Below are 72,089 nucleotides of genomic sequence, written 5' to 3'. Positions count from 1 at the left end.
AGGCGGGATCTGGACGAGGACCCTCCGCGGCTGGTGGGTCTCCCCTTCGCCTTCTCCGACGCCGACGCCTTCTTGGCGCGCTCCAGTGCCGCCGTCTTCTCCTTGGCCATGGCCGCCGGCGAGATGCGCAAAGGGAAGTGGTGTGGGGGCGAGAGCGAGCACGCTGAACAGGGAGGAAGGAGGCAGAGAGAGGGAAAGAATGCTAAGGCGCAGCACAGAAATCCTCGTCGGGCACATTTATAAGGTCCCTTCCGAGTGGATGACAGGTGGGCCCGGGCGATCTAATCATATCTGGAACAGTTATGCAGGCGGGATACATGGCGAAAAAGGCGGCGCGGAGATCGAGGCGTCCAAGCCCCGTCCCATCCGAACGCCGCGGTCCGCCCCGCTTCGCGCGCGCCCCCAAACTTCGCATCCCGCAGAATCCGCGAGCAACAAATCAGTCTGTCAGGCGCGGTGTTTCCGGCGATCCGTCGCTCGGAGATCATCGTAGCTTGAAAGATCACTCGACGCAAAAGCAGAATGGATCAAGTCGACTGAAGTTAAGTTGTTTCCTGTCGACGAAGAGATTCTTTAGTACAGAACAGTGCACAACCAGAGCGCAAAGGTTAATCGGAAACGACATCAACTCCTTCTTCACTCGAAGCCTCAATCCATTCGGGGGCTAATGATGGGGTTATGTACCTAGGGTAGGGTCATGGACCTGATCTAAGTAACTTACCCCAGGACATCCTTAGAAGAGGTCGCCTTCCAGTCGACCAACGAGGATTCACTCGACTAGCCTGAAGGACTCGACCACGAAGACTCACTCGACCACCAGGAGGTCAAAAGGCACTCTGCACTGCAACGGCCTGTAATCAAGTAGTCTTTATGATAGTAAAGGCACTTTATGTGGGGCGTTACCAGTAACGCCTCAGACTTAACTCACCTTAAACCCTCTCCTACGTGGGCTGGCTGGGGTCCTGGCGCACTCTATATAAGCCACCCCCCTCCACAGGCAGAAGGGTTCGGCACCTTGTAATTCATACGTTCATAATCCACTCGACCGCCTCCGGGCTCCGAGACGTAGGGCTGTTACTTCTTCCGAGAAGGGCCTGAACTCGTACATCCTTTGTGCCTACAACCTCTCCATAGCTAGGACCTTGCCTCTCCATACCTACCCCCCACTCTACTGTCAGGCTTAGAACCACGACATCTGCAATGTGCTTATTTTTCATCAACATATTTTACTGATAGCATGCGAACCCTTACTTAACCTGATGACTAACTACCTTATATGTGTTGCAAGGAAACAATGGGAAACACTGAGGTTCACAAGATAGTACTAACTATTATACCTTGCCTTTATGTATTCCTTTGCCCCATTTCCAATATAGGGAAGATATTTATGCACATCCTTGTTTTCAGGCTTCACTGATGATTACCTCACAAACCACCTCTGTGGTCAGGAGGAGAGGAAAGGTATTCATACAACACCCACGGTTCAATATTGAAGTGTTCCAGAAGAGGTCGAAGGATGGACGGTCAATCATCCACAGGCACTGGTGTCACAGCCCTAGATTAATTATGTGCAATAGTTGCATTTGCATCCATGCATCATGGAAATCTTTCCTTAAACCTGAAATGGGGATTAACAAACCCTAGCACTCCTTTGAAAACTAGGATCAACCAAAAGAATATTTTTCAATGAACCCAAAAATGCCTTAATTAATGTTTGATAATTTTGGCAAGGGTTTTCATCCAAGCCAAAAATAGTGAACATTTTTAGGGAATTATTTGGGCTTTGAATTAATCCACTAATGTATTTGAGTTGGAGCAAATAAATCCTATAAATATTTTTATTGCTCCAATAATTCTGAAACTTTTTGTGGGGCTTTGGGCTAGTCCATATTGCATCCACAAATAATTTCAGAAGCAACAAAAATGGTTTAGTATTATTACTAAATCAAAACAGAGCAGCATAAATAGAAAACAGAAACTAAATAGAAAAGGGAGACAGAGAATGGCCAGAGGCCACTTACCTGGACTGGGCCGGCCCATCTGGCCATGCCAGTCATCACCTACCTCTGCCAGTAGGCAGAGGAGGGAGACAGCGCACGCACGCGCGAGGCGCCACGCCTCCTACCTGCTCGCCTGCCTCACCGGACACCTCGAAGCCCCTCCTCGACGCCACGCGACCCTGGACCCTCTCTCACTCTCCCTCGAGCTCTCTCCTCTCCCCTGGTGCTCCCTCTCCCATTTGCCCGAGCGCGCCCGCCGCCGCCGCTTGCTGCTGTCGCAGCCACCGCCTCCCCCTCGCTTCTCCAACGTGCCCATGAGCTTTGCCTCGACTCCGTCTTCCTCCCCACCGAGCCGCGCCTCGCCGGAGGCCCTGCATCGTCGTCATCTTCATCATCTTCGTCGCCGGCCGCCGGAGATCCCCCTCGCCGCTGCGCTCGCTCCGGTGCATCCCCGAGCCCGCTAACCATCCCTACGGATCCGCCGTGAGCTCCTCTTTCTTTTTCCCCTGTCCCCTCACCTCTGCGCGTTCTCTAGCCCCGATCCCCAACCATGATCGAAGCATCTCGCCGCCGGCCATGGCGTGGCCGTGGCCACGGCCGCGCAAGCTCGCAACCGAGCGCTTCACCGCACTCACCGCGTACCCAGGAGCCCGCATCACCGCTCCGCACCTCCTGCCGTGCCTCCTAGCGACGACCCCGAGCTCGCCCGAGCTCCGGCAGCCGCCAACATCGTCGTCGGCCTCTTTTCCGACCATCCCGAGCCCAAACACCACCACCACTCGACGCGGCAGCCCCCCAGCTTCATGTAGATGCTCCCCGCGCGCCAAATAGGGCCCTGCAGTGAAATCTCGACTTCCTCCGCCGACATTTGGTCGCCGGCGGCTAAACGCCGGCAGCTGACGTGGCCGTCATTAGCTTGAGGCTAATTAGCGTGTTAATCTCGCCATGTGCCACTGACAGACCAGCCCCACCCCCCCTAGTTAACCGCGGGGTAAACCCCTATTAAATTTTAACCTAACCAACATGGACCCCACACGTCAGTTGACCCGCTGATGTCATCGTTGACTGGCCCCACCTATCTGTGACTCGAGCCAGCACTGTGAGACTGACCAGTGGGACCCACTGGTCAGGTTTGACCTGGACCCGTTATGTTGACCTGCTAAGGTCAGCATGACGCAGTGCTCACGCAATAAGCTATTTTCTGGGTTGTATTTAATCTAGGAAATTCAAGAAAATGTTTTAAACTTCTAAAAATCATATAAAATCAACCGTAACTCCAAATGAAATAAGTTATATATGAAAAATTATCAGAAAAATCCAAAGAATATGAATATGGTATTTTCATGCATGTTTGAACAAGTTAACCTCACTTAATAGGACAATTCATGATTATGGAATAAATGGTAATTGGTTTTGGAGTTGGAATTTGCTATAGGTTTGAATTCCACTTCAATGAATATGACTAACTATTGCACTAGGTCAATTCAGTACCTTAATATGACATATCATTCATATGTATGTGCATTGCATTGATTGTGGTTCATTTTGTGTTTGCCGGTGGTTGTTCCCTCTCGGTAGACGTTCGTTCCGACGATGAGTTCGATGACACCGATGAAGAGTTATATCATCTTCAGAAGTGCCAGGCAAGCAAAACCCCCTTGTTCATTCCGATATAATCCCACTCTCTCGCTCCTGCTCTCTTTTACCGCATTAGGACAACAGCGATTCAACTATTACATGCTGCGGTAGCTGAACCCCTTTCCTCTGCATGACCTGTCATTGCCATACTAAATAGATGAAACCCACTAGCATGAGTAGGATTTGTTTGAGCCCTGATGTGCCTACTCATTCATGCTTGTTGTCATGCCTGCTACTGCTTAGAGTTGAGTCAGGTTTGATTCATCGGGAATGAATTGGAATGTGGTGAACATGTCCTACTGTTGAGATCTAAGTGTGTGAACATGATTTGGTAAAGGTAGCGGTGAGAGGCCATGTAGGAGTACATGGTGGGTTGTCTCATTGCAGCCGTCCTCAGGAACTGAGTTCTGTGTTTGTGATCCATGAATAGTTACTACCACCCATTGGGTTCCGGTAACTCGACCCCTCTCGACTTATTAATCAACTCGACCTCTGTCCAGGAGTTGCAACTAGTTTCTGGTGTTTGTAGGTAGTGTTAGTAGTTTACCAAGTGGCACCCGGTACAGGTGGGCTTGGGACAGACTAGGCACAAAGGAACGGTGTACCAAGTGGCACCCGGATGGTGGGCTTGGGAACCCTGCACACATTGTTTGGGGCCGTGAGCGACACCCTGGCTGGATGTCCTTGCGGATGGAACCCGAATAGGCGATAAACCTGGACTAGAGACTTGTTGGTTAGTCAGGTCGTGCCCGACTCCCTCGCCAGGATTCCGCTTGAAGGTTGCCAAGATACACGATATGTACATGGTGGTAAGTGGCTAGAGCGTGTGTCAAGAAGTACACCCCTGCAGGGTTATCATTATCTATTCGAATAGTCGGATTCCTCGGATATGGAAACTTGGACCCCTTGCGTAGTTCATAGACAAGTGAAAGTGGATACTCTAAAATACGCCAGATAAGCGTGAGTGCTATGGATGGCCTTCTCGTAGGGAGATGGGAGCGGATCCATAGTGGTGTATTGATATGGTGAATATGTGGACTCGTGTGCGCCACCTCAAAAGAGCTACTTGCAGTCGTAGTTCAGGATAGCCACTGAGTCAAAGCTGGCTTGCTGCAGTCAAACTCCACCACCCCTTTGTTGATACCGATACATATGTAGTTAGTTCTGATGTAAGTCTTCCTGGGTACATTTGTACTCACGTTTGCTTATTTTATGTTTTTGCAGAGAGACTTCAGTCTCGCTAGTAGTTCCGTGTGGACTTCGATGTTTAGCTTGATACCTCAACTACGATCTTGTGCCCTCGACAGGATCTTGTAGATAGTCAGGCTTCTCTGTCTTTTTCATTTGTAGATGTCTGTACTTAGACATGTCAAGCTTCCGCGTGTGCTTTTACTTGTATGCTCTGAATGTTGGGTCATGAGACCCATGTTTGTAATATCTCGCTCCTCAGAGCCTAATGAATAAATACTTTGAGTCGTAGAGCTATGTTGTGATGCCATGTTGTATTTACACAAATCGAGCATATTGTGTGTATGATTGAAATGCTTGGTATGTGTGGGATCCGACAGCCTAGTTGTTCATCCTTGGTAGCCTCTCTTATGGGAAATGTAGTCTTGTGCTTCCATGGCCATAGTAGTCCGCTACAGTCCGGTTCACCGGAGTCCTGCTAGCCCAGCACTACTGCTCCGGAACACTTGACTGGCTGGCATGTGATTCACTTCGTTCCTGTGTCTGTCCCTTAGGGGAAATGTCACGCGGTGACATCTGGAGTCCTGCCTAGCCTGCTACAGCCCAGTTCACCGGAGTCCTGTTAGCCCAGTGCTACAGCCTGGATTCGCACGTTGCTGACCGACATGCTCGATGTTGATTCATGTATGCCTGTCCCCGTAAGTTAGTGCCACTTTGGGTTCACGACTAGTCATGTCGGCCCGGGTTCTCCGTCATATGGATGCTAGCGACACCATCATATACGTGAGCCAAAAGGCGTACACGGTCCCGGGCCATGGTAAGGCGACACCCGTGGGAATACCGTGCGTGAGGCCGCAAAGTGATATGAGGTGTTACCGGCTAGATCGATGTGACTTGGAATCGGGGTCCTGACAGTTTTGGTATCAGAGCCTGACTGCCTGTAGGATTACCAAGCCAAGCTGGTCGAAGTCGTGTCTAGAAATGCTTTAGTTATATAAGGGAATTGATGGTGGATGGGAAGGTAAGGCTCTTTTTACTCCTTTACCTTATGCCCTTCTGATTTGAGTCAACCTCTTCTTTTCTACGGGGATTAAGAACTAGGCTTCTCTTCTATCTCTCAGGATGACGTGTTACTAAACCGTAGTTGCCTAGGATTGTTGAGTTCAAGCCTCAGTTCAGTTCCTACTACTTCCATATGTTCATAGCTGGCCTCAGAACCTTGATATCGTGATGTTGAGTGGTCATGCCACCATTTTGCATGATGTCTCAAATCATTTTGAGCATTTATAGTCTTTATGTTGTCCAAGTCATCCCGGGTTTCTAAACAGTCTGATGCATCTGCAAATCCCTTCCTTCCTTTCCTGATGTCCTTTTGGGCCAGATTAAGCAAACTAATCGGTGAGTTGAGGTACTCTATTGCCTCGACATATATGTTGGAGTTGTTATTATGACACTAGGGTATCTTAGAGTTAGTAATCTAGCCATGTTTGGTGTTCCCAGTGTGATGATTCTGGCCACCATTCTCGAAAGCATCTCGTGATGTTATTTAGTTAGTAGATATTCTACTCCTGGGTTTTGAAACCGAGATTCACCCTACTTCATGTTGTTAGTATTTGCTAGTTCCCTTAAGATATTAGTAACCTTGTGATGGCCCTCGAGGTATGTGGTATATCGTTCTTCCAATACCATGATCCAATATGGCAGAAGTTATTTGAACCAAAAGATCACAATCAGAGTACTCTTGAGGAGTTCTCCATTCATAATTGTGACTCTGCCAGTTCTACCTCTCTTCATGGGTTATCCGGAAGAAACATGTTGAACTTGGTTCGACATACTAATCCATGCATCCACAACTCAGAAAGTTATATGTTCCTTGAGTTGACCCTCCTCAGTTGTATTCCGACCCTAGTCTATCAATTGATAGTCAGGAATAGTTGTGAATTCGTGTTCATCGATGCCTATTATTCTTGTGGTCCGTCAAGCCATTCTATTCTGGAATGACTAGGAGAAACAAACTCCAGCACCTCATCCATTTCTTGGTTTGGTTAAAGTAGTTGTATTCCATAGATCAAAATGTCAATCCAACTTTTGTTCTGCTCTACCTCGGAGTATTACCCCCTTTATGTCAGGATTGCCATGAGAATTGCACCACCTCTTATGAATTCTTGACGAAGTGATACTTCTTGCCATCATTATCCATTTCTCGTTTCCCGTGTTATTGTAACCAGAATACCGACAAGTGAATCGTGATGTGTGAAATCAATACTCCGAGCAACTCATTGCTTGGTAGTAAATGGACAATATTCTCATTCTTAGCGTGTTGGTTATTGAACTACCATTCTAAGATTGATCTTGCTACCTAGTCCATATTTCCTGGTGCACTCTTCGATCAATGAGTTAGGATTGTGTCAATCCCTCGCTCCCTTGATCATATCGTCTTGCCCTGAAAAGCAAGATTGATCTTGAGCTTAGTAACATATCGGTGGTTCGTGACGTTCTGGTTATCTTCTCGGAAGTATTACCAGGTTGTCACCTGACCGCTATGTTGAGTTCATGATCATGTTGGTTTTCCTCCAAACCACCCATTCTCCAAGATCTGTGTGGGATACCCCCTGAGCTAGTTGGTTAAGCCAAACAACAACTTGGAGAGTTGGAAGATAAAAGCTTGTCTGACTTAGTTCATGTTAAGGGTTATCTTTTGTGTGTGTGTGTGTTGAAGAAAGATGATATCTTCATCGATTGGTCCTCGTGATCAGTTATTGGATCTATTGTCTTGTCCAAACTTTGATTTGACTGTGGGCTATCCTCAAATCAAATCAGAACCAACGATGTTCGTAATTTTGTCTTACTCGAGGTTGATTCCTCGGGCATACACCATTACATTCTTTGGTCTGACCAATGCTATCACCTTCTTCACATAGTCATGGAATTCCATCTTCATGGGAACCTGGATGAACTGTTGTTGAGCCCATCGACAACATTCTTATCTTGTCCATGATTCATGTTGAACATCTAAGTAGTATTGGAAACTTTTATAAGCATTATCTTCATGTCCCGTTCATGAAGCATATGTTCGGATGAAAGAAGTGACCTCCTAGAATACATGTGCATTTGACGCAAGTTGCCGCCGTGAATTCGAGAAAGTCAATGTTGCTTCCTCTAGAATCATCCCAAGTCAGTCATACACGTGCGAAGTATGCTATGGTTTGATAGGCTCGCTACCTCCATTCCATGTGCATCTCCTAGTACCCCAAGCCACTGATTGATTTGTTCAAGGAAAAGAAGCTCCTTCTTAAGACCCGGGGCTTATATAACGACTTCGATATCCTCGATGATGGTTCCCCACATGGACTCAGTAGTGTTTTATTACAAGACTACTACGTGGTCATGCTTGTCTGGGACAACATGTTCACGTGTGTTTAGCAGAACCAGCTCATGTTTTGGAGCTTACTACCATAGTCCATTTCCCGAGAATCTCGCAATGCCATCTCGTTGATTGGTGTTGTAAACTTTCATTTTATTCTAGACTCAATGAGTCTGGAATATCCTGTTACCAACTAGATCTGAATCTCAGGCAGATATGATGGTTGGAATGTTTCCCAAGAGTTATAATATTGGTCTCGTGGTAACCGGTGGAGTGGATCCCGTGGCCAACACACCCAACCGGAAGACCTATTATTGTAGTATCTTGCTTGAAGAAGTTGGCCACCTCCCCATAAGGATTTCGTAGGATACTACTTCCTTAGTTATTCCTTATGGATTCTTGTGCTCCCGAAGTCATGGCTCATGTCACGTGAACCTTGTGAGGTGCACCTTGCCTTGATATCTACGCTGCTCGGGAGCCAGCCTAGCGAGGCCACCCCCCAGGAAGATCTTGGTGTCGTCCGCCTTGCGAAGCTTGGCCCCTCGCAAGGGTCTTGAGTTGTAGTTGCTGACACTAGGCCATACCAGGCCGGCAACTGAGCCATGTCGTGGGTCGCAGGCAGGCAAGTCTGGGTACCCCCATTCCTAGGACACCGACAGTAGCCCCCGGGCCCAAGACCGGCTCGAACATGGCTTCGAGGCGAAGCCAAAGGGCAAGTGCAGAGGGCCGCAGGCCCCAACCGCCTGCGGCCTTGGTCGACGCGTGCCGATTGATGGCATGTGGGTGCCTCCACTTCCCCATGCTGCCTCAGCAACCGTTTGACTTGACGATGTCAGATCACGGGTTCCGGCAGACCCTTGAGGTTCGAACACTGGGGTGCGTGCGAAGGTTTTCTCCCTATCGATCCATGCCATAGCTTTCTAAGGTCTCGCAGATGAACTCAATGAACTCACAACACAGAAAGACACAAGATTTATACTGGTTCAGGCCACCGTTGTGGTGGAATACCCTACTCCAGTGTGGTGGTGGTGGATTGCCTCTTGGGCTGATGAGGAACAGTTACAAGGGGAAGAACAGCCTCCTGAGGTTGAGGTGTTCTTGTGCTCGGAGAACTTGTGTGGGTGAGACGATCTTAGATCTGCTTCCCCCTTGTGATGAGGTTGATCCTCTCTCTTCTTGTCTTTTGTCCTCCTTCACTGTGGTGGCTAGTTCTACTTATATAGGCCCTGGTCCTCTCCCCAAATATTGAGCAGGAAGGGAGCCAACAACGGCCGATTCGAAAGGGGACAGCTAGTACAAGTTATCCTGACAAAAGGTGGTCTTCGCCTGCCAAAGGCTCCAGTGATGACGCTGTCTTGGGCTCCATGGTGACCTCTGTCCTGACGTCCTTCTGGTCTTGGTCTCGTTGCACCAATATGGAAACCTTTGCTTGATGCCTCAGTACTCCGCGCTGCGCTTGCCCCCTTGACACCAAAGAGGAAACAAGGACACTGCGCGCCCTGGCGCCTGCCTGGCGCCCGCCTGGTCTCGATCGTCATGGCTCACGCCACGATGGCCTCACGAGGTTTGCCCTACCTTGATCTCTCCGCCCCTCGCGAGCCTGCCTGGCGAGGCCGCTTCTAAGGAGGTCTTGCATCGTCCATCTCGCGAGGATTGGCCCCTCGCGAGGGTCTTGAATGCCTTGTCAATGAAGATGGGCCATACAGACCTACCAGCCCAGCCACGCCGTGGGCCACAGACAGGCAAGTCTGGGGACCCCCATTCCCAGGACGCCGATAGTAGCCCCCGGGCCCAAGGCGCGCACGGGCTTGGCTTCGAGGCAAAGCCAAAGGGTCAAGCGCGGAGCGCCGCGGGCCCCCAAAGCCTGTGGCCTCGATTTACGCGTGGCGGTTGATTGGACGTGGGCGTCTCTGCTTCCCCATGCTGCCTCGACAACTGCCTGACTTGACAAGTCCCTGCGACATGCATGGAAAGCCATCATTACATGTGATCTTGGGGTTGCTGGTTGGCCTTCTCCTGCTATAAATGGGGAGGGGGTCAGAGCCCCCATCGCTCATCTTCTCCTATTCCACTCGCTCCTTCTTCCTCCGCTCCACCGCCAGTAGCAGCTTCAATGGTGCCTATCCATAGGTTTTCTGTTGAAGAGAAGGGAAAGGTTCCTGTCGGCGTGTCGGCGCTGCTCCCGCCGAAGAAGAGGTTGATCCACCGCCGTGACACCGCGGAGATGCAGGTGGTGACGAGGCCTTGGTGCGAGTGGCCTCCTCCTGGGTATCCATTGCCCCTGTACACCCAAGCCGGGGGCTCGGGAGGAAGAAGCGACGGGCATCGGCGCGCGCACCGCGGCCAAGGTCGACGCGCCGCGGTGACAAGTGCCGTCGCTCCTGGAGTCCACATCGCGGACTCCTCACGCGAGCTCGTGCTGTGGGCGGCGATGCCCACAAGCTCCTGGATCCGCTTCCCACGCTTCTTCTCTGACGTGATGCCACCGAGGGGGCCTCTCGAGCTCTGGTTGCAACATGCTGACTGCGACGCTCCGGTGACCGGAGCAGCGGTTGAAGCAGTCTCCACTGGCAAGATCTTCATGACCCACAGCTGGGGCAAGGTCCCGTGGGTTTGCCGTGCAGAGGGCGCCCTCGCGATCCACTTCGAGTACGATGGCGCCTCCATGCTGTTCTTCAAGGTCTTCGACACGGAGGGTCACCGCTTGGAGTGCGGCCCCGAAGGACGGCGCCAGGATGAGGCGCGCCTTACTCGGGGTTGCTCCAGCAGCAGCGATTCTTGGGAGTCCAGCGGTTCTCCCGAGCTCTACGAGACACCGGAGATTAGCGACGATAGCTACGTGCCCCGAGCTCTCGCCGCGCCTGGAGCAAGGCCGCAACATCCGGCCGCCGCTGTCGCTGATCTGGATGGGGTTGGCGTCGGCCTCCCGCAGCCCACTGTTGATGATGGCGTCGGCGCGGGGGTGTGTAGATAGGATTCTCCTAGGTTCGTGTCTTTTTTCCCTGTGAGGAATCAAGAAGTACCCCGTGGGGGGCGTGTAAAGGGTTTGCAATGTCTTTGTTGATGTTATCCCAATTAAGAAAGCCTTGTTAGCGCAAGTCCTGTTTAGGCTCGGTCTTCCCTTTCCAACCTCGCAACAACTTGTTGCTCTACACTGACAGGTCCCAGTCCCCAGGCAAGCTTCAGCCATCGCTGGTATGTCAGGTCGCGTGCCGTGGTCAAGGCCAGGAGGTGAGTGGCCCGGGGTCCAGTAAGAGCCTCTGAGGCGCGATGCTCAGGGGGTCCCCTTTAGCATTCAAGCAGCTGTGGTAAGATAAGAAAGGGAGGTGACGTTGCCGCAACAGGGCCATGGCGAGCGTGTCCCCTAGGTCCCAACGATTGGTTGATCTGAGCTTGTGACTTATCTTGGCGGTCCGGGGTTGATTCTTTGCGATGCGCCAGACCTGTGCGTGAACGTCCGCAGTGTAGCTAGGACAGGCCCATACGAGTCCTCCCCCTCCTTTGTGCTCTACATCCTCAGGTCCCGGCCCTCGAGCGAGCTCAGCCGCCGCTGGTATGCCAGGTCGCGTGCCGTGGTCAAGGCCAGGGGGTGAGGGCTGGAGAGCCAGTAAGAGCTCCCGAGTTACGATGCTCAGGAGCCCCCCTTTTAACATGCAAGCGGATTACTTGGAAGAGGTGGGAGCTCACGGTGCCGCCTGGTGCTATCCTCGTGAGATTCCTGCAAGCCAGCACAAGGAAGAACATGATCTGCCATTACGGTTGCCAGCCTGCTGCTGGTTGCTCCGCGAGGGGGTGAAGGCACTAAGGGCCTCATGAGGTGATGTGCGCGGGGCATGCCGCGAGCCAGAGCTCGACCGCTCAGGTTTATCGACATGGTAGGGACGGACCCATGCACCAGCGTCGTGCCAGCATGCTGAGGCCCCGTGGGAGGCAACGATTGAGCAAGTAGTAATCATAGGTAGATCGAACATGAGAGGGCTTAAGCAAGTGCATGAGAGATACATGCCACTGGGTCGGGCCCGAGCGACTTGGGGATTATGTAGCCCGAGGGGCGCCCCCAACAAGGTAATCTAAAGACATAAGAAAAGGGATACATGCCACATGGACGGACCCACGCGGCCTGGGAATGATGCAGCCCGAGGGGCGCTCCCAGCTGAATGACATGGAAAGATGTCACCTGGTCATGTTGACGAAGGAGAGTTGAGGCAGCTGAAGGTGCACGGCGAAGGGGTTGCTCCTCATGAGCCTTCGGAGCTCTAAGCCTTGGGAGGCTCTGGGGGCTCAAGTGGTTCCTTGAGGACCGTCTCCATCTCCATCAGGACGGCATGGTGCCTGGCTTCCTGATCCGCTAGGATGTGTTGCAAGTTGCGCTGGTAGGCGGACGATACACTTAGCAGGCCAAAGGGCATGCGAACGTAGTTGTGCGATGGGCCCTCGCAGCGTCCCACGCGCGAAGGCCAGAAAAGCTCCTGAGAAGCGGCCATGTTGAGCCCTGGAACGTCGATGCAAACACGCAGCTCGGCATCCTCGCCTGGATGGGAAGCTGCGTCTCGTGAGCGGCGGTCGCCGCGCATGGCCCTTGCGTCTTGGAACTCCTAGGTGGTCTTGGTGATGAACTCCTGAACGGTGGGCAATCCTTGCCCTATGCCCTCATGAGGGAAACGTGCCATGAAGCATGCCTCCAAGTGGTCCCCGAGTGCCTCCCTCGTGATGCGGGCAAAGTCTGAGGCCTTCCAGAAGAAAGCCCCCGAGCCCTGCTCGAGAAGGGCGCCAGGCGCGCCTTCCTATGCGATCGAGGGAGACGCCCCTAGAGCGGGCGCTGATCCTGATGAGACTCCATCCATGGCGTCACCCTCCTGAGGTCCTACGCGCCGCAGCTACTTCTTCTTCTTGGGAATGGCCTCAGGAGGGCCCTCGCCCTTGCTGTCGGGGTCGTCGATTGCTGCAGCTTGGAAGGCACGCTCGAGAGAGCACACCGCATCCCTTTCTTCACACGGGACCATGATGATCCCGCTACTTCCCGGCATCTTGAGGACATTGTAGCCATGATGGGCCACCGCCATGAACTTGGCTGGATACCCAAGGATGGCGTTGTACAGCAGACGGGTGTGCGCGATGTCGAAGTCGATGAGCTCGGTGTGGTAGTTCTTGCGTTCCCCGAAGGTGATAGGGAGGCGGACCTGCCCTATCGGTGTGGTAGAACCGTCGATCACTCCTGAGAAAGGCTTGGTGAGCTGAAGCTGGTCATACGACACTTGGAGGCTCTCGAACATGTCGACGGACATGACGTTGAGCCATGCACCACCCTCGATGAGGGTCTTGGTAACTAGCATGTTGCTGATGACTGGGGAGCAGAGCATCGGGAGGGTGCCAGTAGTAGCTGCGCACTTGAGCTGGTCTGCCGAGTTGAACGTAATGGGGCACTGGGACCATCTGAGCGGGCTCGTGGCTTCGAGCTTGGGGAGGACTGCATTCACTTCATGGGCAAACTGCTTGAAGATACGCTGCGAGGCTGGGGCCTGGGCTCCGCCCAAGATGCAGGCGGTAGCATGCGGTTCCTGGAAGCCCCCGGCTCCCTTGTCCTGATGGTGTTCTCCATTCCTTCTTGGCGGTGGTGGCAGCGGAGGGAGCCCGGCGTTGCCTTGAGGATGATCCTCGCGAGGCTGGTCCTGCCAGTGGTCCTCACGAGACCGATCACGCCACTCCTGGCGCGGGCCATGGTCATCCCAGCGTCCGCCACCATGTCCTCCTCCTCGGACGTAGCCCCGGTCGCCGCGCTCGGGGTGTCGACCGAAGCACCCTTCACTAATGGCTCTGAGCTCTTGACGGTCGCTGGTGTTGTGGGTGTTCAGGTTGTGGAAGGCGCAGAACGGACGGCTGCCCTTGGATGCCTCTGGTTGGTCTCTGCCATGCTTGGTGTCTGGTTCCGCTGCGAGCACAGCTGCTCCCTTGTGCTTCACGTCCTTGGCCTTGGCTTTCTTCTCCTCTGGGTACGCAGCAGGGAGCTCGAGGAGGGAGAGGCGCCCCTCCTCGGCTCTAGCACACTTGGTTGCGATGTTGAACAGCTCCAGGGTCGTGCACAGCTCTTCATGGATGGCGAGCTCCTCCTTCATCTTGACGTCGCGGATGCCATCAGAGAACGTAGAGATGATGGCCTCGTCAGTCACCTTGGGGATCTTGATCCGTGCATTGTTGAAGCGCTGAATTTACTTATGCAGGGTCTCCCCTGGTTGTTGCTTGATGCGGCGCAGGTCGCCCGCGACTGGGGGGCGGTCGCGAGTGCCCTGGAAGTTGGCAAGGAAGCGGGTGCGCATTTCGTCCCAGGAGGAGATTGAGCCCGGAGGCAGGTTCAGGAGCCAGGAGCAGGCGCCTTCCTTCAGACCCATGGGAAACCAGTTCGCCATGACCTTCTCGTCGCCGTTGGCCGCTTCGATGCTCAGCTCATAGAGCTGCAAGAACTCTTCGGGGTTGGGGGTGCCGTCATAGCGAGGAGGTAGATCTGGCTTGAACTTGCCCGGCCAGGCGACGCTGCGCAGCTCAGGGGTGAAAGCACGGCAGCCAGCTGTGGTCACCGGGACCCACCTTGGGGGTGGAGCTTGGTCTTGATGGGGTCCGCACCCTGCCGCTACAGGTGGCGCGCGGACTTCCCGCAGCAGCCGTTCCTGGCGCGACGGCGCGAGGAGCGGCGGAGCGTTTTGTTGGGGCAGAGGGACTTCTTGATAGCTTCTCTCTTCACGCGCGGGCATGTGACGCGGCGGGTCGCGTCGTAGAGCCACGCATCTTGGCGCCAGGGCGTCGTCTTGGGGCTAAGGTGGTAGAGGCGCTCCGTGAGCTACGTCGCCCATAGCTGGTGGAGGGCGAGGCGGAGAGAGGGAAGGCGCAGGGGAGCCCCCTGCGGCACGGACAAGCTCGGCAATGCGGTCGAGCCAGTCCTTGTAGAGGTCGTCGACCGGAGGAAGCGCAGGAGTTCGTGCGCCATGAGGAGCGCATCCCTTGCATCCATGGGAGGGTGACGTGCATGGGAAGAAGAACCGGCCGGGGTCAGCGATGGAGTGGCGGTGCGGCTGTCCTGTCGCACCGAGGGATGCAGAGAGGATGCTTGCTGCTTGTTCCCCGCCAGGCCGGTGGCGGCGTTTGTGGCAGCCAACGGGGAACAACGAGGCAGCCCGCCGACGGCAGCCGTCTGAGCAACGTGGGCGGCGAGGGCAGCCCGGCGCTCGGCACGAGCACGGCGCGTGTCTGCCATGGAGACGGCGAAGCAACGAAGCGCGGAGTGGCGGAAGGAAGCTTCGGCGCACCCCTACCTGGCGCGCCAAATGCCGGATCACGGGTTCCGACAGACCCTTGAGGTTCGAACACTGGGGTGCGCGCGATGGTTTTCTCCCTATCGATCCATGCCCTAGCTTTCTAAGGTCTCGCAGATGAACTCAACGAACTCACAACACAGAAAGACACAAGATTTATACTTGTTCGGGCCACCATTGTGCTGTAATACCCTACTCCAGTGTGGTGGTGGTGGATTGCCTCTTGGGCTGATGAAGAACAGTTACAAGGCGAAGAACAGCCTCCTGAGGTTGAGGTGTTCTTGTGCTCGGAGAACTTGTGTGGGTGAGACGATCTTGGATCTGATTCCCCCTTGTGATGAGGTCGATCCTCTCTCTTCTTTTCTTTCGGCCTCCTTCACTGTGGTGGCTAGTTCTACTTATATAGGCCCTGGTCCTCTCCCCAAATATTGAGCAGGAAGGGAACCAACAACGGCCGATTCGAAAGGGGACAGCTAGTACAAGTTATCCTGACAAAAGGTGGTCTTCGCCTGCCAAAGGCTCCGGTGATGACGTCGTCTTGGGCTCCATGGTGACCTCCTTCCTGTCGTCCTTCTGGTCTTGGTCTCGTTGCACCAATATGGAAACCTTTGCTTGATGCCTCGGTAATCCGCGCCTGCGCTTGCCCCCTTGACACCAAAGAGGAAACAAGGACACTGCGCGCGCTGGCGCCCGTCTGGCGCCCGCCTGGTCTCGATCGTCATGGCTCACGTCACGAGGGCCTCGCGAGGTTTTCCCTACCTTGATCTCTCCGCCCCTCGTGATCCTGCCTAGCAAGGCCGCTTCTGAGGAGGTCTTGTGTCGTCCGTCTCGCGAGGCTTGGCCCCTCGCGATGGTCTTGAATGCCTTGTCAATGAAGATGGGTCGTACAAACCTGCCAGCCCAGCCACGCCGTGGGCCACAGGCAGGCAAGTCTGGGGACCCCCTTCCCAGGACGCCAACAGACGAGACTCTCCCACATGCAGAGGAACATCATCATTACGTGCGATCGTGGTGGCCGCCGGTTGGCCTTCTCCTGGCTATAAATGAGGGAAGGGGCGGAGCCCCCTTTCTCGTCTTTGTCTTCTCACAGTCGCTTCCTCTTCTTCTTTCCTGTCTCCCCATCTTGTTGCAGCTCCCATGGCACCGACGAGGAAGTTCCCCACTGCCGAGAAGGGGAAGGCCCCCAAGGAGGGACCGGACTCGCCCCCTCCCCAGAGAGGGCGAGGCCACCTGCGCAAGCATGCCGCGACCCCTATGGTGGCTCCTCGAGGGTGCAGGCACACCCTAGCTGGCCGTGGCAGCTCTTCTTCTCGTGGTGGGTGCCGCCGGGGGTGAGGCAGCCCTTGCGAAGAGGGGAGGCGCACCGTGGTCACTCGACCTCCCAAGACGTGCTTCCACTTGGCCGACGTGCTCCCTGAGTTCATCGTGTGGTCGGAGAAGACGGCTGGCACCTGGCTCCAGCTTCCACGCTCCTTTGTCGGCGAGCTGCTAGACATGGGTCTTGATGGCCTCTGGCTGCAGGCCGATGGTTGATGCAGCAAGGCCTCGTGGGTTGCGGTCGAGGTCTTCGCCGTGGGCAGCGTGGCCCTGACCCGCGGCTAGCAGATGTTCGCCCGCGCACGCGGCTTGATCAGGAGGTGCACCCTTCACTTCAGGTATGACAACACCGCAACCCTCTTTGTGAGGGTGTTTGGGGAGACGGTCGCCGCGCAGGGTGCTGCCCTGAAGACAGCAATGACGACGACGAGCTCGGCCTTGACGATGGTCGTGATGATGCTGAGGGCGATCTCGCCCTTAGTGATGGTCGTTGTTCGTCCAATGGTGGAAGCTCCTTCTCCAGTGAGAGCACCAGCTAGCTGTGGTGACTATGACCAGATGCCACACCACCGGGCTTGCTTCAAGGACAGTGGTGGGTCATCTCGTCGTCACGCTTCGGTGAAGCGCGAGGAGGGCTCAGGCTGAGCTGAGTCCAGGAGTCCAGGTGAGCCGCCGCAGTCACGGGAGCCGCTTTTATTTAGTCTTTCCCTTTTTCCTTTATTCGGAAAAAGGTGGAGTGTTTATGTTCGAAATAGGTAGGGTAGGATAACTTAGCTTGATGCGCTCGCGGTAGCTTCCCTCCTCGTGAGGGCGAATGCTTCTTTTATCCAAGGAGGCCTTCTTGCTGGTGGCTCAGGGGCCATTGGCCTCAGGAGGCGTCTTGAAGCTGCGGAATTGTTAGAAAATTTGGTCGGGTGTCTTGTTCTTCCCTGCGCGATCCCTTAGGAATGGGCTAGTCATGGCTTAGTGCACCGCATCGCAGTACCCGCGGGGAATGGACTTTAAGAGGGTGCGCGGGTCACGAGCCTACTCAAGGGCGTCTCGCGAGGATAGAGAAGGCCAAGGCCCTGGGGAACAAGGTTGTGCGAAGTATGTTCGTGGCATGGGGCGGGCCCGACGCGTATGCACATACATGCCCAGCCCCCGCGCGCGAGGCGCGCGAGGAAAGGCGACAGGCAACTGCCACCCCTTCTGGACCAAGACTAACAGTCAAGAGAAAAGGCGAGGGGGAAACCCAACTTGGCAATCCAAAATGCGAGAACTAAAAATTCCATTCAAAGAGATTGCAAACCAACTACAGAAAGTAAGCAAATGAACAACTGCGTCCGGCACATAGTCTAATCTTCTCACCAGTGCGGAGCTAAGTGCTGCCACTAGGACGTGGGAGGGAGCCCCTGAGGCCCGATGGCGTCTCTCTGGAGACTTCGGGGTGTGTACAGCCCCACTCATTATTACGTGAGAGTGTCACGAGCAGAGACCTTCACAGGCACTGGGCCTTGCTTCATTGTTAGAACTTCCGAAGGTGCTGGATGTTCCAGGCGTTCTGGATGGGGATCCCGTCCTGCATCTCCAGATGCGCGGTGCCAAGCCTGGAGACGCGGGTGACCCTAAATGGGCCCTCCTGCATGGGTGAGAGGTTATGCAGCCCTTCCCTAGAGAGCACCCGCCGTAGGACGAGATCTCCCACCTCGAGCATCCTGGAACGGACACTGCGGCAGTGATACCGCCACAACGCCTGCTAGTACCTTGCCGCCCGGAGCGAGGCTTGACGGCGGCGTTCCTCCCCCAGCACGAGGTCCATCCCCCGCACGGCGTCCTAGCGTGCCTCGTCAAACACCAAGGCCCGCGCGGAGCGATGCCTGACCTCATGTGGGAGAACCGCTTCAGCTCCGTAGACGAGGAAGAATGGAGTTTCACCGGTCGGCTTGGTCGCGGTGGTGCATACGGACCATAGCATGGACTAGACCTCATCGAGCCAGCCCTTGCCATAGGCCTCGAGCATTTTCTTGAAGGTTCTTGTCTTGAGTCCCCTCAGGACCTCCGCATTGGCGCGCTCAGCTTGGCCATTGCTCCTCGGGTGTGCCATTGAGGCGTAGCATATATGCGTTCCAAGGTTAGCACAATATGTTTTGAAGAGATTGCTAGTGAACTGCGAGCCGTTGTCGGTGATGATGCGATTAGGGACTCCAAAACGGCTCACGAGGCCCTTGATGAACCTGACCGTCGAGCCGGCCGGGATGGTGCGGACTGCTTCCACCTCTGCCCATTTGGTAAACTTGTCGATGGCAACGTAGAGGTAGCAGTAGCCCCCGGGCGCTCGAGGGAACGGACCCCAGATGTCCAGCCCCCAGACCGCAAATGGCCATGAGAGTGGGATGGTCTAGAGGCCCTGGGCGGGCTGGTGGATTTGCTTCGCGTGGAACTGATACGTCCATTTTGCATCATGCTTTTATATCGATATTTATTACATTATGGGCTGTTATTACACATTATGTCACAATACTTATGCATATTCTCTCTTATTTTACAAGGTTTACATAAAGAGGGAGAATGCCGGCAGCTGGAATTCTGGGCTGGAAAAGGAGCAAATATTAGAGACCTATTCTGCACAGCTCCAAAAGTCATGCAACTTCACGAATGTCATTTTCAGAATATATAAAAAATACTGAGTGCAAGAAGTTCCGGAGGGGGGCCAGACCTTGCCCACGAGGGTGGGGGCGCGCCCCCTGCCTCGTGGGCCCCCTGGTGGCCCTCCGATGCCCATCTTCTGCTATATGGAGTCTTTCGATGAGGAAAAAATCATAAGCCAGCTTTCGGGACGAGACTCCGCCGCCACGAGACAGAACCTTGGCGGAACCAATCTAGGGCTCCGACGAAGCTGTTCTGCCGAGAAACTTCCCTCCGGGAGGGGGAAATCATCGCCATCGTCATCACCAGCGATCCTCTCATCGGGAGGGGGTCAATCTCCATCAACATCTTCACCAGCACCATCTCCTCTCAAACCCTAGTTCATCTCTTGTATCCAATTCTTGTCTCTAAGTCCAGGATTGGTACCTGTGGGTTGCTAGTAGTGTTGATTAGTCCTTGTAGTTGATGCTAGTTGGTTTACTTGGTGGAAGATCATATGTTCAGATCCTATATGCATATTAATACCCCTCTGATTATGAACATGAATATGCTTTGTGAGTAGTTACGTTAGTTCCTGAGGACATGGGAGAATTCTTGCTATTAGTAGTCATGTCAATTTGGTATTCGTTCGATATTTTGATGAGATGTATGTTGTCTCTCCTCTAGTGGTGTTATTTGAACATCGACTACATGACACTTCACCATTATTTGGGCCTAGAGGAAGGCATTGGGAAGTAATAAGTAGATGATGGGTTGCTAGAGTGACAGAAGCTTAAACCCTAGTTTATGCATTGCTTCGTAAGGGGCTGATTTGGATCCATATGTTTCATGCTATGGTTAGGTTTACCTTAACACTTTTGTTGTAGTTGCGGATTCTCGCAATAGATGTTAATCATAAGTGGGATGCTTGTCCAAGTAAGGGCGGTACCCAAGCACCGGTCCACCCACATACCAAATTATCAAAGTACCAAACGCGGATCATATGAACGTGATGAAAACTAGCTTGACAATAATTCCCATGTGTCCTCGGGAGCGCTTTCCTCTATATAAGAATTTGTCCAGGCTTGTCCTTTGCTACAAAAAGGATTGGGCCACCTTGCTGCACTTTATTTACTTTTGTTACTTGTTGCTCGTTACCCATTATCTTATCACAAAACTATCTGTTACCTATAATTTCAGTGCTTGCAGAGAATACCTTGCTAGAAACCGCTTACCATTTCCTTCTGGTCCTCGTTGGGTTTGACACTCTTACTTATCGAAAGGACTATGATAGATCCCCTATACTTGTGGGTCATCAGGAACTGGCAGGCTTCACAGGATCTCACCAGCTCGGCTGCGTCGCTGAGCGCCGTGGGCCAATAGAATCCGATGTGGAATGACTTGCCCATGAGGGTGCACGATGATGAGTGATGCTTGTAGTATCCACCGAGTATGTCGGCTAACAGCTCGCACCCCTGTTCCCTGGAGATGCATCGCAAGGAAACATCGTTTGGTCGTTTTCGGTAGAGCTCACCGTCCCGGATGTAGTAGGTTGTGGCCTGCTGAGCTACGTGCTCAGCGTCTTCTTCCTTCTTCAGTAGGGTCCCCTGAAGCAGGTACGCCTTGAATTCCTCGGTCCAGCACCCCTCCAGAGGCTCAAGTGCAAGGAGCATGCATGATCCTGAGGTCGGGCCGCATGCAGGGGCTCTCGAGGTTGGTGTTGGCGGGAGCTCCTCCTGAGGCAGTGCCGGCTCCGCAACCGGAGGGGCTGTTGAAGGCTTGAAGAGCCACTCCTCAAAGACACCGGGCTCCTGAGGCTGGCACTTGGATGCCCTCTTGGCAATGTCATCGGCTTCCTTGTTCGTGCCGCGGGGCACGTGCTGCAACTCCAGGCCCAGGAATTGCTTCTCCATCTTGCGTACCTCTGCCGGGTATGCCTGCATGTGTTCATTCTTCGGCTCATACACTTTGTTGGAGAAATTGACGAGGAGCTGGGAGTCGCCCTTGATGGTAAGGCGCTTCACACCCAGAGCGGCTGCGGCCTTGAGGCCAGCGATCAAGCCCTCGTACTTCGCAATGTTGTTGGAGACCTTTTCGCCATGTTGGAAGCAGAGTAGCACGGCGTAGTAAAGCTTGTGTTGCATAGGTGAAACGAGAAAGGCTCCAGCCCCCGCGCCCTGCCGTGTGAAGGCGCCGTCGAAGTACATGTCCCAGCCGTCCGGTCCTCGCCTGCCTCTGGTCCCGAGACATCGGTCCATTCTGCCATGAAGTCGGCAAGTGCAGCTCCCTTGATGACCCTGGTGGTGCTGAACTCCAGCTGAAATGCCTACAGTTTGATGTTCCATTTGGCGACTCTACCTGCAGCATTGAGGCTCCGGAGTACCCTCTCTTGTGGGTAGGCCGAAACAACCTTGATAGGGTGTCCTTGGAAGTAGTGGCGCAGCTTCTGCGAGGCGATGAGGAGCACGAGCGAGATCTTCTGCGGCATGGGGTAGCGTGCTCGTGCGTCCCGCAGTACCATGCTGATGATGTACATCGGGTGCTTGATGACGGCAGGGTTGTCGGTGTAGTCCGAGGCCTCCTGTGGCTGAGGCGCCTCCTGAGGCTGGTGGACCTCAGGAGCTTGGTCGCCTGTTGGCGCAGCCATGGCCTCAGGAGTGTCGCCTTGAGGACTACATCACCCTGATCGAGCACGCTGAGTCGTGTGGTAGGCCCTTGGACTGGTGCTCCTTCCCGGCCACCAGCGCCGCGCTGGATGAGTGAGGCGTGGTGGCTAGGTAGAGCACCAGGGGCTCGAGTGGACGCGGCACCACCATCACTGGCAGGCTGGTGAGGTTTCTCTTGAGATCTTGGAATGCGGCGTCGACCTTCGGAGTCCACTTGAACGGCCCGTTCTTCTTCATCAACTTAAAGAATGGGAGGGCGCGCTCCCCGAGCTTGGAGATGAAGCGCCCTAGCGTGGTCACACAGCCCGCCAGCTTCTGCATTTCCTTAAGGGTCTGTGGCGGGCTCATCCTTTCTATCACCTTGACCTTCTCCGGGTTTGTCTCGATCCCCCTGTGTGACACCAGAAAGCCCAACAGCTTGCCAGAGGAATGCCAAACACGCATTTCTCTGGATTGAGCCGCAGGTCCACCATGCACAGGCTAGCGAACGTCTCGTCCAGGTCCTCGATGAGGGTTCTTGCCTCTTGAGATTTCACCACTATGTCATCGACGTAGGTCTCAGCGTTTCTCCCGAGCTGCTGGCCTAGAGCGATGTGCATGAGTCATTGGAAGGTCGCTCCGGCGTTGCACGGCCTAAAGGGCATGTAGGTGTAGCAGTACTCCCCGCAAGGGGTCAGGGCACAGCAGGTCGCACTCAGGAGTGGAATCGACGATCTGGTCGATGTGCGGCAGCGGAAAGGGGTCCTGAGGGCACGCCTTGTTGAGGTTGGTGAATTCCACACACATGCGCTGCTTCCCACCTTTCTTAGGGACTATGACCAGGTTCGCCAGCCATTTTGGGTATTGCACCTCCCGAATGATGCCAATGTCTTGTAGCTTGCAGATTTCTTAGGCAATGAAAGACTGCTTCTATATGGACTGCCGCCAGGCCTTCTGCTTCACTGGGCGTACATTGGGGCACACAATCAGGTGATGCTCGATCACTCCCCTTGGGACTCTAGCCAATTCCTTAGGCTCCCATGCAAACACCTCCTTGTTCGCGCGCAAGAAATCGTCGACCGACACCTGCTTCGTCTTGGCCCGGTCCTGAGAGAACAATTGTTTCTTCTTCGCCGGTGCAGCCCTCGGGGCCTCAGGGACCTCTCCCGCTCCTGGCCATGCAGCAGCCGCAACCCTGAAGGCGAGCTTGAGATCCGCCAGTGCCTCCTTGGTGTCCCCGACCGCGGTGAGGATGTCGCTGCTTCCTGGCATCTTCATGAGGTTGTAGGCGGGGTGAGTTGCTGCCACGAACTTGGCTAAGGCCGGGTACCCCAGGATGGCATTGTACGGTAGATCGATACAGACGATGTCGAAGTTGATGAGCTCGATGCGGTAGTTGTCGCGGGTATTGAAGGTGATGGATAGGCTGATCTGCCCCAGGGGGTTGGTGGAGCCATCGACGACCCCGGAGAACGGCTTGCTGGGGCTGAGCCGGCCGTGTGTTACATGGAGCAAGCTAAAAGCATCCACGGAGAGCACATTGAGTCCGGCCCCACCGTCAATGAGAGTCTTGGTTACCGCCACATTACAGATGGTGGGGGTGCAGAGCATCGGGAGCGCGCCTGCACCCGCTGTGGTCGTAGGATGGTCTCTTGAGTCAAAGGTGAGGTCGGCCTCGAGTGCCGCCCATCCTGGAGGAGTTCCCTGTCGCGCGCAGGCGGCACCTGCTTGATGAAAGAACTGCTTGATATGGCGGTCCGATGGCGGCGCCTGAGAACCGCCGAGGAGGGCTGTGAGGGCGTGTGGCGCTGGAGCCCCGAAGTGCGCGATGAAGAGGCCGCGCAGCTCTTCCAAGGAGGCCATAGAAGATTCCGGCATATTGAGAAGCCAGGCACACGGCATGCCCGCGAGGGCCATGGGGAACCATTTATCCATGACCTAGTCGTCGCCACCTTCCACCCAGACGGCCTTCTCATACGCCTGGAGGAAGCCTACCGGGTCCGCCTGGCCGTTGTATCGGGGCGGCAGGCCCGGCCTGAACTTGGGCGGCCACTGTACCCGCCCTAAAGCAGGGGTGAAGGCTCGGAGGCCCTCGGCACCTCCGCGCACGCTGGTTGATCCAGCCGGAGGGGCGGCGCCTGCCATGGAAGCCGGATAAAGAAACGAAGCGGGCAGAGGGACGGGGCGGACGGGAAGGCGGAGCTTCGACGCACCCCTACATGGCGCTCCAAATGTCGGATTCAGGGCTCCGCGGACCCTAGAGAGGTTCGAACACTGGGGTGTGTACGAAGAACTCCTTCTTCCCGACCTGCCGGCCCAATGATTCCACAGCCTAGCTCGACAAACCCAAGGCACAAGAGACACAGCAGTTTATCCTGGTTCGGGCCACCTTGCTGTCACGCCCATGATGCGGCTATATCTCCCAGGTGTCGAGGCACGACTTAGAGGCATAACCACATTGTGGTTTTGTCGCAATAAGGGTCATCTTCACACAATCCCATGTAATGAACAAGAAAGGGATAAAAGGGAGTTGGCTTACAATCGCCACTTCACACAGTACTTAAATAATTCATACATCATCCAAAATACACACATAGTTTGTCTACGGACAAATCCAAATGAAAAGGAAGATAAACCCGAAATACTATATCCCCGGTCAACCCAACTGGGATCCACTACTGATCATCAGGAAATGAAACATAGCAGCGACCAACTTCCTCGTCAAACTCCCACTTGAGTTCGGTAGCATCACCTGCACTGGTATCATCGGCACCTGCAACTGTTTTGGTAGTATCTGTGAGTCACGAGGACTCAGCAATCTCAAAACCCACGAGATCAAGACTATTTAAGCTTATGGGTAGGATAAGGTAAAGAGGTGGAGTTGCAGCAAGCACTAAGCAAATATGGTGGCTAACATACGCAAATAAGAGTAAGATGAAAAGCTACGCAATGGTCGTGAAGCTAGATATGATCAATATGTGATCCTGAAACTACTTACGTTCAAGCATATATAACCCAAACCGTGTTCACTTCCAGATCTCCGCCGAAAAGAGACCATCATGGCTACACACGCGATCGATTCATTTTAATTAAGTCAAGTCTCAAGTTCTCTATAACCGGATATTAACAAATTCCCATCTGCCACATAACCGCGGGCATGACTCTTGAAAGTTTAAACCCTGCAGGGGTGTCCCAACTTAGCCCATCACAAGCTCTCACGGTCAACGAAGGATATTCCTTCTCCCGGAAAGACCCGATTAGTCTCAGAATCCCGGTTACAAGACATTTCCATAATGGTAAAACAAGACCAGCAAGACCGCCCAACTGTGCCGACAAATCCCGATAGGAGCTGCACATATCTCGTTCTCAGGGCACACCGGATGAGACATCCTATGAGTAAAACCAACCCTCAAGTTTCCCTGAGGTGGCCCCGTAGTCTACTCGGTTCGGACCAACACTTAGAGGAGCACTGGCCTGGGGGGGTTAAAATAAAGATGACCCTCGGGTTCTCGACCCCAAGGGAAAGTTATAGGTTGTTAGGAAAATGTAAAACCAAGGTTGGGCCTTGCTGGAGGAGTTTTATTCAAAGCAAACTGTCAAGGGGGTCCCATAACCCCAACCGCGTAACGAATGCAAAATCAAGGAACATAACACCAGTATGACGGAAACTAAGGCGACAAGAGTGGAACAAAACACCGAGCAAAAGGCCAAGCCTTCCGCCCGTTACCAAGTATATAGATTCTTTAACTAAATAAGAGATATTGTGATATCCCAACATATCCATGTTCCAACATGGAACAACCTGCAAGGCACATGCAACTAGCAACACTATAAGAGGGGCTGAGCAAAAGCGGTAACCTAGCCAAACAACGGTTTGCTAGGAAGGAGGGTTAGAGGCTTGACATGGCAATAAGGGAGGCATCATATAACAAGTGGTAGGTAGCGTGACATAGCGATAGAATGAACAACTAGCAAGCAAAGATAGAAGTGGTATCGAGGGTAATGGTCATCTTGTCTGAGATCCCGCAAGGAAGAAGAATGAGTCCATGAAGAAGACAAACGGACGTAGTCGAACGAATCCTCACAACTCCGGAACGAAACCGAAGCTAACGAGAGAAGCAAACCGGAAAGAAGCAAGCAACATGGTAAACACACAAGCATAAACATGGCATGATGCACAACCAAGGATGATGCATGTCCAGTTTAAATATGCATGGCATGGCAAAGTGCACTAACAAAACAACAAGTTAAGTGGAGCTCAACATGTAACAAGATGTATGTTGACGAAACACCACATTCGATTATTTCGTTCACTCCTGGTTAGGTACTCAACAATATTAAATGTCGGTTAACATGGCAAGAGGTGAAGCATAAGTAAACAAACTATTTAGGCAAGTTTAAATGAGTCCGGAAATAACAAGCAACATTTCCGGAAAAATCCCCATATGCATATTATGAATTTGGTACTATTCTTCCCTAAACCATATTTTAGAGTTGTTAAACATGCAAGATGAGTGCACCAAGTTAAACTATGCATTTGTCTACCCCAATTGCATATAAAGTCTATTTAAATCAAAGCTACGTTTAATTAGTTATGAAATAAAACATTTTAGCATGTCATCTAAGCAAATTTAAACAAACAACATTTTAATCATGGATGAAAGTTGGAAATTATGAACCTAGACAAAATTCTAAGCATTATATATATATAAAGTATTTACATATGATGCACGGTTTGTGAGGCTATTATATGCATGATGTATGAGGGGTTTTCTGCAAAACAGGTAAATCCTGGAATAATTAGCAAGATCGATGGTCAGGAAAAAAACATGGGCTGAATCTGGAGGGGCTGGGAGCTGCTCACATTGGGCCAAGCCCAGCTGGAGGAGAGGCTGGGTAACGACCGCACTGGGCCTTGGAGGCGGAGAAGTGGCCCACCACTGGAGGCGCTAGCTCGGGACGAGCGAACTCCTCTGCTCGTGAAGAGCAGAGCAGAGGCCGACGGCGGCTGCTGGCGGGCTTGTGGGGCGGTGGAAGGAGCAAATCCGTGGCGGCTAGAGACGGACTTGGCAAGGCAGGGGCGTGCAACGGCTGGTCCACACAGAAGAAGGGGAGGTCAACACGGCCACGGGAAGGAGGTCACGCGGTGGAGCAGTGGGGCCAGCGACGATGCTAGGGCATGGGAGTGTGACGCCCTCGATGCGGCTATATCTCCCACGTGTCGAAGCACGAAATAGAGGCATAACCGCATTGAAAGCAATGTCGCAAGTGAGGTAATCTTCACGCAACCCATGTAATACATAAGGGAAAGAGATACATAGTTGGCTTACAATCGCCACTTCACATAATACATGAATACAGCATTACAACAATCAAATACAATCAAGGTCCGACTAGGGAACCAAAATAAAAGAAGAACCCCAAAAGCGACAAGGTCCCCCGATCGACCCCAACTGGGCTCCACTACTGATCAACTAGAACGAAACAACACAAAGGACAAGATCTTTATCGAGCTCCTCCTGAGCTTGGTTGCGTCATCTGCACTGACTCATCGGCACCTGCAAGCTGGTTTTGGAAGTATCTGTGAGTCACGGGGACTCGGCAATCTCACACCCTCGCGATCAAGACTATTTAAGCTTATGGGAAAGGTAAAGGTATGAGGTGGAGCTGCAGCAAGCGACTAGCATATATGGTGGCTAAACATACGCAAATGAGAGCGAGAAGAGAAGGCAAATCACGGTCGAACAACTATGATCAAGAAGTGATCCTAGAACAACCTACGTCAAGCATAACTCCAACACCGTGTTCACTTCCCGGACTCCGCCGGAAAGAGACCATCACGGTTACACACGCGGTTGATGCATTTTAATTAAGGTCAACTTCAGGTTTTCTACAATCGGACATTAACAAATTCCCATCTGCCCATAACCGCGAGCACGGCTTTCGAAAGTTCAAATCCCTGCAGGGGTGTCCCAACTTAGCCCATCACAAGCTCTCACGGTCAACGAAGGATATTCCTTCTAGCGGGAAGACCCGATCAGACTCGGAATCCCGGTTACAAGACATTTAGACAATGGTAAAACAAGACCAGCAAAGCCGCCCGATGCGCCAACATCCTGATGGGAGCTGCACATATCTCGTTCTCAGGGCAACACCGGATGAGACATCCTACAAGTTAAACCAGCCCTCAAGTTTCCCCGAGGTGGCCCCGCAGTCTACTCAGTTCGGACCAACACTTAGACAAGCACTGGCCCGGGGGGGTTAAAATGAAGATGACCCTTGGGCTGGCCTAACCCAAGGGAAAAAGAGGCTAGGTGGCGAATGGTAAAACCAAGGTTGGGCCTTGCTAGATGAGTTTTATTCAAAGCGAACTGTCAAGGGGTTCCCATTATACCCAACCGCGTAAGGAACGCAAAATCTAGGAACATAACACCGATATGACAGAAACTAGGGCGGCAAGAGTGGAACAAAACACCAGGCATAAGGCCGAGCCTTCCACCCTTTACCAAGTATATAGATGCATTAATTAAATAGAGATATTGTGATATCCCAACAAGTAAACATGTTCCAACAAGGAACAACATCTCCGTGTCCCAACAAGGAACAAACTTCAATCTTCACCTGCAACTAACAACGCTATAAGAGGGGCTGAGCAAAGCGGTAACATAGCCAAACAACGGTTTGCTAGGACAAGGTGGGTTAGAGGCTTGGTTCAACAATATGGGAGGTATGACAAGCAAGTGGTAGGTATTGCCGCGTAGACATAGCAAAAGAGCGAGCATCTAGCAAGAAAAGATAGAAGTGATTTCGAGGGTATGATCATCTTGCCTGAAATCCCGCAAGGAAGAAGAACGAGCCCATGAAGAAGACGAACGAACGTAGACTAACGGTTCCTCACAAACACGACGTTATCGAAACCAACCCGAAGAAGCAACACCGGAAAGAAGCAAACAACATAGTGAACAACCACCACATAGACATGGCATGATGCACAACCAGGTATGATGCATGTCCGGTTTAATGATACATGTCATGGCAAAGTGCACAAACAACTCTACAAGTTAAGTGGAGCTCAATATGCAACGAGTTGCATATTGACGAAACACCACATCTATTATTTAGTTCACTCCCGGTTAGGTACTCAACAATATTAAATGTTGGTTAACATGGCAATAGGTGAAGCATAACAAAACTATAACATCTAAACAATTTAAATGGGGCCGGATATAACAAACAACAAATCTGGTAAATCCCCATATGCATTTAGCAAATTGATGGAAACAACAAATATAAACATTTTAAATGTTGTTATTATGATGTGGATGACATATGCAAGTTTTAAGCAATTTTATGAAAATGTTGACATGAGCATGTTATGAAGCATTTGTCACCATGGTGGAAGAAAGGGGTGCGACGGCAACGAATCCGAAAATGATGCCACGGCAACATATCGGTTCCGGTAGCTCATGGAGATACCGGTGCAAAAGGAAGTGTGTGGATGTGCGAAACATGGTAGAGATGGTAGGGTGCTCCCGACTACCGGGTTTCCACGGGTTAGTGGCATGGAAACGAGTGACAATTCGGACACGGTGCAAACACAAGCATCTCATACATCACACAACATTCGTTCACGGGCGTCGTCTCGGTGGTTATACCTTCCAAGGGAGCATTCTCGAGTGGTTCGAGTTTGTAGAGGAAGTAGTTGTTCTCGTGACGGTACTGGAAGTAGGGGTACACGTTCGTTTTCGAAGAGGTACTTGACGGGTCTGAATCCCTTCGGGGTTGTCGTGGTACTTGCGGTCTCGGCGATGGTAGTCGTTCACGTTCGGAGAGGAACTTAATGTACCCATGTGCTTCACGGGTCGTCGTTGAACTTGACGAAATCCATCCGCAGGTAAGCCGTCCGTGGTCGTACTCATATTGGTGTGCAACATGATGGTCTCGACGATCGTAGTCGAACTTGGCGGTCCATATGGTCGAACTTGGTGCATCCGAATGGTACTTGGCGAATCCTCGTAGTCGAACTCGGTGGCCTTGACGTCCAACACAAAACAGCACAAGGGGCCTCGGGATGCCAACAGCAAAGAGGCGATGGTGGTAGCTGCGAGCTCCTGTGCAGGGGAAGGAGAGGGCAGCCTCGTGGTCGTGCTGGTTGCTGACAGGGGCGACTCCAGCCGAGGCCAAGTGCAAAGGAGGGAGGCGGCCATGGCGCGGCCTTGGCCGGGTTCTGCGGATGCGAGGCGTCGAGGTGGAGCATGGCCAGGGGCGCGTCGAGAGGGTGCAGTAGCTCCTGGCCGCAGCGGCGCGGCGCCGGAGCAGGGTCCAGCGACAAGGCAAGGCAACGAGGAGGAGCCCGCGAGGGACCCTGGCGAGGAGGCAGTGGAGGACGATGCTGGCGACGCTGGCCTTGGCGAGGCCGGCAGGAGACCGCGTCGGTAGCCGGCGCGCGAGGGAGGGCTCTGCGCTCCAGCGGCGGGACTCGCGGAGTCGCGGTAGTGAAGCTGCACGAGACGGCAGACCGGAGGGCAGGCGGCATTGGCGGCGGGGTTGGCACGGTTGGAGAGGTCGTCGGCGCTAGGAGCAGCGACAAGGGCGCGAAGGACGAGGGGATCGAGGGAGAGAACAGATCGGGCGCTGAGGCAACGGGCGCGGGCGCTCTCTCCTGGCGGCGCGAGCAGGGAGAACAAGGAGGAGGGAATCGATCCGGATTGGGGCTACATTAGCAGGTTAGGTGGGCCTAGGGTTAGAAGGGGGTTGGGCTGCAGGAATGGATGGCCTTGGGTGGCCGGCATGGGAGGTTGGGAGGCCCAGGAGGCCAGCGGGCTAGCTCTTATTCTCTCCTCTCTTCTTATTTCTCCTTTATTTCCTGAAAAACAAATAAACCGAGAAACAAGAAAAAGCAGAGAGAGATAGGAGAAGAATTTGAGCAGGGCGCCAATTTTCTTAGACTCATAAAAAGGAGCTTGATCCAGGAAAAATACATTTGGCACCGTTTGGAAGGATTGCAATCGAACACATTTGAATGTGATTCAACTAAGTTTGAATTAGGAAAACATTTTTGGAGTCCAAAAATGTTCGGAATTTTTGTGGAGAACGGGAAAGCGATTAAAGAAATTATGGGCAAGGTTTTGGGGACCAAACTTGAAGTATAAAATACATGGAATTATTTTGCAAGTGTGTTTGAATGTTAATTATAGCTCCCTAATAATATTGGGAGGATATATGTTATAAAGAGAAAATCACCATGTGCATTCCCTCAGTTTAAATGGACTGAAAATCCATACGGTTTATTTATTTGAGTTGCAAAAGATTTATGAGATGATGGCATGATGACATGATGCAACGCAAAATATGCAATGATGCAAAGATGAAATGCAACGGACCAAACAAATCACACGACGAAACCCGGAAACCCTGGAAGGCATCTAAAGCTCCGGTCTTGGGGCGTTACAACACTCCACCACTACGAGAGGATCTCGTCCCGAGATCTAGAATGGCACCGGAGGGAAAAACGGAAGAGAAAGAGAAGAGGTAAAACTAATTTTCTTCTTTGAGAAACGAGTGAAACCAAAGAACCTTGAAAAGGTTAAGCCATTTCGAGAAAAGAATACAACCAAGATGAATGAAATTGAAATCACTCTGTTAGGAAAGAGGAACGAGGAAGAACAAAGTCGGACAGCACTCCGGTTAAAAAGAGATGCAAAGCTTGATAAGGCGAAAAGAACTTGAACAAAGGGGCACAATACTCCGGTTAAAACAAGATAGGGAAGGAATAAGAATGATATAATTTGGACAACACTCCGCCTGTAAATGGAAGGAATTGAACTAGACAAGATGAGAGGATACTAGAAATGAGGACACAACACTCCGGTTAAAAGGATAAGCACGAAAAGAACACGATCCTGATAAAACAAGAAGATGGGTTGAAGAGGAGTTAATTGCACAGAAGTACCACAATTCGGGCATCACATGCAGATTGGTACCACGATTAATTTTTGCGTGTCAGTACCAACATTGGTCCAAATTTTTGCAAAAAAGGCTAAAACGCTGATTTATACGTATTGACAGTGTATCTAACCGTTGGGGCCCGCCTGTCAGGTGCCGACGTGGCATATTTTTTGCAGAAAACCCCTTAGCTTTATATGTAATCACATAAATGCCCATTTTTTCGCAAGAAAACCGCCATTGAGAAGGATTTTTTTTCGTTCGCAAGTTTTTCACGGACTTGTTCGAAAGTTTCCGGCGAATTAAACAAATATATAACCGAAACGAAAAATCGCGCGCGAGGGAGATTCGAACCCGCGACCTCCAGGTCTGAGGCTGCGCGCGCTATCCACTAGGCCGCAGCGACGCTGTTGACGGGATCCAGGTGAAACATTTAAAGTGTGTCTGCTTGAAGTCCATCCCCCAACCATCACCCATGTACACTTTTACCTGAATGAAAAGCAGCAGTTGATTTGACTCTAATTTCGAGCGGCACAAACAAAACTGAACACATGTCTAAATAAAGCCATACCTTCAAGGTCTTCTTAACAGGTTGAGGCTTTTTTGGATCAAAAACTTCCGGCTCAGACTGCATCAAGAAATCCGGTTTCTTCATGTAGCCACAGCCACCATTGGCTTTATAAAATCCATGCATTAACCAAAGGGCTCTTCCATATCCCTGCAAGGAATATCATGAATTAGAACACGCCAGTACGAAAGAGACAACATATGACCAATAAACATTAACTTCTTGCTCGAATTTAGGCAAGTGTATGCCCGAATTGATGACAGATTGTGATCTGCCAAATCTAAAGCATCCCCGTGTTAAATATTGCACACACACACACACACACACACATATGGCACAGATTGCATCCCACTTGAGTTCATATAAGAAGCTAAGGGTTATTCCGCATTGACCTCGTATAACTATAATCATCTATATATTTCTGCCATTTGATATTCAGAGCATAATTGGATATTCAGACCATCAAGCAAGACCATTGCACTGGATAGATTACTCGGAAACAGAAATGCACCTGCATATTGAAGGCTACCATCTGAGCACCATGCACCCAACCAATAAATGGATTGTAGTTGGAAGAAGTAACCCGAGTGCCCTTTGGGTATATCCTCAGTAGATTCCTCTGTGTAAACCTTGTTAGCAATATTATTGAACACTTCAGTATGATTAAATAAAAGAGGATCTCTGCCTATTAAAGATGAATATAAATTACTGTTAATAATATGAGCAACTTCATTTAGATATATACCTCACTATTTCAGTGCCATGATTAACTACAGCTTTGGCAAGCTGTTGCTCGCTCAAACTGAGCCGCCTAACTTTGTTTGGGTCACACTTCACGGCATCAGACGTAGTACCCCCCCCTTTGGCTTTCCTGCTCTAATAGTAATAAGGTGTTTATACTGTGGTGCTAGATGCTGTTGGAAAAAAAGAAGGCATTGGTCCTCAACATCTGTGTACAGATCCGATCACGGTTCAACAGATTGCAGCGGAACGGTGTTGAAAATAAGGGACCTCCAAGGTGAAGATAGAAGCGATTTACATGGCCAGGGCACTTGTAAAAAAGCAGAGCAAAAAAGAAGGGGAAAGATAGGGCTGCCAATGGTAATGACTGAGATTCAGAAGTTTATAGTGAACTTTTTATTCTGCCATATTTTTTGTAAATACACACTGAACATTGAACATTTTTTTATATACAATGATTTTATATAAATATACGATGAACTTTTTTTGTATTATAAAACCATTTGTCACCTATATATTGAACCTTTTTAAAACGATGAAAGTTTCATTCTCGGGTTCATATTTCTATTTGTCAAAAAATAACACATGTAGTAATCTGCATGTTTACCAAACTAATATTTTTCTCAAAGATAATTCTATTAATACAGCCTGTGTAAAAATAAGAAAAAATGATCATTTTGCATCTATTAAAAATGATCATTTTGCATCTACTAATTTTTTTGTAAAATATGGCAGGCTTTGCTTGGCCCAGCTGCCGGCCCAGCGTGTGTGTGCTGGTATAAGAAATGTTTCACCTGGATCCCATCAACAGTGTCACTGCGGCCTAGTGGATAGCGCGCGCAGCCGCAGACCTGGAGGTCGCGGGTTCGAATCTCCCTCGCGCGCGATTTTTCGTTTCGGTTATATATTTGTTTAATTCGCCGGAAACTTTTGAACAAGTCCGTGAAAAACTTGCGAACGAAAAAAAATCCTTCTCAATGGCGGTTTTCCTGCGAAAAAATGGGCATTTATGTGATTACATATAAAGCCAAGGGGTTTTCTGCAAAAAATATGCCACGTCGGCACCTGACAGGCGGGCCCCAACGGTCAGATACACTGTCAATACGTATAAATCAGCGTTTTAGCCTTTTTTGCAAAAATTTGGACCAATGTTGGTACTGACACGCAAAAATTAGCAATCGTGGTACCAATCTGCATGTGATGCCCGAATTGTGGTACTTCTGTGCAATTAACTCATTGAAGAGAGCAACATCACAATGCCTCCGGAACAAAAGTAATAATGGAATGAACGAAGGGAATAAAAAACGAGAGCACGCTTACAACAAATGTTAGAACGGAGTTGTTGGAAAACCAACAACGAAAATAATAAGCTTGATATGGTCTTATGGAATACATCTCAAATTATGAGGTGCCAACCTGCCACTCATGGGAAAAGAATTGGATTGATAAGAACAAGGAGACGAGAAAATATTTCCACCGGGAGGATAAAGAAGATCTTGGGTCCTTTATAAGCACCATGGATAGCAACAATCCTCAGGGAAGGCTTTAGGTGAAATATAACCCAAAACAATTCCAACGAATAGGTTGATGGATTTAAAATACCTCATTCTTAACAATGTGTGAACCATGAAGCATGAACTCAAATTAATCAAGAATGATGTAAAACCACCTCCAATGATACGGTTGAAAGAAATTGCACTCCGAATTGCAAGATGAAGAATGCTTGAGCTCCTTAAAAGAATCTCGATGAAAAACTTCGAGAAGAAAATTAAATCCTTGATGAACCATCATGTAGAACCTCCATGAAGAACTCCGGTAATAAAAGGATGATCAAAACGGAAGGAAAGAGAGGTCGAAAAAAAACACAAGGTGAAACCTTGTAATGCTTTAGATGAAGCTTAGCAACGAGATAAAGAGAAAACTTGGCACTCCGAAAAAGAAAGATGAACAAATGGAAACAAGAATTTGATGAGCCTCCGGAATAAGGAACTGAATTTAGTCGATGAAACAAGAATAGGAATTACATTATGCGTATCCTTCAACAATTTAATTGCTGACAAGCAACGAATTTGGCATACTACTTATCCTCGTAGAAAGATTAAGAGAGATATAGCAAAAACTTGAGAAGGTCTTCAATGAACCACCGGTAGAATTTGAAAAGCACGAATGCATAGATATGATACACGAAGGAAGAAAACTCTTGAACGAACCACCGGTAGAATTGAAACAACGACTGAATTGATATGATAACCATGGAATAGAATCTTGGGCAAACCACCGTAAGAATAGCTCAAAGAAAAAGCAAAAGTATAATTCACCAGAAATAATTAGAAGATGAGACGAAGATACTTGAGAGAGTTTAGATGCAAGTGAACGAAGAGATCGTGAATTGATTAAAGAAAAACTTGAACGAAGCACCGGTAAGATTTTTGAAGAATGAGAGCTGAAAGCTGAAATGGATAATCCCGAAATGATGGCCTTCGGAGTAAAGAAATGGAAACAACTCATGAAAAGCTCCGGATAGGTGAAAAGAATACCCACAATCAAAACAATTATGAGAGGATGGCATTACGCTAGAACCCTGAATCTCTGAGAGAACGCATAAGATATGGAGTTAAAACTCTCCTTCGGTCTTCAAATCTCCGAGAATGACGACGAGAAACACCACCATGAATTATTTAGAAACTCCGGAATAGAGAAGAATAGAAAAGTTGAACCAATGATGAAAAGAATTTGGAACATCTTGGAGAAAGACATTTGACTGATGATAAATCATTCTTACGTCAAACTTCGAAAAGAAATTTGAGGATAGCTCCGGGAAATAAGAAGAGTCAGGTAAGATCCTGGGAAAAGACCTGTGGGTTAGGGCCAACTCAAAATAAAACACCGTTGAATGATTTAAAAGAGAGGTTGCACCGCTGGAATTAAAAGGCTTGAATGAGATAAACATCCTCAAAATAGGATTAACGGATCTTGAATGACAAGACGATCCTTCTGAGATATCTTCAGCACTCCGGAACAATTGAATAGCGAGAGGTGAATGATTAAGAATTGCACCGGCATGAGAAAACATTGAAACGAGGAAAGGATATGATCAACAAAGCTTGACTTGAAACCACCGAAGATGAAAAATGAGTGAGGAATGACAAACTAGAAGAGCATCTTCATGTGAACCACCGGGTAGAACATTCAAAGAAAAGAATCAAGAGACTTCACAAGAATAAAAGGATGCTTGATTAAGAAATCCGAGTCCTTGAGGAAAAAAGGGTGGGTGGGCGGGAAAACAAAGGCAACTTGGAGACGGATGAAACAAACACCGTTGAGAAGAAGTGATAATTGATCTTGCGGAAGTTGAAATGATCGGATCCACTTGAAGAGAAGCACACCAGTTGAAAAGGATTGACATGACAGTCTCGATTATCATGAAGGTTTAGTATTCACATAGGAGTATGAGAACACCACTTAGGAAAAATATGGAATCAACATTTGACTTTGAAGCAACTCGAATACCACAACTCAAAACAAAAAACAAAGGATTGGCTTGTAGAATAAGCCGGAACAAACATATGATAGAGATTTCGTCCGAAGTTTTCGTGGTGGGGCCTACACGGGCTCGATCGTATAGCACCATCATGTACAAGGCAGTGCACATGACATACGAAGCGTCCCCGAGTCGTCATAGCCAAGGACTCTTTAAGACACAACAAGACCACTGTAAAACCAACCGTGAATAGGCAGATCACTAGACGTCGAACCCCAATTTCGTATCATACATCTATCAGAAAGATATCCTAAGAGCTACTTGAATTCCCACTTATAAACTCCCGAAACTTTTCGGTTATGCAATCAGGTGTTGGGGATACAGGGGAAGCATAAAATCTCACCCAAATCTATTAAATCCTACATCCAGCTGTATCCATCCTTCAACACATAACCGAGAAAAACTTCGGAAATCGTCTACCTCAACCTTCGAAAAGCATCTGTTATACAAGTTATGGCAAGACTCCCGAACTCCCGCCCCAGTACTGGGTGGCGTCGAGGTTATCTCACCAACAACTGCATAAAAGAGATTTTCGATGTCGGCGAAACAAAACTCAGGTATTCCAGAACTGCAACGATAAAATTGTGACGATAACACCTCGGAGCTCAACTCCCCGGGACACTGCCACAACCCCTAAATGACAGGAGGCACCAAGAACAATGTTCTCGTCACAAAACCATCAGAACGATTCCAAGATACCCGCGTGATCCAAAAAAAATTAGTGAAATTTGAGAAGAGAAGAGTCAAAACTCTACGTCATGATGCCTTACCAGAGCGATGAAGGGACTGGGGAGTAAAAAGAATTCCTAAACTCTCCAATATATAATTCCTAAATGACTCAAAACATTTTTTCTAGACTCAACTCGGCTGCTAGTTCGATCAAGCAATGGGGCTCCTAAGGTCGGGGAAGGCTCTGATACCAACTTGTGACGCCCTCGATGCGGCTATATCTCCCACGTGTTGAAGCACGAAATAGAGGCATAACTGCATTGAAAGCAATGTCGCAAGTGAGGTAATCTTCATGCAACCCATGTAATACATAAGGGAAAGAGATACATAGTTGGCTTACAATCACCACTTCACACAATACATGAATACAGCATTACAACAATCAAATACTATCAAGGTCCGACTACGGAACCAAAATAAAAGAAGAACCCCGAAAGCGACAAGGTCCCCCGATCGACCCCAACTGGGCTCCACTACTGATCAACTAGAACGAAACAACACAAAGGACAAGATCTTTATTGAGCTCCTCCTGAGCTTGGTTGCGTCATCTGCACTGACTCATCGGCACCTGCAAGCTGGTTTTGGAAGTATCTGTGTGTCACGGGGACTCAGCAATCTCACACCCTCGCGATCAAGACTATTTAAGCTTATGGGAAAGGTAAAGGTATGAGGTGGAGCTGCAGCAAGCAACTAGCATATATGGTGGCTAAACATATGCAAATGAGAGCCAGAAGAGAAGGCAAAGCACGGTCGAACAACTATGATCAAGAAGTGATCCTAGAACAACCTACGTCAAGCATAATTCCAACACCGTGTTCACTTCCCGGACTCCGCCGGAAAGAGACCATCATGGTTACACACGCGGTTGATGCATTTTAATTAAGGTCAACTTCAGGTTTTCTACAACCGGACATTAACAAATTCCCATCCGCCCATAACCGCGGGCACGGCTTTCGAAAGTTCAAACCCCTGCAGGGGTGTCCCAACTTAGCCCATCACAAGCTCTCACGGTCAACGAAGGATATTCCTTCTAGCGGGAAGACCCGATCAGACTCGGAATCCCGGTTACAATACATTTCGAGGGTATGATCATCTTGCCTGAAATCCCTCAAGGAAGAAGAACGAGCCCATGAAGAAGACGAACGAACATAGACTAACGGTTCCTCACAAACACGACGTTATCGGAACCAACCCGAAGAAGCAACACCGGAAAGAAGCAAACAACATAGTGAACAACCACCACATAGACATGGCATGATGCACAACCAGGTATGATGCATGTCCGGTTTAATGATACATGTCATGGCAAAGTGCACAAACAACTCTACAAGTTAAGTGGAGCTCAATATGCAACGAGTTGCATATTGACGAAACACCACATCAATTATTTAGTTCACTCCCGGTTAGGTACTCAACAATATTAAATGTTGGTTAACATGGCAATAGGTGAAGCATAACAAAACTATAACATCTAAACAATTTAAATGGGGTCGGATATAACAAACAACAAATCCGGTAAATCCCCATATGCATTTAGCAAATTGATGGAAACAACAAATATAAACATTTTAAATGTTGTTATTATGATGTGGATGACATATGCAAGTTTTAAGCAATTTTATGAAAATGTTGACATGAGCATGTTATGAAGCATTTGTCATCGTGGTGGAAGAAAGGGGTGCCACGACAACGAATCCGAAAATGATGCCACAGCAACATATCGGTTCCGGTAGCTCATGGAGATACCAGTGCAAAAGGAAGCGTGTGGATGTGCGAAACATGCTAGAGATGGTGGGGTGCTCCCGACTACCGGGTTCCCACGGGTTAGTGGCATGGAAATGAGTGACAATTCGGACACAGTGCAAACACAAGCATCTCATACATCACACAACATTCGTTCACGGGCGTCGTCTCGGTGGTTATACCTTCCAAGGGAGCATTCTCGAGTGGTTCGAGTTCGTAGAGGAAGTAGTTGTTCTCGTGACGGTACTGGAAGTAGGGGTACACGTTCGTTTTCGAAGAGGTACTTGACGGGTCCGAATCCCTTCGGGGTTGTCGTGGTACTTGCGGTCTCGGCGATGGTAGTCGTTCACGTTCGGAGAGGAACTTGATGTACCCATGTGCTTCACGGGTCGTCGTTGAACTTGACGAAATCCATCCGCAGGTAAGCCGTCCGTGGTCATACTCATGTTGGTGTGCAACATGATGGTCTCGAGGATCGTAGCCGAACTTGGCGGTCCATATGGTCGAACTTGGTGCATCCGAATGGTACTTGGCGAATCCACGTAGTCGAACTCGGTGGCCTTACCGTCCAACACAAAACAGCACAAGGGGCCTCGGGATGCCAACAGCAAAGAGGCGATGGTGGTAGCTGCGAGCTCCTGTGCAGAGGAAGGAGAGGGCAGCCTCGTGGTCGTGCTGGTTGCTGACAGAGGCGACTCCAGCCGAGGCCAGGTGCAAAGGAGGGAGGCGGCCATGGCGCGGCCGTGGCCGGGTTCTACGGATGCGAGGCGTCGAGGTGGAGCATGGCCAGGGGCGCGTCGAGAGGGTGCAGCAGCTCCTGGCCGCAGCGGCGCGGCGCTGGAGCAGGGTCCAGCGACGAGGCAAGGCAACGAGGAGGAGCCCGCGGGGGACCCTGGAGAGGAGGCAGTGGAGGACAGGCGGCCTTGGCGGCGGGGTTGGCACGGTTGGAGAGGTCGTCGGTGCTAGGAGCAGCGACAAGGGCACGAAGGACGAGGGGTTCGAGGGAGAGAACGGACCGGGCGCTGAGGCAACGGGCGCGGGCGCTCTCTCCTGGCGGCGCGAGCAGGGAGAACAAGGAGGAGGAGATCGATCCGGATTGGGGCTACATTAGCAGGTTAGGTGGGCCTAGGGTTAGAAGGGGGTTGGGCTGCGGGAATGGATGGCCTTGGGTGGCCGGCATGGGAGGTTGGGAGGCCCAGGAGGCTAGCGGGCTAGCTCTTATTCTCTCCTCTCTTCTTATTTCTCCTTTATTTCCTGAAAAACAAATAAACCGAGAAACAAGAAAAAGCAGAGGGAGATAGGAGAAGAATTTGAGCAGGGCGCCAATTTTCTTAGACTCATAAAAAGGAGCTTGATCCAAGAAAAATACATTTGGCACCGTTTGGAAGGATTGCAATCGAACACATTTGAATGTGATTCAAATAAGTTTGAATTAGGAAAACATTTTTGGAGAGTCCAAAACTGTTCGGAATTTTTGTGGAGAACGGGAAAGCGATGAAAGAAATTATGGGCAAGGTTTTGGGGACCAAACTTGAAGTATAAAATACATGGAATTATTTTGCAAGTGTGTTTGAATATTAATTATAGCTCCCTAATAATATTGGGAGGATATATGTTATAAAGAGAAAATCACCATGTGCATTCCCTCGGTTTAAATGGACTGAAAATCCATACGGTTTATTTATTTGAGTTGCAAAAGATTTATGAGATGATGGCATGATGACATGATGCAACGCAAAATATGCAATAATGCAAAGATGAAATGCAACGGACCAAACAAATCACACAACGAAACCCGGAAACCCTGGAAGGCATCTGAAGCTCCGGTCTTGGGGCGTTACAGGGAGGCCGCTTCTAGCGTGGACGAGGCGAGGAGGAGGAGCTCAAGCACAGCTCAGGTAGTGGCGCTCGCCAGTGATGCTGGAGATGGGACTTGCAGCGGCAACGACGAGGCATGGCGACGCAATCGCCGGGAGGCAAGGGCGGTGGAGATGTGGTGGGGCATGGCGCTGGACCTGGGGCGGCCGGTCTGGCGGGAAGTCAAGGCGGGCGGCTCCCTGGAGGTTGGCGCACGGGCGCTGGTCGGAGCGGAGGACCTCGGGCGTCCATTGTGGTTCCAGCGTAAAGCTCCTGTAAGCACAGAGACAATGGATTTCGGGGTGAGGGAAGAGAGATGAGAGAGAGAAAGGAACAGGAGGAAGAGGCGAGGACTTGGTGCTCCTCCGGTGACAGCGGGCGAGGAACTCGGGTGCCTCGAGCGCAAGATTGAGCAGGGAGGCGCTGTGACTGGCTGATGCGGCTTGGCCTGCTCGTGGATAGGCCCGCACGACGAGGGAGGTGGTCGGAGGCTACAGGGTGGAGGCCGAGAGGAATTTTGGATCGGGGACTCTGGTTGGTGGATCGGGAGGAGGCTGCGGGATTGGTCTGGTGAAGAAAACGAGGTGGGTGGCGGCAGCTGATCCAAGGAAGGAGGAGGCTATTGGTAGCGGCTAGGGGGAACAAATGACCTAGTTTTTAAGGTTTGGTCTGATTTATATAACAAGTGGATTTCATATAGGGCATTTGGTCCCTCTGATCTTAATCGGACGGTCCCGGATAAATAGGCTATGGATACCAAAAATAAAACAAAGATGTTTTATAGATGTGTTGGGGAACGTAGTAATTTCAAAAAAATTCCTACGCACACGCAAGATCATGGTGATGCATAGCAACGAGAGGGGGAGAGTGTGATCTACGTACCCTTGTAAATCGACAACGGAAGCGTTAATTTGGTTGATGTAGTCGTACGTCTCCACGGCCCGACCGATCAAGCACCAAAACTACGGCACCTCTGAGTTCTAGCACACGTTCAGCTCGATGATGATCCCCGGACTCCGATCCAGCAAAGTGTCGGGGAAGAGTTCCGTCAGCACAACGGCGTGGTGACGATCTTGATGTACTACTGTCGCAGGGCTTCGCCTAAGCACCGCTACAATATGACCGAGGTGGAATATGGTGGAGGGGGGCACCGCACACGGCTAAGGAACGATCACGAAGATCAACTTCTGTCTATGGGGTGCCCCTTGCCTCAGTATATAAAGGATGGAGGAGGAGGAGGCCGGCCAAGGCAATTGGTGCGGCCAGGATGTGGAGTCCTACTAGGACTCCAAGTCCTAGTAGGAGTCCACCAAGAGGGGAGGAAGGGAGAAGGAAGTGGAGGAGAAGGAGAGATGGCCGGCCCCCTTTTCCCTAGTTCAATTCGGACCAGAGGGGAGGGGGGGCGCAGCAGCCCCTTGGCCCTTTCTCCTCTTCCCACTAAAGCCCATCAAGGCCCATTGCTTCTCCCGTAATTACCCGGTACTCCGAAAAATACCCGAATCTTCCGATGTCCGAATATAGTCGTCCAATATATTGATCTTTACGTCTCGACCATTTCGAGACTCCTCGTGATGTCCCCAATCTCATCCGAGACTCTGAACTCCTTTGGTACATCAAAACTCATAAACTCATAATATAACTGTCATCGAAACCTTAAGCGTGCGGACCCTACGGGTTCGAGAACAATGTAGACATGACCGAGACACGTCTCCGGTCAATAACCAATAGCGGGACCTGGATGCCCATATTGGCTCCTACATATTCTACGAAGATCTTTATCGGTCAGACCGCATAACAACATACGTTATTCCCTTTGTCATCGGTATGTTACTTGCCCGAGATTCGATCGTCGGTATCCAATACCTAGTTCAATCTCGTTACCGGCAAGTCTCTTTACTCGTTCCTTAATACATCATCCCGCAACTAACTCATTAGTTGCAATGCTTGCAAGGCTTAAGTGATGTGCATTACCGAGAGGGCCCAGAGATACCTCTCCAACGATCGGAGTGACAAATCCCAATCATGAAATACGCCAACCCAACATGTACCTTTGGAGACACCTGTAGAGCACCTTTATAATCACCCAGTTACGTTCTGATGTTTGGTAGCACACAAAGTGTTCCTCCGGCACACGGGAGTTGCACAATCTCATAGTCATAGGAACATGTATAAGTCATGAAGAAAGCAATAGCAACATACTAAACGATCGGGTGTTAAGCTAATGGAATGGGTCATGTCAATCAGATCATTCAACTAATGATGTGATCCCGTTAATCAAATAACAACTCTTTGTCCATGGTTAGGAAACATAACCATCTTTGATTAACGAGCTAGTCAAGTAGAGGCATACTAGTGACACTCTGTTTGTCTATGTATTCACACATGTATTATGTTTCCGGTTAATACAATTCTAGCATGAATAATAAACATTTATCATGATATAAGGAAATAAATAATAACTTTATTATTGCCTCTAGGGCATATTTCCTTCAGTCTCCCACTTGCACTAGAGTCAATAATCTAGATCACATCGCCATGTGATTTAACATCAATAGTTCACATCTTTATGTGATTGGTTCACATCTCCATGTGACTAACACCCAAAGGGTTTACTAAATTCAATAATCTAGTTCACATCGCTACGTGATTAAGACCCAAAAAGTGACCATGTTTTGCTTGTGAGAGAAGTTTAGTCAACGGGTCTGTCACATTCAGATCCGCATGTATTTTGCAAATTTCTATGTCAACAATGCTCTGCATGGATCTACTCTAGCTAATTGCTCCCACTTTCAATATGTATCCAGATTGAGACTTAGAATCATCTGTATCAGTGTCAAAACTTGCATCGACGTAACCCTTTACGACGAACCTTTTGTCACCTCCGTAATCGAGAAACATGTCCTTATTCCAGTAAGGATAGTTTTGACCGCTGTCCATTGATCTACTCCTAGATCACTATTGTACTCCCTTGCCAAACTCAGTGGTAGGGAATACAATAGATCTGGTACACAGGATGGCATACTTTATAGAACCTATGACCAATGCATAGGGAATGACATTCATTCTCTTTCTATCTTCTGTCGTGGTCGGGCTTTGAGTCTTACTCAATTTCACACCTTGTAACATAGGCAAGAAACTCTTTCTTTGACTGTTCCATTTTGAACTACTTCAAAATCTTGTCAAGGTATGTATTTATTGAAAAAACTTATCAAGCGTCTTGATCTATCTCTATAGATCTTGATGCTCAATATGTAAGCAACTTCACCGAGGTCTTTCTTTGAAAAACTCCTTTCAAACACTCCTTTATGCTTTGCAGAATAATTCTACATTATTTCCGATCAACAATATGTCATTCACATATACTTATCAGAAATGCTGTAGTGCTCCCACTCACTTTCTTGTAAATACAGGCTTCACCGCAAGTCTGTATAAAACTATATGCTTTGATCATCTTATCAAAGCGTATATTCCAACTCCGAGATGCTTACACTAGTCCATAGATGGATCGCTGGAGTTTGCACATTTTGTTAACACCTTTAGGATTGACAAAAACTTCTGGTTGCATCATATACAACTCTTTTTTAAGAAATCCATTAAGGATTGCAGTTTTGTTATCCATTTGCCAGATTTCATAAAATGTGGCAATTGCTAACATGATTCGGACAGATTTAAGCATAGATACGAGTGAGAAACTCTCATCGTAGTCAACACCTTGAACTTGTCGAAACCCTTTTGTGACAATTCTAGCTTTGTAGATAGTAACACTACTATCAGCGTCCGTCTTCCTCTTGAAGATCCATTTATTTTCTATGGCTTGCCGATCATCGGGCAAGTCAACCAAAGTCCATACTTTGTTCTCATACATGGATCCCATCTCAGATTTCATAGCCTCAAGCCATTTTGCGGAATCTGGGATCATCATCGCTTCCTCATAGTTCGTAGGTTCGTCATGGTCAAGTAACATGACCTCCAGAATAGGATTACCGTACCACTCTGGTGCGGATCTCACTCTGGTTTACCTACGAGATTCGGTAGTAACTTGATCTGAAGTTACATGATCATCATCATTAGCTTCCTCACTAATTGGTGTAGTAGTCACAGGAACAGATTTCTTTGATGAACTATTTTCCAATAAGGGAGAAGGTACAATTACCTTATCAAGTTTTCTATTTTCCTCCCACTCACTTCTTTCGAGAGAAACTCCTTCTCTAGAAAGGATCCATTCTTAGCAACAAATGTCTAGCCTTCGGATCTGTGATAGAAGGTGTACCCAACTGTCTCCTTTGGGTATCCTATGAAGACATATTTCTCCAATTTGAGTTTGAGCTTATCAGGATGAAACTTTTTCATATAAGCATCACAATCCCAAACTTTAAGAAACGACAACTTTGGTTTCTTGCCAAACCACAGTTCAGATTGTGTTGTCTCAACGGACTTAGATGGTGCCCTTTTAAACGTGAATGCAGCTGTCTTTAATGCATAACCCCAAAACGATAGTGGTAGATCGGTAAGAGACATCATAGATCGCACTATATCTAATAAAGTACGGTTATGACGTTCGGACACACCATTACACTATGGTGTTCCAGGTGGCGTGAGTAGTGAAACTATTTCACATTGTTTTAATTGAAGGCCAAACTCGTAACTCAAATATTTTACCTCTGCGATCATATCGTAGAAACTTTTATTTTCTTGTCACGATGATTTTCCACTTCACTCTGAAATTCTTTGAACTGTTCAAATGTTTCAGACTTATGTTTCATCAAGTAGATATCCCCATATCTGCTCAAATCATCTGTGAAGGTCAAAAACTAATGATACCTGCTGCAAGCCTTAATATTCATCGGACCACATACATCAGTATGTATGATTTCCAACAAATCTGTTGCTTGCTTCATTGTTCCGGAGAACGGCGTTTTAGTCATCTTGCCCATAAGGCATGGTTCGCAAGCATCAAGTGATTCATAATCAAGTGATTCCAAAAGCCCATCAGCATGGAGTTTCTTCATGCGCTTTACACCAATATGACCTAAACGGCAGTGCCACAAATAAGTTGCACTATCATTATTAACTTTGCATCTTTTGGTTTCAATATTATGAATATGTGTATCACTACGATCGAGATCCAATGAACTTGTTTCATTGGGTGTATGACCATCGAAGGTTTTATTCATGTAAACAGAACAACAATTATTCTCTGACTTTAATGAATAACCGTATTGCAATAAACATGATCAAATCATATTCATGCTCAACGCAAATACCAAATAACACTTATTCAGGTTCAACACTAATCCCGAAAGTATAGGGAGTGTGCGATGATGATCATATCAATCTTGGAACCACTTCCAACACACATCGTCACTTCACCCTTAACTAGTCTCTGTTTATTCTGCAACTCCCGTTTCGAGTTACTAATCTTAGCAACTGAACTAGTATCAAATACTGAGGGGTTGCTATAAACACTAGTAAAGTACACATCAATAACATGTATATCAAATATACTTATGTTCACTTTGCCATCCTTCTTATCTGCCAATCACTTGGGGTAGTTCCGCTTCCAGTGACCAGTCCCTTTGCAGTAGAAACACTTAGTCTCAGGCTTAGGACCAGACTTGGGCTTCTTCACTTGAGCAGCAACTTGCTTGCTGTTCTTCTTGAAGTTCCCCTTCTTCCCTCTACCCTTTTCTTGAAACTAGTGGTCTTGTCTACCATCAACACTTGATGTTTTTCTTGATTTCTACCTTCGTCAATTTCCGCATTACGAAGAGCTTGGGAATCGTTTCCGTTATCCCTTGCATATCATAGTTCATCACGAAGTTCTACTAACTTGGTGATGGTGACTAGAGAATTCTGTCAATCACTATCTTATCTGGAAGATTAACTCCCACTTGATTCAAGCGATTGTAGTACTCAGACAATCTGGGCACATGCTCACTAGTTGAGCGATTCTCCTCCATCTTTTAGCTATAGAACTTGTTGGAGACTTCATATCTCTCAACTCGGGTATTTGCTTGAAATATTAACTTCAACTCCTGGAACATCTCATATGCTCCATGACGTTCAAAACGTCTTTGAAGTCCCGATTCTAAGCCATTAAGCATGGTGCACTAAACTATCAAGTAGTCATCATATTGAGCTAGCCAAACGTTCATAACATCTGCATCTGTTCCTGTAATAGGTCCGTCACCTAGCGGTGCATCAAGGACATAATTCTTCTGTGCAGCAATGAGGATAAACCTCAGATCACGGATCCAATCCGCATCATTGCTACTAACATCTTTCAATACAATTTTCTCTAGGAACATATCAAAATAAACACAGGGAAGCAACAACACGAGCTATTGATCTACAACATAATTTGCAAAATACTACCAGGACTAAGTTCATGATAAATTTAAGTTCAATTAATCATATTACTTAAGAACTCCCACTTAGATAGACATCCCTCTAATCCTCTAAGTGATCACGTGATCCAAATCAACTAAACCATGTCCGATCATCACGTGAGATGGAGCAGTTTCATTGGTGAACATCACTATGTTGATCATATCTACTATATGATTCACGCTCGACCTTTCGGTCTCCGTGTTCCGAGGCCATATCTGTATATGCTTGGCTCGTCAAGTATAACCTGAGTATTCCGCGTGTGCAACTGTTTTGCACCCGTTGTATTTGAACGTAGAGCCTATCACACCCGATCATCACGTGGTGTCTCAGCACGAAGAACTTTCGCAATGGTGCATACTCAGGGAGAACACTTCTTGATAATTAGTGAGTGATCATCTTAAAATGCTACCATCAAACTAAGCAAAAATAAGATGTATAAAAGATAAACATCATATGCAATCAAAATATGTGATATGATATGGCCATCATCATCTTGCTTCTTTGATCTCCATCTCCAAAGTACTGTCATGATCTATATCGTCACCGGCATGACACCATGATCTCCATCATCTTGATCTATATCAATGTGTCATCACGTGGTCGTCTCGCCAACAATTGCTCTTGCAACTATTGCTACCGCATAGCGATAAAGTAAAGCAATTATTGGACGCTTGCATCTTATGCAATAGAGAGACAACCATAAGGATTTTGCCAGTTGCTGATAACTTCAACAAAACATGATCATCTCATACAACAACTTATACCTCATCACGTCTTGACCATATCACATCACAACATGCCCTGCAAAAACAAGTTAGACGTACTCTACTTTGTTGTTGCAAGTTTTACGTGGCTGCTACGGGCTTAAGCAAGAACCAATCTTATCTACGCATCAAAACCACAACGATAGTTTGTCAAGTTGGTGCTGTTTTAACCTTCGCAAGGACCGGGCGTAGCCACACTCGGTTCAACTAAAGTTGGAGAAACTGTCACCCGCTAGCCACCTTTATGCAAAGCACGTCGGGAGAACCGGTCTCGCGTAAGCGTACGCGTAATGTCGGTCCGGGCCGCTTCGTCCAACAATACCGCCGAACCAAAGTATGACATGCTGGTAAGCACTATGACTTATATCGCCCACAACTCACTTGTGTTCTACTCGTGCATATAACATCAACATATAAAACCTAGGCTCGGATGCCACCGTTGGGGAACGTAGTAATTTCAAAAAAATTCCTACGCACACGCAAGATCATGGTGATGCATAGCAACGAGAGGGGGAGAGTGTGATCTACGTACCCTTGTAAATCGACAACGGAAGTGTTAATTTGGTTGATGTAGTCGTACGTCAACACGGCCCGACCGATCAAGCACCAAAACTACGGCACCTCTGAGTTCTAGCACACGTTCAGCTCGATGACGATCCCCGGACTCCGATCCAGCAAAGTGTCGGGGAAGAGTTCCGTCAGCACGACGGCGTGGTGACGATCTTGATGTACTACTGTCGCAGGGCTTCGCGTAAGCACCGCTACAATATGACCGAGGTGGAATATGGTGGAGTGGGGCACCGCACACGGCTAAGGAACGATCACGAAGATCAACTTCTGTCTATGGGGTGCCCCTTGCCTCAGTATATAAAGGATGGAGGAGGAGGAGGCCGGCCAAGGCAATTGGTGCGGCCAGGATGTGGAATCCTACTAGGACTCCAAGTCATAGTAGGAGTCCACCAAGAGGGGAGGAAGGGAGAAGGAAGTGGAGGAGAAGGAGAGATGGCCGGCCCCCTTTTCCCTAGTCCAATTCGGACCAGAGGGGAGGGGGGCGCAGCAGCCCCTTGGCCCTTTCTCCTCTTCCCACTAAAGCCCATCAAGGCCCATTGCTTCTCCCGTAACTACCCGGTACTCCGAAAAATACCCGAATCACTCGGAACCTTTCCGATGTCCGAATATAGTCGTCCAATATATCGATCTTTACGTCTCGACCATTTCGAGACTCCTCGTCATGTCCCCGATCTCATCCGGGACTCTGAACTCCTTCGGTACATCAAAACTCATAAACTCATAATATAATTGTCATCGAAACCTTAAGCGTGCGGGCCCTACGGGTTCGAGAACAATGTAGACATGACCGAGACACATCTCCGGTCAATAACCAATAGCGGGACCTGGATGCCCATATTGGCTCCTACATATTCTACGAAGATCTTTATCGGTCAGACCGCATAACAACATACGTTGTTCCCTTTGTCATCGGTATGTTACTTGCCCGAGATTCGATTGTCGGTATCCAATACCTAGTTCAATCTCGTTACCGGCAAGTCTCTTTACTCGTTCCATAATACATCATCTGAAACTCATTAGTTGCAATGCTTGCAAGGCTTATGTGATGTGCATTACCGAGAGGGCCCAGAGATACCTCTCCGACGATCGGAGTGACAAATCCCAATCTTGAAATACGCCAACCCAACATGTACCTTTGGAGACACCTGTAGAGCACCTTTATAATCACCCAGTTATGTTGTGACGTTTGGTAGCACACAAAGTGTTCCTCCGGCACACGGGAGTTGCATAATCTCATAGTCATAGGAACATGTATAAGTCATGAAGAAAGCAATAGCAACATACTAAACGATCGGGTGCTAAGCTAATGGAATGGGTCATGTCAATCAGATCATTCAAGTAATGATGTGATCCCGTTAATCAAATAACAACTCTTTGTCCATGGTTAGGAAACATAACCATCTTTGATTAACGAGCTAGTCAAGTAGAGGCATACTAGTGACACTCTGTTTGTCTATGTATTCACACATGTATTATGTTTCCGGTTAATACAATTCTAGCATGAATAATAAACATTTATCATGATATAAGGAAATAAATAATAACTTTATTATTGCCTCTAGGGCATATTTCCTTCAAGATGTTAGGGGATGATCCAGACCCATCGGTGATGACTGAGCGGGTCGGGTTCAGGAGAGTTTCAGATGCGGACAAGGGGTCAATGCACTGTTCAAAGAGGGGTTACGCGGACGTGGTCAAGTGTGTGGTTGGACTGAGAATGGTCCATGGAGACAAAGCGGTCTGACAGCATTGCTGCGGAGAAGACAAGAGAGAAGAGAACGGTCTAGCAGAGACAAGGAAGAAGAAGCAACCATGAACGGATGCAAGTTTCGAAAACATGAGGATGCAATGCAGATGATGACATGGCAAGATGTAACACGCAAGCAAATAACATGGCAACGACATCGAATAACTAGAAGACACATGGCGCATCGGGCTCGGGGCGTCACAACACTCCTCCACTTACAAGAGATCTTGTCCCGAGATCTAAGGATGGCACAGGAGAGATGCGAAAGAGCAAGAGGTAAAACAAAGTTGCTTCTTTAACAAAAGAGTGAAACCAACATACCTTGAGAGGTTAAACAAATTGATAGAAGGAATCCAACAAAGATGCAAAAATTTGAAAATGCTCCATTATAAAAGAGGAACATGGAACATTGCGAGAACCGTGTAGGTTGAAGGACATGAAACAAGAGCTTAACGGACCAAAAAGAATATGAAAGCACACTGGTAGAATAGAGAAACAAGGAACACCATGTGAACTTTGGAGTTTGCTTGCTATGAATGATGAGAACAATGGACAAGAAGTACATGCAAGCACTCTGGTTGAAACGAGATGTACAAGGAACGATAAGGATCAATTACGACAACACTCCGGTTGGAAATGGAAGGCATAGAATATGAACATGGCACAATGAAAGCACTTGGATGAGACTCCGGTTAGAAGAGGAATGATAGACACAACACTCAGGTTAAAAAAAGGTAGAGAAGGAATAAGAATGATATAATTTGGATAGCACTCTGACTGTAAATGGAAGGAATTGAACATGAACTTTACAAGATGAGAGGATACTTGATGAAATCAAACACACACTGCCTCCGGAACTATTGAAAGAATGGCACAAGGGGTAAGAAAGATTCCAGATAGCACTCCGGTTGAGAAGGGAGGCAAAACTTGGTAAGATGAGAGAACTTGAACGGAGGACACTATACTCCAGTTGAATGGATAAGCAAAGGAAAAAACATGATCTTCGACAAAAATGGGATGATGGGTCGAAGAGTGCAACATCATAATGCCTCCGGAACGAAAGAATAGAAGCTGGATAGTTAGGGAAGAAAGAAAGTAGAAGAAAATTATAACTTCTACCACCAATGAATTTGAAAGCATCCTTAGAAAGAAGGATTGAACGGAGTTGTTGGAAAATCAACAACAAAAGATATGATTTCCAGTGGTCTTATGGAAAACATCCTAAAATTATGAGGTGAAGACCAGCCACTAACGGAATCAATTAATTGGATTAAGATCAACAAGGAGATGAAAACTCCTTTTACCGAGAGAATAGGAGAAAACTTGGATCATTGATAAACACCATAATAGCAACATTCCTTAGGGAAGGCTTTAAGTGAAATCTATACCAAGATAGCTCCAACGAAGAGATTGATGGACTGAAAAGATCTCTTTAACGAAGACAAAATGATGGACTTAAATATCTTGTTCCTGACAACTTGTGAATCATGAAACACAAGGAGAAATTTCCAAGGATGACATAACACCATCTTAAGAAATAAGGTAGAAAGAATTGCACTTCAGAAGGCAAGATGAAGAATGCTTGAACTCCTCAAAACAAAACATGTGTTGAGGACCCTGTTCAATTTAGAGTATAGCTTGGTAGAACTTAATTTCGAGAGAAAAACTTGAAGAACAATTGAAGAATTAAAAGAATCCTTGACGAACCACCACGTAGAGCCTCCATGATGAACTCCGGTAATAAAAGGATGATAGAAATAAAAAGAGAAGTTGAAAGAACAAGGTGAAGCCTTGCAATGATTTAGATGAAGCTTCGCGACGAGATAATGCGGAAAACTTGGAACTCCGGAAAAGAAAAGATGATGTATCACAAACCGAGAAGTGACATGATGAACAACTTTGGAAAGTAGTTATAACTTGGATGAAACAATAATAAGAATTATGTTATGCGTATCCTTCACCAATTTAGATTGATGACAAGCAACAGATTTGGCATCCTACTTATTCTCGTAGAAAAAGTTAAGATAGATATAGCGCAAACTTGAGAAGGTATTGATGGAACCACCGGTGGGATTGAAACAATGAATAAAATAATATGAGAACATAGGAAGAGGAATCTTGAACAAACCGCCGTAAGAATCAAAAGGAACAAAAAAAAGATACCGAAACACCAGGAAGAGTTAGAAAATGAACGAAGATACTTGAGAGAATTTAGATACAAGTGAACGAAGAGATCCCGAGCTGATTACACAATACTTGAATGATGCCCCGGTAAGATTTGGAGAACGAGAGCTGAAAGCTGGAATGAATAATTCTGAGATGATGGGCTCCAGAGAATCAAACTAAAAAGACTCCTGAATTGCTCCAGATGGGTGAAAAGAATTCTCACAATCAAAAACAATTATGGGAGGATGGCATCAAGCTTGAACTACACATCTTTGGAAGAACGGATAATATTGAAGAGAAACTCTTCTTCGGTCTTCGAAATCTGAGAAAGACGATGAGATAGACCACCATGAATTATTGAGACACTCCGGAGTAATGAAGAATAGAAAAATTGAGCCAAAGAGGAAAAGAATTTGGAAGCGATCTTGAAGGAGGCATATGACTGATGGAATCCATACTTACGTCATACTTTGAAAAGAATTGAGAATAACTCCAGAATAACTAGGAGAGCCAGGTAAGATTCTGGGAAAATACCTATGGGTTAGGGCCCACTAAAAAGATACACCGTTGAACGATTTAGAGAAAGATTGCACCGGTTGAATTAAGTGGCTTGAACGAGATAACAACCTCGAAATAACTTGAACGGGTCGAGAAAGGAAACGTGAATCTTTTGAGATATCTTCGACACTTCGGATATGAATAGAGAGACATGAACGATTAAGAGGTGCACCAACATGGGAAAACATTTCAAACGAGGAAAGGGATATGATCAACACCGAAAGATTGAATTGAATCCACCGGAGAAGGAACAGAATGAAGAATGATGAACTTGAATCTCCCTAAGCATCTTCCTGAGAATCACCTGATAAGAACATTGACGGAAAAGAATGGAGAGACTTCCCATCAATAAAAATGATACTTGATTAAGAAATCTGAGTCCTTGAAGAAAAGGGTGGGAGGGTGGGAAAACAAAGACAACTTGGGACGGATGAAACAAACACCATTGAGAAAACTGAGAGGTGACCTTGCAAACGGGGAAAATGATAGGATCATCTTGACGAGAAGCACGCCGGTTGAAAATGATTGTCATGACAATCTCAATGATACATAAGGATTAGCATTCACATAGAAATATGAGAACACCTCTTATGAAAGGTATGGAATCAACACTTGACATTGAAGCAACTCAAAAACCACAACTCAAAACAAAATAAAGGATTTGGCTTGGAAAATGAGCCGAAAACAAACATATGATAGAGATTTACCCAATCCCATATCATGCATCTATCGGAAAGATATTCTAGGAGCTACTTGAATTCCCACCTATTAACTCTCGAAACTTTCTAGTTATGCAATCTGGTGTTGGGGATACAGGGAGGCACAATATATATCACACAACTAACAAGCCCTACGCTCCAACTGTTTCCATCCGTCAAAACATAACCAAGAAAACTCCAGAAATCATGTACCTCGACCTTCAAAAAGCATCTGTTATATGAGTTACGACAACACTCCCAAACTCCCGCCCCAGTACTGAGTGGCACCGAGGTTATCTCACCAACCATTACATAAAAGAGATTTTAGATGTTGGCAAACTCAGGTATTCTAGAACTGCAATGGTAAAATTGTGATGACAACACCACCGAGCTCAACTCCCCGGGACACTGCCACAACTCCTAAATGTCAGGAGGCACCAAGAACAATTTTCTCGTCACAATAATATCGGGATGATCCCAAGATACACGCGCGATCCTAAAAAAATTCGTGAAATTTGAGGAGAGGAAAGACAAAACATCTACATCAGGAGGCCTCACCAGAGCGACGAATGGACTGAGGAGTAAAAAGAATCCTACTCTCCGATATATATAATCCTAAGACTCAAAACATTTTTGTTCTAGACTCAACAACGTCAGCGACTCGATCAAGCAGGGGGGCTCCTAAGTCGGGGATGGATCTGATTACCAACTTGTCACGCCCACGATGCAGCTGTATCTCCCACGTGTCAAGGCATGACTTAGAGGCATAACCGCATTGTGGTTTTGTCGCAAGAAGGGTCATCTTCACACAATCCCATGTAATGAACAAGAAAGGGATAAAGAGAGTTGGCTTAGAATCGCCACTTCACACAATACTTAAATAATTCATACATCATCCAAAATACACACATAGTCCGTCTACGGACAAATCCAAATGAAAAGGAAGATAAACCCCAAATGCTAGATCCTCGATCATCCCAACTGGCCCCACTACTGATCATCAGGAAACGAGACATAGTAGCGACCAAGGTCCTCGTTAAACTCCCACTTGAGTTCAGTAGCATCACCTACACTGGTATCATCGGCACCTTCAACTGTTTTAATAGTATATGTGAGTCACGAGGACTCAGCAATCTCAAAACCCGCGAGATCAAGACTATTTAAGCTTATGGGTAGGATAAGGTAAAGAGGTGGAGTTCAGCAAGCGCTAAGCAAATATGGTGGCTAACATATGCAAATAAGAGTAAGATGAGAAGCTACGCAATGGTCGTGAAGCTAGATATGATCAAGAAGTGATCCTGAAACTACTTACGTTCAAGCATAACCCAAACCGTGTTCACTTCATGGAGTCCACCAAAAGAGAACATCACGGCTACACACGCGGTTGATTCATTTTAATTAAGTGAAGTCTCAAGTTCTCTACAACCAGATATTAACAAATTCCCATCTGCCACATAACCGCGGGCACGGCTCTCGAAAGTTTAAACCCTGCAGGGGTGTCCCAACTTAGCCCATCACAAGCTCTCACGGTCAATGAAGGATATTCCTTCTCCCGGAAAGACCCGATCAGTCTCGGAATCCCGGTTACAAGACATTTCCACAATGGTAAAATAAGACCAGTAAGACCGCCCGACTGTGCCAACAAATCCCAATAAGAGCTGCGCATATCTCGTTCTCACGGCACACCGGATGAGACATCCTACGAGTAAAACCAACCCTCAAGTTTCCCCGAGGTGGCCCCGCAGTCTACTCAGTTCGGACCAACACTCAGAGGAGCACTCGCCCGGGGGGGTTAAATAAATATGACCCTCGGGTTCACGACACCAAGGGAAGTTATAGGTTGTTAGGCAAATGTAAAACCAAGGTTGGGCCTTGCTGGGGGAGTTTTATTCAAAGCGAACTGTCAAGGGGGTCCCATAACCCCAACCACGTAAGGAACACAAAATCAAGGAACATAGCACCGGTATGACGGAAACTAAGGCGGCAAGAGTGGACCAAAACACCGAGAAAAAGACCAAGCCTTCCAACACCGAGCAAAATACCAAGTATATAGATGCATTAATTAAATAAGAGATATTGTGATATCCCAACATATCCATGTTCCAACATGGAACAACCTGCAAGGACCTGCAACTAGCAACGCTATAAGAGGGGCTGAGAAAAAGCGATAACTTAGCCAAACAATGGTTTGCTAGATAGGTGGGCTAGAGGCTTGACATGGCAATAAGGGAGGCATGATATAACAAGTGGTAGGTAGCGCGACATGGTGATAGAACGAACAACTAGCAAGCAAAGATAGAAGTGATATCGAGGGTAATGGTCATCTTGCCTGAGATCCCGCAAGGAAGAAGAATGAGTCCATGAAGAAGACAAACAGACGTAGTCGAACGAATCCTCACAACTCCGGAACGAAACCGAAGCTAACAAGAGAAGCAAACCGGAAAGAAGCAAGCAACATGGTAAACACACAAGCATAAACATGGCATGATGCACAACCAAGCATGATGCATGTCCGATTTAAATATGCATGGCATGGCAAAGTGCACAAACGAAACTACAAGTTAAGTGGAGCTCAACATGTAACAAGATGCATGTTGACGAAACACCACATTTGATTATTTAGTTCACTCCCAGTTAGGTACTCAACAATATTAAATGTTGGTTAACATGGCAAGAGGTAAAGCATAAGTAAACTAACTATTTAGGCAAGTTTAAATGAGGCTAGAAATAACAAGCAACAATTCCGGAAAAATCCCCATATGCATATTATGAATTTGGTACTGTTCTTCTCTAAACCATATTTTAGAGTTTTTGAACATGAAAGATGAGTGCACCAAGTTAAACTATGCATTTTTCTACCCCAATTGCATATAAAGTTTATTAAAATCCGAGCTACGGTTAATTAGTTATGAAATAAAACATTTTAGCATGTCATCTAAGCAAATTTAGACAAACAGCATTTTAAACATTTTAAACATGGATGAAAGTTGGAAATTATGAAACTAGACAAAATTCTAAGCATTTTACATATATAAAGTATTTACATATGATGCACGGTTTGTGGGCCTATTATATGCATGATGTATGAGGGGTTTTCTGCAAAACAGGTAAATCCTGGAATAATTAGCAAAATCGCAAGTCAAGAAAAAACACGGGCCAAATCTAGAGGGGCTGGGAGCTGCTCACATTGGGCCAAGCCTAGCTGGAGGAGAGGCTGGGTAGCGACCGCGCTGGGCATTGGAGGCGGAGAAGTGCCCACCACTGGAGGCGCTAGCGCGGGACGAGCGAACACCTCTGCTCGTGCAGAGCAGAGCAGAGGCCGGCGACGACTGCTGGCAGGCTTGCATGGCGGGGGAAGGAGTGGATCCGCGGCAGCTGGAGACGGACTTGGCAAGGCAGGGGCGCACGACGGCCGGTCCACGCAGAAGCAGGGGAGGTCAACGCGGCCACGGGAAGGAGGTGAAGCGATGGAGCAGTGGGGCCAGAAATCATGTTGGGGCATGGGAGGCCGCTTCCAGTGTGGATGAGGCAAGGAGGAGGAGCTCAAGCGCAGCTCCGGTAGTGGCGTTCGCCAGCGACGCTGGAGATGGGACTTGCTGCTGCGACGACGAGGCATGGCGATGCAATCGCCGGGAGGCAAGGGCGGTGGAGATGCGGCGGGGCATGGCGCTGGACCTAGGGTGGCCGGTCCGGCGGGAAGTCGAGGCGGGCAGCTCCCTGGAGGTTGGTGCACGGGCGCTGGTCGGAGCGGAGGACCTCAGGCGTCCATGGCAGTTCCAGCGTGAAGCTCCTGTAGGCATAAAGACAAGGGATTTCGGGGTGAGGGAAGAGAGATGAGAGAGGGAGAAAGATACATGAGGAAGAGGTAAGGACTTGGTGCTCCTCCGATGACAGCTGGCGAGGAACTCGGGCGCCTCGAGCGCAAGATCAAGCAGGGAGGCGCTACGACTGGCTGATGTGGCTTGGGCTGCTCATGGATAGGCCCGCACGGCGAGGGAGGTGGTCAGAGGCTACATGGTGGAGGCCGAGAGGAATTTTGGATCGGGGGCTCTGGTTGGTGGATCGGGAGGAGGCTGCGGGATTGGTCTGGTGAAGAAAATGAGGTGGGTGGTGGCAGCTGATCCGAGGAAGGAGGAGGCTGTAGGTGGCGGCTAGGGGGAACAAATGACCTAGTTTTTAGGGTTAGGTCTGATTTATATAACAAGTGGATTTTCGAATAGGGGAATTTGGTCCCTTCGATCTTAATCGAACAGTCCCGAATAAATAAGCTAGGGAGACCAAAAAGAAAACTGAGATGTTTTATAGATGTTAGGGGATGATCCGGACCCATCGGTGATGACTAAGCGGGTCGGTCCGGGAGAGTTTCAGACGCGGGCGAGGGGTCAATGCACTATGCAAAGAGGGGTTACGCGGACATGGTAAAGTGTGTGGTTGGACTGAGAATGGTCAATGGAGACAAAGCGGTCTGACAGCATTGCCACGGAGAATATAGGGGAGAAGAGAACGGTCTGGCAGAGACAAGGAAGAAGCGGCAACCACGAACAGATGTAAGTTTCAAAAACATGAGGATGCAATGCACATAATGACATGGCAACATGCAACACGCAAGCAAATGACATGGCAACGACATTGAATAACTGGAAGACACCTGGCGCATTGGGCTCGGGGTGTCACACTTGTGGTGTAATACCCTACTCCAGCTTTGTGGTGGATTGCCTCAAGGGGCCGATGATGAACTAGTATAGTGGTTGAACAGCCTCGGGAGCTGAGGGTTCTTGGGCTCGATGAGCTGGTGGGTGTCAGGATGTTCTGAATGATCCAATCCCCCTCTTGGTGAAGGAAATATGCCCTAGAGGCAATAATAAAGTTATTATTTATTTCCTTATATCATGATAAAAGTTTATTATTCATGCTAGAATTGTATTAACCGGAAACATAATACATGTGTGAATACATAGACAAACAGAGTGTCACTAGTATGCCTCTACTTGACTAGCTCGTTAATCAAAGATGGTTATGTTTCCTAGCCATGGACAAAGAGTTGTTATTTGATTAATGGGATCACATCATTAGTTGAATGATCTGATTGACATGACCCATTCCATTAGCTTAGCACCCGATCGTTTAGTATGTTGCTATTGCTTTCTTCATGACTTATACATGTTCCTATGACTATGAGATTATGCAACTCCCGTTTGCCAAAGGAACACTTTGTGTGCTACCAAACGTCACAACATAACTGGGTGATTATAAAGGAGCTCTACAGGTGTCTCCAAAGGTACATGTTGGGTTGGCGTATTTCGAGATTAGGATTTGTCACTCCGATTGTCGGAGAGGTATCTCTGGGCCCTCTCGGTAATGCACATCACTTAAGCCTTGCAAGCATTGCAACTAATGAGTTAGTTGCGGGATGATGTATTACGGAATGAGTAAAGAGACTTGCCGGTAACGAGATTGAACTAGGTATGGGATACCGACGATCGAATCTCGGGTAAGTAACATACCGATGACAAAGGGAACAATGTATGTTGTTATGCGGTCTGACCGATAAAGATCTTCATAGAATATGTAGGATCCAATATGAGCATCCAGGTTCCGATATTGGTTATTGACCGGAGACATGTCTCGGTCATGTCTACATTGTTCTCGAACCCGTAGGGTCCGCACGCTTAAGGTTTCGATGACAGTTATATTATGAGTTTATGAGTTTTGATGTACCGAAGTTAGTTCGGAGTCCCGGATGTGATCACGGACATGACGAGGAGCCTCGAAATGGTCGAGACATAAAGATTGATATATTGGACGGCTATATTCGGACACCAGAAGTGTTCCGGGGAAGTTTCGGATAAAACGGGAGCACCGGGGGTTACCGGAACCCCCGGGGGGGTTAATGGGCCTCATGGGCCTAAAGTGGAGAAGAGGAGGGGCTGCCAGGGCAGGCCGCGCGCCCCCTCTCCCCCTAGTCCGAATTGGACAAGGAGGGAGGGGCGGCGCCCCCCCTTCTCCTTCTCTCCTTCCCCCTCTCCTACTTGGACAAGGAAAGGGAGGGGAGTCCTACTCCCGGTAGGAGTAGGACTCCTCCTGCGCGCCTCCTACTAGGGCCGGCCGCACCCCCCTTGGATCCTTTATATACGGAGGCAAGGGGCACCCCTAGACACACAAGTTGATCCACGTGATCATATTCTTAGCCGTGTGCGGTGCCCCCTTCCACCATAGTCCTCGGTAATATTGTAGCGGTGCTTAGGCGAAGCCCTGCGACGGTATGTTACGCCCTCGATGCAGATATATCTCCCACGTGTCGAAGCACGACTTAGAGGCATAACCGCATTGAAAGCAATGTCGCAAGTGAGGTAATCTTCACACAACCCATGTAATACATAAGGGAAAGAGATACATAGTTGGCTTACAATCGCCACTTCACACAATTACATGAATAAAGCATTACATCATCCAGATACAATCAAGGTCCGACTACGGAACCAAAATAAAAGAAGAACCCCAAATGCGACAAAGGTCCCCGATCGTCCCCAACTGGGCTCCACTACTGATCAACTAGAACGAAACAACACAACGGACAAAGTCTTCATCGAGCTCCTCCTCAGCTTGGTTGCGTCATCTGCACGGACTCATCGGCACCTGCAAGCTGGTTTTGGAAGTATCTGTGAGCCACGGGGACTCAGCAATCTCGCACCCTCGCGATCAAGACTATTTAAGCTTATGGGTAAGGTAAAAGTATGAGGTGAAGCTGCGGCAAGCGACTAGCATATATGGTGGCTAACATACGCAAAAGAGAGCGAGAAGAGAAGGCAAAGCACGGTCGATAAAAGTATGATCAAGAAGTGATCCTAATGCAACCTACGTCAAGCATAACTCCAACACCGTGTTCACTTCCCGGACTCCGCCGGAAAGAGACCATCACTGTTACACACGTGATTGATTCATTTTAATTAAGTTAAGGTTCAAGTTATCTACAACCGGACATTAACAAATTCACATCTGCCCATAACCGCGGGCATGGCTTTCGAAAGTTCAAATCCCTGCAGGGGTGTCCCAACTTAGCCCATCATAAGCTCTCACGGTCAACGAAGGAATAGACCTCCTCCCGATGAGACTCGGTATCCTGGTACAACAAGACATTTCTACAGGGTAAAACTAAACCAGCAACACCGCCCGAATGTGCCGACAAATCCCGATAGGAGCTGCACATATCTCTTTCTCAGGGCACACCGGATTGTCTAAACTTCCGGTAGGCCAGCCCAGAGTTGCCCCTGGTGGCCACCGGCGGCTGACAAGTTGGACCAACACTCAAAGGAGCACTGGCCCGGGGGGGTAAAATAATGATGACCCTCAGGAGCGTGACTCCCAACGGAAAAGAAAAGGCTAGGTGGCAAATGGTAAAACCAATGTTGGGCATTGCTGGAAGAGCTTTACTTAAGGCGAACTGTGAAGGGGTTCCCATAATAGCCCAATCACGTAAGGAACGCAAAATCCGGGAACATAACACCGATATGACGGAAACTAGGGCAGCAAGAGTGGAACAAAACACCAGGCATAAGGCCGAGCCTTCCATCCTTTACCAAGTATATAGATGCATTAATTAAATAAGATATATCGTGATATCCCAACAAGTAAACATGTTCCAACAAGGAACAACATCTCCATGTTCCAACAAGGAACAAACTTCAATCTTCACCTGCAACTAACAAAGCTATAAGAGGGGCTGAGCAAAGCGGTAACATAGCCAATCAACGGTTTGCTAGGACAAGGTGGGTTAGAGGCTTGGTTCAACAATATGGGAGGCATGATAAGCAAGTGGTAGGTATCGCAGCATAGGCATAGCAAAAGAGCGAGTATCTAAGCAAGCAAAGATAGAAGTGATTTCGAGGGTATGGTCATCTTTCCTGAAATCCCGCAAGGAAGAAGAACGAGTCCATGAAGAAGACAAACGGACGTAGTCGAACGGTTCCTCACAAACACGACGTTATCGGAACCAACCCGAAGAAGCAACACCGGAAAGAAGCAAACAACATAGTAAACAACCATCACATAATCATGGCACGATGCGCAAACAAGTATGATGCATGTCCGGTTTAATGAGGCATGGCATGGCAAAGTGCACAAACAATCCTACAAATTAAGTGGAGCTCAATATGCAACAGGTTGCATATTGACGAAACACCACATTCAAGTTATTTTGTTCAATCTCGTTTATGTACCCAACAATATTAAATGTTGTTAAACATGGCAAGAGGGTGAAGCGAAAGAAAACTATCTATCTAGTCAAGTTTAAATGAGGCCGGAAGCAACGAACAACATTTCCGGAAACTCCTCATGAGCATATATTAGGTTTGTTCCTGTTCTGCCCTAAACCATATTTTATAGTTATTAAGCATGCAAAGTGAAGCCACCATGTTAAACTAGGCAAAATTCTACCCCATTTACATATAAAGTTTATTAAATTTGGAGTTACGGTTATTTAGTTATGTATTAAATCATTTTAGCATGGCATAGGAGTAAATTTAGTCAAACAACATTTTAGACATTTTAAACATGGATGAAAGTGACATATTATTAAACTGGACAAAATTCTGAGCAAGTTTCATATATAAAACATTTTAATCCGATGCACGAATTGTGAGTTATTATATGCATGAACTTGAGGGTCTTTTTTGTAAAACTGCAGTCTCAGGATAAATGGCTAAAACGCAGATCTGAAAAGAAAAAAACAGGAACTGGGCCGAATCTGGAACAGGGGCCGAACAGGGCAGGCGCTGGGGGCGGCTCACCCTGGGCTTTGGTCCGTCGGTGGGAGGAGGGAGGCCTGCAGGGGCGATGCTGGACCGGATGAGGCAGGCGGCTGGGCTGGGCCGGCTTGAGCTGGCCTTGAAGGCCGATGGGGAAGCAGGCGCTGCGCGTCTCAGGCAGCAGAGGCGAGGCGCTGGGCCTGGAATCAGGACGAGGCCGGCTGGATCCACGCGAGAAGTCAACGCGATAAGGGGTCGAGCGAGTGGCTCATCCTGGAAGTAGAGTACGCAAGCGGCGGTGGACCTGGCGCTGGCGTCTCCCGGCGACGAGTGGAAGGGCGAGGGGGACGGATCCGGTGTGTAGGAAGCCGAGGAGGGCCGAGGCGAGACTGGAGCTGCTCTGTTCCTCCCGGCGCGCGACGGGACGACGCAGACGAGGGACTTGGCGGAGCGGCAATTCGTGAGGCAGGTGCGCGGGCGGAGCTGGAGGCCATGGCAGCGGTGCAAGTGAGATCCGGCGACGCGGATCCTATCCAGGATAGGCGCGGGAGGCGAGATCCACCGCGAGGAAGCTCTTGGCGGCGGCGAACTGCGTCGATCCGGCCGGCGTCGAGGAGCTCCGGGCGGCGCAGAAGATTGAAGCGGATTCCCTGGTGATCCCTGTCCATGGAGAAAAACAGACAAGGGGAAAACGAGGTAAGGCTGGGAGGAGAAGGAAGGAAGAGGAGCAGGGAAAGAGCGGCGACGGGCTTGGCCTGCAGGTGGCCGAAGGCATGTCGGCGAGGTCGCCGACAGCGGCGCTAGGAGGTTGTGGCGCGCTCGGGCTCTGGTTGGGTGGATCGGCAGGGGAAGATCCCGAGCGGGATTTGGAAAGCGGCGGCGGGCGACGGGACACAGTCCCTAGATTTTAGGGGATTGGTCTATATGTAGTAAGTGGATTTTTGGATAAGGTCATTAGGTCCCTCCGATCTTAATCGGACGGACGGGAAAAAAAGGTTAGGTATCCCAAAGAGAAAAACGGAGACGTTTTGTATACGTTTGGGGATGTTCCGGACCCAACGGTGGCGACAGTCCGGGTCGGGTTCGGGACAACTTTCGGACGCGCGCGAGGGGCCGATGCACTGTGCAAGGAGGGCGTTTCGGGGCCTGGGGGTTGGTAGTGGACTGTGTAGAAAGCTCGAGCTGAGAGAAGAGAAGAGAGAAGAGAAGAGAGACCCGGTGACTGTTCCCGGAGACCGAAAACGTCCGACGTTTTGACCGGCTACTATTGCCGCTATATTTATCCGTTGGGCTATCAAACGAACTCCGAACGCGATGAAACTTGGCGGGCGGTCTACTGACAACAAAACAACACCACACGCCAACTTTCATCCCATTTCGAGAACATTTTCCGGCCACTAATAAAATAGTATTTCGGACAAGTCGTGGGCGCGTGCAAGTGTGGTTGGGCTCAGAACGGACAACGGAGAGAACGAGGAGGCCGGGACGGATGCAAGTTTTGAAAACATGATGATGCAATGCACATGATGACATGATAAGATGCAACACACAAGCAAATGACATGGCAACGACAGCGAATAACTGGAAGACACCTGGCACATCGGTCTCGGGGCGTTACACGGAAGTACATCAATATCGTCACCACAACGTCATGCTGACGGAACTCTTCCCTGACACTTTGCTGGATCGGAGTCCAGGGATCGTCATCGAGCTGAACGTGTGCTAGAACTCAGAGGGGTCGTAGTTTCGGTGCTTGATCGGTCGGGCCGTGGAGACGTACGACTACATCAACCAAGTTAATGCTTCCGTTGTCGATCTACAAGGGTACGTAGATCACACTCTCCCCCTCTCGTTGCTATGCATCACCATGATCTTGCGTGTGCGTAGGAATTTTTTTGAAATTATTACGTTTCCCAACAGTGGCATCCGAGCCTAGGTTTTATATGTTGATGTTATATGCACGAGTAGAACACAAGTGAGTTGTGGGCGATATAAGTCATACTGCTTACCAGCATGTCATACTTTGGTTCGGCGGTATTGTTGGATGAAGCGGCCCGGACCGACATTACGCGTACGCTTACGCGAGACCGGTTCTCCCGACGTGCTTTGCACATAGGTGGCTTGCGGGTGACAGTTTCTCCAACTTTAGTTGAACCGAGTGTGGCTATGCCCGGTCCTTGCGAAGGTTAAAACAGCACCAACTTGACAAACTATCGTTGTGGTTTTGATGCGTAGGTAAGATTGGTTCTTGATTAAGCCCGTAGCAGCCACGTAAAACTTGCAACAACAAAGTAGAGGACGTCTAACTTGTTTTTGCAGGGCATGTTGTGATGTGATATGGTCAAGACATGATGCTAAATTTTATTGTATGAGATGATCATGTTTTGTAACCAAGTTATCGGCAACTGGCAGGAGCCATATGGTTGTCGCTTTATTGTATGCAATGCAATCGCGCTGTAATGCTTTACTTTATCACTAAGCGGTAGCGATAGTCGTGGAAGCATAAGATTGGCGAGACGACAACGATGCTACGAGGGAGATCAAGGTGTCGCGCCGGTGACGATGGTGATCACGATGGTGCTTCAGAGATGGAGATCACAAGCACAAGATGATGATGGCCATATCATATCACTTATACTGATTGCATGTGATGTTTATCTTTTATGCATCTTATCTTGCTTTGATTGACGGTAGCATTATAAGATGATCTCTCACTAAATTATCAAGAAGTGTTCTCCCTTAGTATGCATCGTTGTGAAAGTTCTTTGTGCTGAGACACCACGTGATGATCGGGTGTGATAGGCTCTATGTTCAAATACAACAGGTGCAAAACAGTTGCACACGCGGAATACTCAGGTTATACTTGACGAGCCAAGCATATACAGATATGGCCTCGGAACACGGAGACCGAAAGGTCGAGCGTGAATCATATAGTAGATATGATCAACATAGTGATGTTCACCAATGAAACTACTCCATCTCACGTGATGATCGGACATGGTTTAGTTGATTTGGATCACGTAATCACTTAGAGGATTAGAGGGATGTCTATCTAAGTGGGAGTTCTTTAGTAATATGATTAATTGAACCTAAATTTATCATGAACTTAGTACCTGATAGTATCTTGCTTGTTTATGTTTGATTGTAGATAGATGGCCCGTGCTGTTGTTCCGTTGAATTTTAATGCGTTCCGTGAGAAAGCAAAGTTGAAAGATGATGGTAGCAATTACACGGACTGGGTCCCTAACTTGAGGATTATCCTCATTGCTGCACAGAAGAATTACGTCCTGGAAGCACCGCTGGGTGCCAGGCCTGCTGCTGGAGCAACACCAGATGTTGTGAACGTTTGGCAGAGCAAAGCTGATGACTACTCGATAGTTCAGTGTGCCATGCTTTATGGCTTAGAACCGGGACTTCAACAACGTTTTGAACGTCATGGAGCATATGAGATGTTCCAGGAGTTGAAGTTAATATTTCAAGCAAATGCCCGGATTGAGATATATGAAGTCTCCAATAAGTTCTATAGCTGCAAGATGGAGGAGAACAGTTCTGTCAGTGAGCATATACGCAAAATGTCTAGGTATAATAATCACTTGATTCAAATAGGAGTTAATCTTCCAGATGATTGCGTCATTGACAGAATTCTCCAATCACTGCCACCAAGCTACAAGAGCTTCGTGATGAACTATAATATGCAAGGGATGAATAAGACTATTCCCGATCTCTTCGCAATGCTGAAAGCTGCGGAGGTAGAAATCAAAAAGGAGCATCAAGTGTTGATGGTCAACAAGACCACTAGTTTCAAGAAAAAGGGCAAAGGGAAGAAGAAGGGGAACTTCAAGAAGAACAGCAAGCAAGTTGCTGCTCAAGAGAAGAAACCCAAGTCTAGACCTAAGCCTGAAACTGAGTGCTTCTACTGCAAGCAGACTGGTCACTGGAAGCAGAACTGCCCCAAGTATTTGGCGGATAAGAAGGATGGCAAGGTGAACAAAGGTATATGTGATATACATGTTATTGATGTGTACCTTACTAATGCTCGCAGTAGCACCTGGGTATTTGATACTGGTTCTGTTGCTAATATTTGCAACTCGAAACAAGGACTACGAATTAAGCGAAGATTGGCTAAGGACGAGGTGACGATGCGCGTGGGAAACGGTTCCAAAGTCGATATGATCGCGGTCGGCACGCTACCTCTACATCTACCTTCGGGATTAATATTAGACCTAAATAATTGTTATTGGGTGCCAGCGTTAAGCATGAACATTATATCTGGATCTTGTTTGATGCGAGACGGTTATTCATTTAAATCAGAGAATAATGGTTGTTCTATTTATATGAGTAATATCTTTTATGGTCATGCACCCTTGAAGAGTTGTCTATTCTTATTGAATCTCGATAGTAGTAACACACATATTCATAATATTGAAGCCAAAAGATGCAGAGTTGATAATGATAGTGCAACTTATTTGTGGCACTGCCGTTTAGGTCATATCGGTGTAAAGCGCATGAAGAAACTCCATACTGATGGACTTTTGGAACCACTTGATTATGAATCACTTGGTACTTGCGAACCGTGCCTCATGGGCAAGATGACTAAAACACCGTTCTCCGGTACTATGGAGAGAGCAACAGATTTGTTGGAAATCATACATACAGATGTATGTGGTCCGATGAATATTGAGGCTCATGGCGGATATCGTTATTTTCTCACCTTCACAGATGACTTAAGCAGATATGGGTATATCTACTTAATGAAACATAAGTCTGAAACGTTTGAAAAGTTCAAAGAATTTCAGAGTGAAGTTGAAAAACATTGTAACAAGAAAATAAAGTTTCTACGATCTGATCGTGGAGGAGAATATTTGAGTTACGAGTTTGGTGTACATTTGAAACAATGCGGAATAGTTTTGCAACTCACGCCGCCCGGAACACCACAGAGTAATGGTGTGTCCGAACGTCGTAATCGTACTTTACTAGATATGGTGCGATCTATGAGGTCTCTTACTGATTTACCGCTATCGTTTTGGGGTTATGCTTTGGAGACGATGGCATTCACCTTAAAGAGGGCACCATCAAAATCCGTTGAGACGACGCCTTATGAACTATGGTTTGGCAAGAAACCAAAGTTTTTGTTTCTGAAAGTTTGGGGCTGCGATGCTTATGTGAAAAAGCTTCAACTTGATAAGCTTGAACCCAAATCGGAGAAATGTGTCTTCATAGGATATCCAAAGGAGACTATTGGATACACCTTCTATCACAGATTCGAAGGCAAGACTTTTGTTGCTAAGTTCGAAAACTTTCTAGAGAAGGAGTTTCTCTCGAAAGAAGTGAGTGGGAGGAAAGTAGAACTTGACGAGGTAACTGTACCTGCTCCCTTATTGGAAAGTAGTGCATAACAGAAAACTGTTTCTGTGACACCTACACCAATTAGTGAGGAAGCTAATGATAATGATCATGAAACTTCACAACAAGATACTACCGAACCTCGTAGATCAACCAGAGTGAGATCCGCGCCAGAGTGGTACGGTAATCCAGTTCTGGAAGTCATGCTACTAGATCATGATGAACCTACGAACTATGAAGAAGCGATGGTGAGCCCAGATTCCGCAAAATGGCTTGAAGCCATGAAATCTGAGATGGGATCCATGTATGAGAACAGAGTATGGACTTTGGTTGACTTGCCCAATGATCGGCAAGCAATTGAGAATAAATGGATCTTCAAGAAGAAGACTGACGCCGACGGTAATATTAATGTCTACAAAGCTCGACTTGTCGCAAAAGGGTTTCGGCAAGTTCAAGGGGTTGACTACGATGAGATCTTCTCACTCGTAGCGATGCTTAAGTCTGTCCGAATCATGTTAGCAATTGCCGCATTTTATGATTATGAAATTTGGCAGATGGATGTCAAAACTGCATTCCTGAATGGATTTCTGGAAGAAGAGTTGTATATGATACAACCGGAAGGTTTTGTCGATCCAAAGGGAGCTAACAAAGTGTGCAAGCTCCAGCGATCCATTTATGGACTGGTGCAAGCCTCTCGGAGTTGGAATAAACGCTTTGATAGTGTGATCAAAGCATTTGGTTTTATACAGACTTTTGGAGAAGCCTGTATTTACAAGAAAGTGAGTGGGAGCTCTGTAGCATTTCTGATATTATATGTGGATGACATATTACTGATCGGAAATGATATAGAATTTCTGGATAGCATAAAGGGATACTTGAATAAGAGTTTTTCAATGAAAGACCTCGGTGAAGCTGCTTACATATTAGGCATAAAGATCTATAGAGATAGATCAAGACGTTTAATTGGACTTTCACAAAGCACATACCTTGACAAGATTTTGAAGAAGTTCAAAATGGATCAAGCAAAGAAAGGGTTCTTGCCTGTGTTACAAGGTGTGAAGTTGAGTCAGACTCAATGCCCGACCACTGCAGAAGATAGAGAGAAAATGAAAGATGTTCCCTATGCTTTAGCCATAGGCTCTATCATGTATGCAATGCTGTGTACCAGACCTAATGTGTGCCTTGCTATAAGTCTAGCAGGGAGGTACCAAAGTAATCCAGGAGTGGATCACTGGACAGCGGTCAAGAACATCCTGAAGTACCTGAAAAGGACTAAGGATATGTTTCTTGTATATGGAGGTGACAAAGAGCTCATCGTAAACGGTTACGTTGATGCAAGCTTTGACACTGATCCGGACGATTCTAAATCGCAAACCGGATACGTGTTTACATTAAACGGTGGAGCTGTCAGTTGGTGCAGTTCTAAACAAAGCGTCGTGGCGGGATCTACGTGTGAAGCGGAATACATAGCTACTTCGGAAGCAGCAAATGAAGGAGTCTGGATGAAGGAGTTCATATCCGATCTAGGTGTCATACCTAGTGCATCGGGTCCAATGAAAATCTTTTGTGACAATACTGGTGCAATTGCCTTGGCGAAGGAATCCAGATTTCACAAGAGAACCAAGCACATCAAGAGACGCTTCAATTCCATCCGGGATCTAGTCCAGGTGGGAGACATAGAGATTTGCAAGATACATACGGATCTGAATGTTGCAGACCCGTTGACTAAGCTTCTTCCACGAGCAAAACATGATCAGCACCAAGGCTCCATGGGTGTTAGAATCATTACTATGTAATCTAGATTATTGACTCTAGTGCAAGTGGGAGACTGAAGGAAATATGCCCTAGAGGCAATAATAAAGTTATTATTTATTTCCTTATATCATGATAAAAGTTTATTATTCATGCTAGAATTGTATTAACCGGAAACATAATACATGTGTGAATACATAGACAAACAGAGTGTCACTAGTATGCCTCTACTTGACTAGCTCGTTAATCAAAGATGGTTATGTTTCCTAACCATGGACAAAGAGTTGTTATTTGATTAACGGGATCACATCATTAGTTGAATGATCTGATTGACATGACCCATTCCATTAGCTTAGCAACCGATCGTTTAGTATGTTGCTATTGCTTTCTTCATGACTTATACATGTTCCTATGACTATGAGATTATGCAACTCCCGTTTGCCAAAGGAACACTTTGTGTGCTACCAAACGTCACAATGTAACTGGGTGATTTTAAAGGAGCTCTACAGGTGTCTCCAAAGGTACATGTTGGGTTGGCGTATTTCGAGATTAGGATTCGTCACTCCGATTGTCGGAGAGGTATCTCTGGGCCCTCTCGGTAATGCACATCACTTAAGCCTTGCAAGCATTGCAACTAATGAGTTAGTTGCGGGATGATGTATTACGAAACGAGTAAAGAGACTTGCTGGTAACGAGATTGAACTAGGTATGGGATACCGACGATCGAATCTTGGGTAAGTAACATACCGATGACAAAGGGAACAACGTTGTTGTTATGCGGTCTGACCGATAAAGATCTTCGTAGAATATGTAGGAGCTAATATGAGCATCCAGGTTCCGCTATTGGTTATTGACCGGAGACGTGTCTCGGTCATTTCTACATTGTTCTCGAACCCGTGGGGTCCGCACGCTTAAGGTTTCGATGACAGTTATATTATGAGTTTATGAGTTTTGATGTACCGAAGTTAGTTCGGAGGCCCGGATGTGATCACGGACATGACGAGGAGTCTCGAAATGGTCGAGACATAAATATTGATATATTGGACGGCTATATTCGGACACCGGAAGTGTTCCGGGGAAGTTTCGGATAAAACCGGAGCACCGGGGGGTTACCAGAACCCTCCGGGGGGTTAATGGGCCTCATGGGCCTAAAGTGGAGAAGAGGAGGGGCTGCCAGGGCAGGCCGCACACCCCCTCTCCCCCTAGTCCGAATTGGACAAGGAGGAAGGGGCGGCGCCCCCCCTTTTCCTTCTCTCCTTCCCCCTCTCCTACTTGGACAAGGAAAGGGAGGGGAGTCCTACTCCCGGTAGGAGTAGGACTCCTCCTGCGCGCCTCCTACTAGGGCCGGCCGCACCCCCCCTTGGATCCTTTATATACAGAGGCAAGGGGCACCCCTAGACACGCAAGTTGATCCACGTGATCATATTCTTAGCCGTGTGCGGTGCCCCCTTCCACCATAGTCCTCGATAATATTGTAGCGGTGCTTAGGCGACGCCCTGCGACGGTAGTACATCAAGATCGTCACCACGCCGTCGTGCTGACAGAACTCTTCCCCGACACTTTGCTGGATCGGAGTCCGGGGATCGTCATTGAGCTGAAGGTGTGCTAGAACTCAGAGGTGTCGTAGTTTCGGTGCTTGATCGGTCGGGCCGTGGAGACGTACGACTACATCAACCAAGTTAACGCTTCCATTGTCGATCTACAAGGGTACGTAGATCACACTCTCCCCCTCTCGTTGCTATGCATCACCATGATCTTGCGTGTGATTAGGAATTTTTTTGAAATTACTACGTTTACCAACACTTGGGTGGTGGCAAATTCCTATTTATAGTGGCCTTGTTCCTCTTCCGAAATGTAGGCGGGAAGGGATCCCACAACGGCCAAATATGAAGGGAGACAACTAGTACAAGTTATCCTGACAAAATTAGTCTTGGCCGGCAAAGGCTCTGGTGGTGACGCTGCAGTGGGCTCCGCGATGACCTCTGTGCTGGCGGTCTTGGTCTTGTTGCAACAATATGGCAACCTTTGCCTGATTCCTCGGGACTCTGCGCCCGCGCTTGCCTCCTTGGCACCAATCGGGAAACTAGCACACTGCGCCCGCTGGCACCCGCCTGGCCTCGGTCGTCATGGCTCACGTCACGTGAACCTTGCAAGCTGCACCTTGCCTTGA

At 48.2% G+C, this 72,089-nt stretch overlaps 1 protein-coding gene across 1 annotated transcript; it reads right to left on the bottom strand.

Annotated features, from left to right (window-relative positions):
* Positions 1–32,256: 32,256 nt before the first annotated feature.
* On the bottom strand, positions 32,257–33,449 carry LOC123106716 (phosphoinositide phospholipase C 6-like). Its single transcript, XM_044528805.1, has 4 exons — positions 33,322–33,449; positions 33,088–33,205; positions 32,580–32,726; positions 32,257–32,497 (listed from the first exon to the last, which is right to left on the bottom strand). Exons 2-4 carry the CDS (start codon positions 33,106–33,108, stop codon positions 32,393–32,395), a joined length of 273 nt encoding a protein of 90 aa, XP_044384740.1. The 5' UTR covers positions 33,109–33,205; positions 33,322–33,449; the 3' UTR covers positions 32,257–32,392.
* Positions 33,450–72,089: the final 38,640 nt, after the last annotated feature.

The sequence above is a fragment of the Triticum aestivum genome, chromosome 5A, assembly GCF_018294505.1.
Source record: "Triticum aestivum cultivar Chinese Spring chromosome 5A, IWGSC CS RefSeq v2.1, whole genome shotgun sequence".
Classification (NCBI taxonomy): domain Eukaryota; kingdom Viridiplantae; phylum Streptophyta; class Magnoliopsida; order Poales; family Poaceae; genus Triticum; species Triticum aestivum.
The sequence above is the reverse complement of the archived record's forward strand: the minus strand, read 5'-3'. Positions and strand labels throughout refer to the sequence as shown.

Excerpts from the sequence above, each read along its gene's own strand:
- LOC123106716 (XM_044528805.1), bottom strand. The coding sequence starts at position 33,108 with ATGGTAGCCTTCAATATGCAG. Across the intron at positions 32,727-33,087 it reads TGGTAGCCTTCAATATGCAG|GGATATGGAAGAGCCCTTTG; the intron begins GTGCATTTCTGT and ends TATTCCTTGCAG. Across the intron at positions 32,498-32,579 it reads CTGTTAAGAAGACCTTGAAG|GTAAAAGTGTACATGGGTGA; the intron begins GTATGGCTTTAT and ends CTTTTCATTCAG.